The sequence below is a fragment of the Pteropus medius genome, unplaced genomic scaffold (assembly GCF_902729225.1).
Source record: "Pteropus medius unplaced genomic scaffold, Ma_sr-lr_union100, whole genome shotgun sequence".
NCBI lineage: Eukaryota > Metazoa > Chordata > Mammalia > Chiroptera > Pteropodidae > Pteropus > Pteropus medius.
Window position 1 is genome coordinate 2391191 of NW_024349799.1, and position 72089 is coordinate 2463279.

The 72089-nt window shown below is 39.9% G+C and overlaps 1 protein-coding gene and 1 pseudogene across 4 annotated transcripts; both read left to right on the forward strand.

Moving 5' to 3' along the window:
* Positions 1–11489: 11489 nt before the first annotated feature.
* On the forward strand, positions 11490–12211 carry LOC120620778 (60S ribosomal protein L10a-like; annotated as a pseudogene).
* A 2530-nt stretch (positions 12212–14741) lies between these two features.
* PCTP (phosphatidylcholine transfer protein) lies at positions 14742–38316 on the forward strand. 4 transcript variants are annotated; one of them, XM_039885702.1, is made up of 7 exons: positions 14907–15040; positions 25177–25288; positions 28908–29025; positions 31762–31841; positions 34784–34955; positions 35855–35922; positions 37075–38316. In XM_039885702.1, the coding sequence occupies exons 2-7, from the start codon at positions 25229–25231 to the stop codon at positions 37138–37140; spliced, it is 564 nt and encodes a 187-aa protein (XP_039741636.1). In that variant the 5' UTR covers positions 14907–15040; positions 25177–25228; the 3' UTR covers positions 37141–38316. The 4 variants fall into 4 exon arrangements, with proteins under 4 accessions (XP_039741634.1, XP_039741636.1, XP_039741635.1 ...); XM_039885701.1 differs by lacking the exon at positions 14907–15040 and adding an exon at positions 15113–15522; XM_039885700.1 differs by lacking the exon at positions 25177–25288 and having other exon boundaries at positions 14742–15040.
* Positions 38317–72089: the final 33773 nt, after the last annotated feature.

Sequence of the window (72089 nt, forward strand, 5' to 3'; positions counted from 1 at the left end):
TACAAAACACTGGCTCCTATTCTTGGATACTCAAGATGACATCTACTCATCTTTCCTGACTACCTCAAGCTTCACTACTTCCTCCATAAGTCCTCCTCCTTCTTCAGAAAAGGCAGGCCTGAGTCCCCTTCAGCTATGTCCCCATACTGCTGTATTCCATGGTTTTGCAACCTGGGCACTTTGAACATTTTGGGCGGGCTGATTTTTTTTTATTGAGATATAATTGGCAAACAATATTACATTAGTTTTAGGTATACAACATAATAATTCAATATTTTATATATTGCAAAATGAACACCACAAGTATAGTTACCTTTTCCAGATATAATTATGCATTTTTTTCTTGGGATGAAAACTTTCAAGTTCTACTCTCTTAACATCTTTTAAATATACAATACAGGATTAATAACTATAGTCACCATGCTGTGTATTATATCCACAGGACTTATTTATTTTATAACTGGAAGTGTGTATACCCTTTGTCTCCCTTCACCAATTTACCCATCCCCCATCTCCCTGCCTCTGGCAACTGTCAATCTGTTCCCTGGATCTGGGGTGTGGTCTTTTGTTTGTTTGTTTGTTTTCAGATTCTACATGTAACTGAGATCATATGGTATTTGTTTTTCTTTGACTTAGCATAATGCTCTCAAGTTCCATTCATGTTGTTGCAAATGGCAGAATTTCCTTCTTTTTTATAGCTGAATAATATTCCATTGTGTATGGATGATTCTTTGTTGTGGTGGGCTGGCCTGTTCATTGAAGGATGTTTAGCAGCATCTCTGGCTTTTACCCACTATATGCCAGTGGCAACCCCCCAGTTGTAAGAACCAAAAATGTCTTCAGTCATTGCAAATGTCCCCTGGAGGGCAAAATTTTATTTGGTTGAAGCCACTTCTCTATGCATATATTATGGCTCTCACCAAATAATCTGGAATGGAGCTGTTTGCTTGTTTACCTTCTCTAATATTCTGAGACCTTCTCAAGACTAGGGACATATAAAATTAATCCTTGTGTCCCCTAGATTTTAGCTTATCTCGGTTAGCTCTACTGCTTAAAATGTGACTGTAGACAAATCAATCAGCATTTCCATGCCTCAGTTTTCTTCCTTTGGCAAATGGAGATAACACCAGCCTTGCCTCTTCCGATTGTTACGTGGATTTGGAATGAGAGCTGGTATGTGAAATCTTAAAGTACAAATGAAGCCTGGTTAAGACAACATGTCCTAAGGGAGGCTGCCATCGTGTGTCATGTGTGCATTCTCTGGGCACAAAGTCTGGTGGCACTGAAAGTTCAGATCTACCCAAACAATATAATCCTCTATAACAATATCGGGAGGGTTTCTTTAGCAAAACATTATAATTACAAAAATGTCTTGTTGCAATGATTGAACTTACAACATGGAATGAGACTAACACAATATATAAAAGTGGAAATTCTCCAGTTTCAGGGAGGTGGTATCTCCAGGTGCCAGCCCCCAGGGAGAGCAGTAACTCAGTTACAGGGAGGTGATATCTCCAGACACCAGCCCCAGGAGAAGTGCAACATTTCAAGGTAAAAATAATAAAACTGTTTGATCTGAGAGTTCCCCGGATACATTTATCTTTGTACAAAACGTTAAAGGCTAACTTCTGCTTCTTGTAATCTGTTTATTCAAGGATGTAGTTAGAGGCTTTATAAGCTGCCTCCTCTGGAAGCTCGGGGCTGATCTCCTCTAACCCTGTGTGGTAGAGAGTCAGTTGCCAGCCGGCTAATAAAGGCTCATAATTAATCTCAATTGGCTCCGAGGGTCTCAGAATCATTCGCGGCACAACAAATACTGAAGTTATCTTAAGCATAACGCCAACCAACATCTAGAGAATCTTAAAGGACAAATACTCTACTCCTACCTCAGTTAAGCCTCCATGGGCCTGAGAGAGACTCAAACAGGCTTCAGAAAGCCTTTTCTGCTCCAGGCCTGTCTGATGTTCTGTGCTCTCAAGAGACTCCCGATCTCATTCTTTGTATCCTACTCCGTTCTGGTTCTTTTCTGCTGGGATGGGCGTTTCCTCGTTTCTTGACCTTTAGTATAAGTGGTAGGATATTAGTAGATTTCGCATCTGCGACTGCTCAGAATTCAGTGTTTGTAGGGAATCTGGTCCACTCTTTGTAAAGGAGATTTTTTTTTCCTCTAATACACCCTATGGAATCCCAGTCCAGTTACTTATTATCTTCAAGGGGAGTCTCTCCCCCCACCCTTCCCCTTTCCCCCGCTCTCTCCCTCCCTCCTTTTACCTGCTTTATGCCTTCCTTTTACAATCAGGGCATTTCATCACTGCTGCCTCTGTGTTCTCCCAGCACTGTGGTAGGCTGGTTTATTTATCTCCCTCCCTCCTTTTTCCAGATTGAGCTCTGCTAAGAAGGACCCCTGTTCCTTAAGAGTGAACTGTGATGCTCTGTGTGTGCCACGTTCCTCCCCTCCAGCTGCAGCTGGCCAGGGCTTCCCCGTTAACTATTTCTTGCCCTGAACATGTTGGCTGCAAAAGCATTTAAATTGCAAAATTCTGTACAAATGAGTCAAAACCTCCTAGACACCTCTACTTTTAGAGCTGCCAGAGGGCCTGAAAACTATCTAGTCTAGCTAGTTTTTATTTTAAGCTTGAGCACACTGAAGCCTGAACAGGTGAAGCGACCCACTCATTGCTATTCTCTTTGCAGTTTCTGACCATCTCAAAAAGCCAATCTGAATTATTCTGTTACTTTTTCAATGCACCAGCACTAATCTTTGTTTTCCACATTTTCTTATACTTAATGATCTTCTCTTTAAGCTTAAAGTAATAATTTTCTTTCAGTACAGGTTTTGGGGATGTCATATCTGAAAGTGGTGATAGATGTTTTAAAACAGTGAATTTTGTGTATCTATGTTATCAGTAACACATGGTTTAGAGTGATAAAAGGCTTTTTTCTTTTACTCCCAAGAGACAGTTTTTTTCATGCAAATTGAAAATAACTCTATTCTATTGCAATTTTTTTCCTTACAATTTCTTTTAAAAACCTCTTAGGCAGATTACCAGGATTTTTTTTTTTTTTTTTTTTTTTTTTTTTTTTGTAAAAAGACTGCTGTTTGAGAAAATTCACGCTGCTCATTAGCCACTAAAATTTTTCTATTTGAGAGTTTTGGGGAACTTGCACTGTGGATGCACCTGTTTATTAGTTTACCTAAAGAATGTCGAGAAGCTTTTGGCAGCCTGTTTGCTGCAGCCTGAGAGTCTAGGGTTGTTCACTGCTGATCAAAACCAGTGTTTCTTGGCGGAGATGGTAGGGGGGCGAGGAGGGGCTCAGATTAGTAAGAAAGTAAAATGGGTGGGCGGGAGACTGACATAGGATTTCAAACTTTTGTTTTGCTGAACAAGTACTTTAAAGAAAAAAAGAGACCGTCATCATCCACAACCATGATTGTCTCTTGAAAGACAGAGTTCTTTAGGATAAAAACAAAAGCAGGATATACTCTCATTATAGTTTTTATTTTTCGCATTTGAGTGCATGCCTCCAAATTGACATTTGGAAACCTCCAAATTTAAATTCATGAATCCAAGAACCAGAGATGTGAATTATAATGTCAAATCTTGTGCAAAAAAACGGAGGACCCAAATTCTTTGATTTGTATTGGTATTAACTATTAACCATATTGTGTGGCTCTTTAGTGGGGCCAAGGTGTTATTTATGTCTGTAGTTTCCAGATTGTTAAAGCGATAACATGGTGAAATCAGCGTGCCAGGACACAAAAGGCCTGGATGAGAGAATCTCTGACTTTGACGCTCTCCGTAAACCACCTCACCTGTTTGTTTCTTCATCTTCAAAAGGAGAATGTATTTCATAGGATATTGTATGAAATGAAATAGAAATCTGAAATACTAACTCAGATGAAATCATAAATCCAAAATCGTTTAACAAACTAAAAAGTGGTCTATAGCTATGAGATTTTCTCAGTATCTCTAAACTTTGTGGACTTTTTCTTAGTCAAAGCTTTATGTGTTAATCTGTCTACAATGTCTGAGGAAACTTATCAAAATCCATTTTACATAAGAGACTACAGTATATAAAATATATGTTGGTGCCTGGCATAAAATAGGCATTCAATTATTTTTCGTCCCCTTTACCCAGTAAAAGTACATGCTTTGACTCTCTAGATAATGCCGAACATTTTGCAATATGAGTGACAGTCAAACTGCAATTATGCATCGATGATGTTTTTGGATTTTTCTTGGATAAATGAGTGAAAAGAAAATCAAAAGAACCTTTATGTTATGAAACCTTCCAACCCAGCTATACAGCAGCTTGTTCACTTCTCCTTTGAGCTCTCCTCTGCGCCCTCTACTGACTGCAAGTCTGTATTAAATTAGCAGGTTTTATCATCTTGGACAAAAAGATCACAATGTTCCCCAGTCTGTGACTGAAAGTTATAACACACAAATGACCACTTTAAGGAATCGTGGTATCCTCCTTTTTTCTTTTTAACGACATCAGGAAAACTTAGTCATATTATAGATAGACATAAGTAGAAAATAAACCAAATGTTAACTCCACTTTTAATAGAACTTGTGCGGAATGGGGCAAAACTTTTCAAGTGGGGACTCAAACCCTATGCCCAGAGAGGGTCCTTGGTTTTGTGCAGGAAAGAATTCAAGGGCGATTCAAGACAAAGGAAAGTTTATTAGAGAAGGAATAACGCTCCATAGACAAAACGTGGTCTCTTCTCAAAGTCAGAGAACAAGACTTTGAACATTAAAGAGCTGGGCTTATATACATTTTTATTTCTATAAACGGTTACTGAGTATAGGGAGTAAAGAATGAAATGAATTGTTGGGTTTATCTTTAACTCATACAAGGTACAGCTTAAAGTCTTTGTTTTCCTTCCGTGGTGCAGGTAAGTATGGAAGGTATGGGTACATAGTCGTTAGTAATCTCTACAGGAATTTTCCTTTGTTCTGTAGGTTCTTTATGGCCTGGCTGCATGGCTGGTCAGGCAGGTTCCTGCGTCAGGCAGCATGTAGCAGACTCTGGATTCCACCTGTTTTAATATTTAGTGAGTCAGTGTAGGAAAAGTCTCTTGTTGCTGGTCTGCCTCCCAAGACTCCTTGGTGCCTATCGGTGGTACCCTTCGGCAGATATTCTTGTGAAACTTATCAGGCTCCAGCAGCTGACCTTTCTAACTAACTCAACAGCAGGGAGTTGCCCTCCTGTCGCAGAACTGTCAACATTTTGCTGTATCTTCAAATTTTTCTACCTAATGTTTTTTTTCCTTACAAAAATAGGATCATGCTGTATACAACTTTTACAAACTGGTTTTTAGCACTATCCATATATGGCAAACACGTTCCTATGTCAATAAATGGACCATCAGAAAAGGGTGTTCCATTGCAAGAATGTCCCATAATATCTTTATATATTCATAAGGGGCGCTTTTAGTCTGCTGGTATCTTTTCTCATTGCTATTTTTTAAAGATGTTTCCTCTTTTGTCCCATAGTCTCCAGGAGCTAGAGCCAACATTGATTATACTTCATAATTAATATCGGGGGTTAAAAATGATGCACCAGTACTCAAGACTGCAATATATTGTATTGCCAACTATTTCTCCTGCTCCTTTCCATGTCCTACACTTCTTATCCTTATTTACTAACTGGCATAAAAATATACTTATCATAAGTAAAAAGCAAGCATTTTAAGATTGAGAATCTTTTGGTCAATAAGAGTCAAGACGACATTTCATCTCCAAACGAGAGTTGACAGTTCTGAAGAAGGAAAAATTTGAGGTCTGGAAAGACTAGGTGAAAATTAGAACTGCATTTGCCCTGTTCAATTCCCAGGGAAGGAAAGATTGTCCTATATTATACTGGAAAACTTTAATTAGCGAAGCTGAGGGTAGACTGGAGAGTTCTCTCAAGACTCACAGAAAAATAATAATTGAAAATAATGAGAGAAAAAGGTAAGAAATAAGGAGTCCAAAAGGTGTAGTCTATGCAAATTAGAAACTGCAGATCGGGAAATGGGGCCAAGAGAACACAAGCAAAACTGAAAGCAGCAGCAGCAGAAACTCTTGAGCTAAAGAAGTATTGGATATTGAAGCTTTAAAAAAATTTACCGAAAATAAAGACACAAGTATAGGTAGGTCCAGGCAAAATTCTGACTACAAAAGAGAAATCAAACTTTCTGTAAGAATTCAGGCTTTTAAGAGGAAACATATATTCTAGAGAAGAACATAAGTCAAGCTATTCTCTCTAAAGTTAAATGCCAATCCTCAACATTTATAGAACTCTGAAAAAACAAATTAAAATTGAGAACACAAGGATAGTGAAGACATAAGTACTAAAAGTGAGCAATGAAATCACTCCTTTAAAACATTTTGCAAATGTAAAAATTAGAAAAATATGTCGTTGACTACAATAATACTAGTTCAGATTTTCATTCCAAAATAATAAAAGCAAACCCATGAGAGACAATGTGTAATTATTTTTTTATTTTACCCAGGGAAAGTCAGTGATAATTGTTTTGTTCTTGATACTAATACATATGATACGCATATTCAAAAACCTAACCATTAGTAGGATTTTCTTTTCTTTTTTTTCTTTCTACTTTTCCCTCTTTTATAAGACAGGCATATAGGATGTGTCTTCTGTTTTAGTTATCTATTGTTGCATAACAAGCCACCCCAAATCTTAGTGGCTTCAAACAACAACTATTATTTATTTTGCTTGTAAATTTGCAATTCAGGCAGGGCTCAGTAAGGTCAGCTCATCCCTGCTTCGTGCTGTGTTAGCTGGGGTGGGCTAGAGGATCTACTTTCAAGATAACTCACTGACATGGCTGGCAAGTTAAGCTAACTTCCAGCTGGGAGCTCAGCCACGCCTGTGGATCAGGGGCCTTATGTCCTTTCCAAGGGATCTTCTTCACGGGCTGCTTGGGCTTCCTCATGTTACAGTGTCTGGATCCTGAGAGAAACAGGAAGCTGTACCGTCTTCTATGACTTGGTCTTGGAAATTCCAGAACGTCACTTGTGATGTGGTCAGAAGCCCACCTTGATTCAAGATGAAGGGACATAGATTCTACCACTTGATGAGATGAGTATGAAAGTCATATCATAAGAGATTATGTGGGATAAGAGATATTATTGCAGCTGTTTTTTAAAAAGTACAATTTGTTGACATTTAAATTACTACCGGAGAAAAAAGTATTTAAAAATCTCCTCATATATGACCTTATTTACCTTAGTAGTTATGAGAAATGGCTAGGATTAGAAAGATCTGGATTTCAATCCTATTTGTAATATTTACTTTCTGTGTATCTATGAATGTGTCACAGAAGTTCTAGCTCAGTGATTTTCAAGTTTATTTTTAGCAGTACAACCCTTTTCCCCTCATTAACTTTTTCAGAGCCCTAAAGAAGAAAACCAATGAAAGCTTGACTCTTGTTTGCATAGAGCTCTACCTGCTAGTTTACCCTCCCTCCCAGAGGGAGCCATAGGCATCTCCTTGGACATGCTGAAAATCACTGTTTCAGCCCGTATAATAAAATGGGAAAGGAAAATAATTGGTATAGCTATTGCAAAAGCTATGGTGAACTTATCTTTTTTATCTCCCCCAACAATGTGATTGTCTATGTAGAAAACTGAGGAGAACAATTTAAAAACTAATGGAACTAACCAAAAGAATTTAGTATGGTGGCAGCCAGTTGACATACATATATACATATATATATATATATGTATATATGTATGTCCGTATATATATTCATATATGTATATACAATGAATTAATATAAGCATTCTGTTGAAAACCACTATATATGTGTATATATACATGTATTTAGATGTACATCTATATATGTGTATATATGTATGTATATATCTGTACATGTATATACATATCTATATATATGCATATATAGTGGTTTTCAACAGAATTCTTCTACTGATTCACTCAACAGACATTTATGTGTCAGGTGTGTGTTAGTAACTGGGGAGACAGGGGTGAGACAGACAGACAGGTTTTTGCTATTGAACTTTTGCTCTGATGGAGGAGACAGATGCTCAACTAATTAGAGATCAAGATCAGTCCTGGAAAGTAATTCACATTTATTTGTTTACTTTTTATTGTTTTCTTCCTGCCCATGCTGGGGCACAGGTCCAATCTCAAGTGGCAATAAATTTTATACAGGAAAAAAGAAACGAAAGGCCGAGATAGCAAATAAAAGAGGCTGAGGGAGGAGAGTCTGTGGAAGGAAGATTCAGGCTGATATGTGAAGGATGAGAATCAGTGAAGAGCTTGGGAAGAGCAGTTGAGGTAGAGAAAAGAGTGAGGGCCATGTTTCTGAGGTGAGGAAGCACAGCATGGCCCAGAAACTGCAGAGCAGTAGGCTGGAGTCTAGTGAGCAAGAGAAGGGTGGGAAAGATGGGAATGGAGAGGTGGGAAGGGCCAGTCAGATGCCATAGGACTCTGCAGGCTAGGGTGACATCGAATGTTGCTGAATGCAATATGAAGCCAGTGAACTGTTGCAAGGAGGGGAGTGATAGGATCAACTCAGCATTCAGCATTGTAATACAGCTCTCTCTGTCTCTCCAACAGGGAGACCAACTGGTTATAGGGTCACTGGGCAATTAGGGGAACAGTGATGGTGGCTTCGGCTGGAATGGCCAGGGCAGATAGATGTAAACATATCCAAGCTATGTGAGCAGTAAAAATAGCAAAAACTGTTGACAAATTATAAATAGGGTTTAAAGGAAAGAGAGGAGTATCATTGTAAGGTTTTCAGACTTCCAAAGAAATCTGATTTGTCCTCGTGGACACACAACCCTAGTGAGATAGTGAGTAAAGGGACCTGATGAGTCCTTTACCCAGGCGGAACTGGTCTAAATTAAGTCAGCTAAAGTCACGAGGTGCATAGTCTACATTCCCAGAGGAAGACAGCCAGGCTTCCGATCCAAACTTGAGAACTCCACTATAAGGGAGGATTCCAGGTGTACAGAAAAAAAGGCACAGATATTTATGCTGATTAATAGGGGAGTGCAGCTTTGCAGTCAGGGGATCACAGCCCAAGGGAAACCTTAGACCCTTGGTCTGAAATGCCCTAGTGCTGAACTCAGATCCCCTGCGGCGATGAGTCAGCCAGCAGGCAGCGGAAGGGACTTGTAATACAATACTTCCAGCTCTCTCTGGAATCCTCTTACTGGGAGGAAGGTGGATGATGACTTTATTTTCTGATCCTTTCCAAAATCCAAACAAACCTAGTTTTCTAAACTGTCAAGGTTATTTAATAAAGTTCACGTAAATTATATGTCGTAAGAGGAAAAACTATAAACTCATCTTTTCTAACACCTCATTTGCATGTCTTATTTTATTTATATTAGCAGGTGAAATACACCAGGGACCCTTGATCTTTATAAATATGTGACAACATGGTTTGACTAACTGAATAACCAAACTTATCCAAAGCATCACGATTTTGCGCCTCGATTCTCTCATCTATAAAAGTGGTGGATTAGATAATATATAAACATGAGTAAAATAATTTCTCTAATTGTGTTCATGTAGATGGCAAGCTAAGAATAAGAATTTGCATCTGATGTATCTTTGTACCCTATAATAGCTGTTATGGCCATAACATAAAATCTCGTACTTAAGGAAGATTCAAATATCGCCTTTAATTTATTTTTTTATCTATTAATGTAGTCACTTGTTTGATAAATATTGATTAATGGTTAATAAATATCAAATAAATGAGTACATCAATAAATGAGATAATAAACTAAATGTAATATCAATCCTTTTTCAGGATTAAATTTTATAATTTTATGCCTATAATTGTTGATAAAAAGTCTTTTAAGAGTGAAACCTTTTACAGGTATAATTGGGTTAGAAGCTATGTTTACAGCTTCATGACTATAGATCCTACACCAGTCATAAGTAACCAACCAGGACACGAGTAAGCAAGCTCTAGAATCTAACAGAACTGGCTCCAAACCTCGGCTCTGCCTTTAACCTACCCATGTGACCTTTGACAAGTTACTTCACTTCTCCAAACTTTGCTTTCTTCACGTAAAATCTGGAGATTATAATAGAACTGATTTCAGAGTGGTATTGTGAGGGTTAAATGAAAACACTTAGCATAGTTTCTGGTTCCTAATAAGTACTTAGCAGGTTTAAACTATTGTTAACCAACTTACAGGTTATTATTGTATACGCTTTGGAGGCCAGTAATGGTGAAATCACCCTCTTTTGCATCTCCATTGCCCTAGCAAGCTAAAATTCTCAAGCATTTTAATAGGAGCAGACATTCAACAGTACAGGTTAAATGGAATAGAACCGAACTGATTTGGACGGCCACCAAAACAGATTAAAATCAACTCGGCTGTAAAATTTAGAAATGTCTATTGAAATCATACATTCCATAAGTATTCACTTGCAGTCTACAGAGTGCTTTTATTTGTAGTATCTGTGTATTCCTCTCAGCAAATCCTCGAGATAGGTATTATCATTTTTATCATATTATCTTATTATCATATCACTGTTGAGTAAACAGCTTTTAAAATGAAAAGTGATTTGCTCGTTTTTTAAAGTGACTAGAACTCAGATTGCAAAGCTAGTTTTGGGGACCACAACTCTATCTTGGGAATCTGCAAACCAAATTAGTTCTGTACTGTGAAAAAACACCCCTAGGGAAAGTGAGAAATTCTGATCTTCACTCTGATGTTTTATCTATCATACCATGTATTTCGTTCACTTCTCAGTTGCTTGGTGCCTAGTAGCTTTTACTGGTAAATAAGAACAGATATGCTTTTAGTAACCCCAATTAAAATAAAAAACACTGATCATTCACAATTCATGTATATTCTCTGTACAAAGTCAGGCATTTGTGAACATTCATTTATTCATTTATTAATTTTCATAGAATTCCAGAATGGGGTTTTTCTTTTACTTCTGCTATTTTTACTGGCAATTATAGTATTATACCTTTATTAGAATTATTTTATTTAAATTACAAATATACAGAAAAGTGCAGAGAATAATATAACATACATGAACCCACTACCCAGTCTATATATTAATATTATGCCTTATTTGTTTCACAATTTTTTAAATAAATAAAATGTTATATCTACTGTTAAAGTTAATATGAATCCTTCCCATTCATGGTTTTAAGTTTTCAGGGCGTATGTATAGTCCATCAACACTATAAAGTATCTTTATGCATCCTTCTGTGACTTGCTTTCTTCATTTAACAGTGTTTTCAAGATTTATCCATGGTACACGAGTAGATTTTTTTTTTTTAATTTCAAAAGCTATGTAATGAATATATCATGATTCATTGGTTTATTCTGTGGTTGGTGGATATTTATGCTGTTTTCAGTGTTTTGCCACTAAAACAATGTACTTCCTTATGCGTAATTAGCTGTTCTCTCCGTTATATATATAGAAGTGGACCTGCTAGGTCTCACGGATTTTCGGCACGTGTCACTATGGGGATCAAGCAGCACTGTGACAAGTCCAAGGCTGTGGATGTTCTCCCACATGGACATTGAGGTGCTGAAGAAACTCAGCAAGAATAAGAAACTGGTCAAGAAGCTGACCAAGAAGCACGATGCGTTTTTGGCTTCATCGTCTCCGATCAAGCAGATCCCACGCATCCTGGGTCCAGGCCTGAATAAGGCAGGCAAGTTCCCGCCCTTGCTCACCCACAAGGAGAAGATGGTGGCCGAAGTTGATGAAGTAAAGTCCACAATCAAGTTCCAGATGAAGAAGGTGCTGTGTCAGGCAGTGGCAGTTGGCCATGTGAAGATGACAGATAATGAACTCGTGTACAACATCCACTTGGCCGTCAATTTTCGGGTGTCATTGCTCAAAGAGAACTGGCAGAATATCTGGGCTTTATACATCAAGAGCATCATGGGCAAGCCAGAGCACCTGTACTAAGGCACAGCTTAATAAATGATACTGTCACCATTAAAAAAAAACGGACCTACTAGGCACGATAATATGTGTATCCTCAAATTTAATAGGTCTTTTCAAGTTGGAAAGACCATCAGTCAGGAGTAAGTGCAAGAACTCTCTAGGTATTTTAAACAAAAAGGAATTTGATGCAGGAAATTAATTCCTGGAGAGGTTCCTGAAGTAAGTGTATATTTGCTTTGTTTTGTAGTTTTCAAATATATGGGGTGCAGGATTGGCTATTTTCTTATCTCTCTCTCTCTCTCTCTCTCTCTCTCTCTCCTCTTTCATTGTTAGCCTTGTCAGCCAAGAATAATATAGATTCTTTCGTGTTTGTTGAAAGCATCCTTTGTGATTTATAGGATCATCAATTCTAATGAATTTTGTGACACTTTGCCAATAATATGTGTGTTCTATTTATTGGGTATGGGGTTCTGTATATACCCTTTAGCTCAAGCATGTGAATTATATGCTCGAGTCTTCCATATAGTTACCAATTTTTTGTCTGCTTGATCAATCCATTTCCTAAAAAAGAGCCTTAAAATGTTCTACTGTGCTTGTGAATTTGCTCACTTCTCCTTGTACTGATGGCAATTTTTGCCTTACATATTTGGGATTCAGAATTCCTGAAAAGTTGTGTCCTTTATCATTAACTCATGAACTTCTTTCTGTTAATTTTTTTCTTGCCTTAAAGTCTATTTTGTCTGATATTTTTAGAGTCACATCAGTTTTCTTTTGTTTAGGGTTTACTTGTGTATATTTTTCATACGGTTCTCTATATATTTTCTGAGTAATTATATTTTAGTTATGTCTCCCATAAACCCATACAGCTATTTTCTTTAAATTTTTATTTTGAATAATTTCAAATACGCAGAAAACTTGAAGAAAGAAAACAAGAAAAATATACCTACCCTTCACCTAAGTTCATTAGTTGTTTATGTTTTGTCACTTTTGTTTCTCTTTGTATCTATATATCAATTACAATTTTTTTTTTGTTTTTACTAACTGATATAAATTGCAGAAATCTGGAGTGATTACCAGATTACTCTTCCTTTATTTTCAGGGTAAATTATGTATTTAAGACTATTTTTGGAATATTTTATATAGCATTTCTGTGTTTGAGGCCAGATGCTTCAGCTTCAGCTGTTATGTTGCTGTAAATTCCTCTAGGGTGTTTTTTCACAAAGGAAACTGGCTGGCCTATTATCATAGACAAGTCCTAAAGAAGAACAGGCTTTTTAGACCTAGTTCCAAGACTTTTCTAGACCTTTGCACAAAATAAAAACTATTTCCTAATATGATTCTTTCCTTTATTAACTGTAATAAAATAAACATGGGTGTAGATCTCAACATACTCAAATATATAGGTATTTACCTTTTGAGGTTAGTAGTTGAACATACTTTTAAACACATGCAATAAATACAATTTACGTTTCCTGCCTTATATCTTATATAATGCCATTTATCTCTCACGCTTGTCTTCATTAATCTGTTGCTATATAGTGATAAAGGTAGTTTCATTAAAGCACACCTTTATAATGGGATTCCTTGAAGATATCTGAAAGTACTTCATAGCAAATGATTTTTGATAAATTGCTTTTTTAAGCAATTGAATTTTAGTTTAAATATAATATAGTTTTTATAAAGATGAGATAATATAGTTTTTATAAAAGCCTTATAAAAACAGTAGGAAAGTATGTCTTTAATCTTTTATGCATTTAACCCAAGAAAACACCACATCCCTCTTCCCATCCTCGTAAAACAAAACATAAGCAGCATCGTGTTGAATAAAGCAGTAACCTATCTGTGCTGCGAAATCAGACCTCATTTCTCTTCTTGGAAAGTGGCGAAACATAGTTTGCCATCAACTTCAAGTCTTTCTTTTATGTACAGAAGCATTCCAATATAGTAACGTAAACGAGTAGTAATTTTTATTGAACGTTTACTTTGATAGGTACTGTGCAAACATGTTTTATGTTTATTTCACGTAGTCGCCTCCTTAATTCTAACTAGTTGCACAATTCTTACCCCACTTTACAGATTAGGAAACACAGGTTTCCAGAATTTATTGGCACTTGTGGTGTTATATTGTTTTGATGTTTAAACTACCTACTTTATTCAAAGCCAAGTCTGGTGGTAAGAAATATAGTAATCCCCAAGGGACCTGAGGAAACAAAAGCATCTTTGAGTTGCAAAACGGCTAAATTATGCAAGCTGCAGAAATCCTTGATGGAGACCACAATAACTTTTAGATCATCTTTCACTCTTCAGAGTGGCAAATTACCTCGGAGAGCCATTACAAGTTAGGTTTCTTAATTCCTTTGGTGCCATGGACCTCTTTGGCCTTCTGGTGAATCCCATGGACACCTCAGAATGTTTAAAATGCATAACGGAAAGAATAGAAATTATATTGAAATATAGTTCTAGCACCTGACCCCTGAGACTTTCAAGCACTTCTGCGTTGTCTATCTCACCTCCCAAGTCTACCAAACTTCTCAAAGTCTTTCCCTATCTTTTTCAGATAATGTAAAGGAGAGACCACCAAGCAGGTTTGGAGGGTATGAGGCGGGGAGGAGTACGGGATGGGCTACTGAGATGGTTTTGAAATGACACTAGTGTTTCCTCCTTCCTTCCGCCTGTCAGGAAGTCTCCCTACTTCCCTAGCCCCTCCACCTTTCCACAAACTAAGTCTAATTTTCTCTTTTTACTTCTTTCCATGCCCACTCATCTCTTGTTCAGCTCCGCCCACCCCTCTAGGCCCGCGTCTCCCTGGCTCCGCCTCTCCTTCGACTTCTCCCCTTAAGTCTCGCCTTCCCCTCTATCTCTTCTCTGTTCTTTGCCAATCACGCTGGGCCAGCGTCTCGCCCCGCTCCCGAACCCACACCGAGCCAAGCCTGTCCGCTGCCTCCCCTGCAGGCGGAGGACCTAGGGCTGCGGAAGTATGGACCGTACGGCCGGTGGCTTCTCGGAGGAGCAGTTCCTGGAGGCCTGCGCCGAGCTCCAGGAGCCCGCCCTGGCCGGGGCCGACTGGCAACTGCTGTTGCAGACCTCGGGCATCAGCATCTACAGTCTGCTAAACCAGGTAGCTGCCGGCCTGCTGGAGGACCGCAGGGCTGCAGCGGTCCGGGCCTAACCTCCCTGCGGGGAGTGAGAGGCTGCAGCCGCGGACGCCAGTACCGGGGCGGGTCTTCTGGAGCTGGGAGGAGCGAGCGCAGGGGCGGTGCTCCCAGCAGACTTTGTCCGGTGCGGGGAGTTGGGAGGTCATCCGAATTCTGCCTTGTATCTGAGGCCCGACGGGGGATGTGGTTTGTTAGAAAATTTTTTAAAAAGTTAAAACGTGGGTCAGGTGATTCTTAGTCCCACGCACTTGCTTTCAAGGACATGGATTCCCCCCTCTCGGGTGGGTGCCATTGTGTGTGTATGTGGGAAGTAATCTAGGGTTTGAATATAGAATGTAGGTGGAGGAGAGACCGGACTTTTCAGAGACTGGATGTGCAGGGTGGCTGGTGTATGTGGAGAGGAGTGTTGCTGAGACGGGACCCACTGTCATCTCTAGTCATTTTAGTGAGTTGCTTTTGTTTTGTTTTGTTGTTTTTTTTGGGGGGGGGGCTGCTGCCCCATCCTTGTAAGTTGCACTTAATAATTTTAGTCTAAAGCTTCAGGGAGAAAGATAAATTGAAAAGCTAGGAGGAAGGTAGTTGGTTATTAAGCAAGTCTCCAGGCATTCCTGGAGGCCTTTGGAATCAGGTAGCCATCCAGGTAGAAGGATTACATTGCACTTGAGGTCTGTCATCTGTTGCTCTTTGTGATAGTAGCTCCTAGCAAGTAGGTTAAAAGTCAACTTTAGGCAAGGTCAGTGAAATAGAATGTTTCTTAGCAGAGGACCAAGCAGGAGCTCTGAATGTGTGTACAGGGTATGATAAAATGAACAAGAAGTTCACAGTCTAGAGCAGATAGTTCATTTCCTAGTGTCATTTCAGCAGTTACTTGGGTGCAAAAATGGACAGGTTTTCAGACAAAATCCATTAATCTTTTCTCTGACTTTTCCATTTTCCTTACCAGTCACATCCAGGCATTTGCCACGTTTTGTCAATTCGATTGCTCAGATATATCTGATATCTGGCCCATTTCCCTTGCCTTTACTTTTCTATATGCTTGCCATTTTGGATGGCACCACTCACCGAGAATTGCAGTGATCTTTTAACTAGTTTCCCAGTCTTCCATCCTATACTTTACAGCCCAATCAAATCCCTGAGAGGCTGTGATCTTATCAGTCCCATTTCAGTGGCACTGTTGATTGCAGAATTAGTAATAACTATTGTAATAGCTAATACATTGCAAGCTTTCTTATGTTTCAGGCACCATTTAAGTCTTTGCAAGTACCTGACTTACTCAATCCTCACATCGACCCTAATGCAAGGTATTATGATTATCGTGTTTTTACCTGTATGGAGATGAATATATGGAAAGGTCTTGTTCAGGATTTGAACTGGAATTAGAACTCGGCTATCTAGCTCCAGGCCTATGCCATACATATGCTCCTGCATTGCCTCTCTGAAAAGAGACAACTGAAGCCAGAGGGGCTGCACTGAACTAGTTTGGTTTTATCTCACATTTCTAGTTTTCTCTCCCATGATTCATCCACACAGCTTCTGTCCTCCAGGCCACTTCACCCCAACCCCATCCCATGGACCTGAGCTTTTTTGCTTTTGTGCTTTTTATCTCATGATGTCCATTGCCTGTGAGCTGAGACAAAATGACTGGGCTTTGTATGGTGTATTATTTCCTATGTATATTATTATGTAGCAAGGCCCCTCCCTTTTGTGGGGAGAATGTGAGTGGTTTTTGAAACAGTTCCTATCCCTATCAACCATACTATTTATCTTATTTCAACCTGTTCTGGGATGTGGACAGTCATGGTACACTGATGTGAATTATGTGTTCTCCATAAGAGAAGAGAGCTTTCATAAGTTGGGAGGCTCCATAAGTTTCCCGTAGATGTGCCCTTGAGCTTCAGCAGCTAGGATGGGGGGTAATTGCCCCTTGGCCACTTTGATCTCCATCTGTATAAAAATGTCAAGAGGCCCTATTGGGTCAGGGTGCAAGCCCTTTCCTAGGGTGCAAACCTCTAGCATTATCCAGCCTTATTTGCTGCCTGACCCACTTTGCTAAAGCCTCATTTTATTTTCCAGATTGACTCCCTTCCTTTACCTTCCTCCTGGAAAAGAATTCCTTCTAATCGCTAGTCAGTCAGTTCTTTCTTCTGAACACTACTGTTTATCGAAAGTGAATTCCGCTTGTCCCACACTATGCCCAGTCCCTCACCCATCTCCTCTAAAGCCCCTTTCTGTCTTGTGGGCCAGTATTATTTAATCCACGATGAATGTTGTTATATTTTCTGCCATTCCACCGCCGCCCCCCGCCCCGCCCAACTCCATTTCGCCTACATAGATGCGTATGTCCTTGGTTCCTTGGCAGAAGAACATGACCCCTCTGCCAATCTTCATATTGAGTAACCTACCTGACTGTTACCTCAGGAGATTCCAGGTGAGGTTTCTCCTTGCTGCCTTTGCCTTCTGACTTTAAAAATTCCTCCAAATGGGATAAATAGGTTGGACTTGTTTGTATCCTTTAATTTTGGGGATGCCATTGATCCACCTAACTCTAGGTAATGCGGCTTTGAAACCTTTGCTTCAGCCCCATCAATATCTGCTTCATTCATCCCATTTCTTAATAACCATCTAAAGATTTCCACTCTGCTGAAGTGGATTCCCAATTCGCCCCTCTATCTTTCCCCATTTTCTTGTTAATTACTCTAGTTTCTTGGCATGTGTAAGACCTATAAGGAGAAAGTGAGACAGGTATTCTGATAAGTCTTCCTGGATTGCCCGATTTTGCAGCAGTAAGGTTACATGTAGTGCCCATGCAAAAGGGGCCCTCTTCAGCGAAGTATTTACCCTGACTTGGATCAGGGGCATATTCAGTGGTTCAATACCCTGATCATGATCAAGCCAGTCCGACATGACTTGAATACAAAACATATTAGCTACTTCATCAGGGGGTACCACGTGGAATTTACAGGATAGGAAGAATCAGACATCCTCCCTTCTCAGGGTACACAGACTTTACAGTGGCTTTTATTCAGTCCACCAGGCTGGTTATTCCCTCTGGAATAACCTCCTGTGTGTCTGGACCATGTATAGCTAGCTATGATTGGTCTATAGTGAACTGTGCTCATGATCTAAATGATACTGTAACGAAGTTACCATTACATGTTTTGAAAAGACTGAAGTGTCAAAAGTGCTTGAAAAAGTTTTCAATATAACAACTAAATTACATTTTATAAGTAAAATAAGAGTAGCTTTTTTTAGTAAACAAATAATTCTGGATTATCTTGGACAGATGGCAACTTTTGACGTACAATATTTTATTTATTTTCTTTTTAATTTTCTAGTCTGTTAAATCACAGAATTTTAGACTTAGAAAATTTCTTTGAAATCATTTTGTCTGACACCATCTTTTTTTTTCACTTCTTTTTTCTACCTTCTTTGGCCACTCTGTTTCCTTCCTCTCCTTTTTTCCTCCCCAGGTTGTAATGATATTAACCTGCCTTCACATGGTCTTCTTATTTACAAATGCTGTCATATGTATGTTTCATCAAGTCTCTAAAAAAATCTGAAAAATAGGCAGGGACAGGCTGATTTTCCTATTTTACAGATAGAAATAAGACTTAGAGTTGTTAAGAGAGCCACACAAAACCTCGTAACTGGTAACTACTTTAATAAACTCAGAACCAAATGTACAGTTTGCTTCAAGGCAAGTACTATATTCTCTTTCTGGAGGCTAAGCAAAACTAGGCCAAAGCTGCCAGCATGAGTTTTTGAGGTAGATAGTCTTGAGTTAAAATCTCTACTCTGCACCAGTATCATCCATTTATCCATTCCGGAGATAGTCATTAAATGCCTGCTACATGCTGTTGCCCTCACAGGCACTGGGGATAAGCAGGGAATGGGACAATGGAGCTGCTGCTTCAATAAATGAGATTCTTTTTTAAAAAAAATTAACTGCATTCACTGATGAGAATAAACCCTTAGTATATAATGAAATGTTGGGTGAAAAATGCCATGAAGAAAGTGAAGTGGGGTAAAGGGACAGAGAGATGGTATGGCACAGGAGCTAGGGGTGATGCGATGTGTTTTAGATAAGGGAGTTTGGGAAGCCCCTCCATGAGTAGAGATAAAAATGAAGTGAGAGATTACATCTTGTAAATATCTGGGAGTGGAACGTACCAGAGATTGTTACTGAAAGCTCGAGCCCAAGCTCATCACCAAGCCCCATCCTAGAGTCTCATATTTAATTGATCTGGGGTCCTGAATTGGGTGGTTCTGTTGAAAAGCTCACATTTCTTATAGAGGTTGATTATTCTGTTCTCTCTACTTTCGTATTTGTTTGAAATGGTTCATAATAGTTTTCTTATTGGTGTTTTTTGTTTGTTTTGTTTTGTTTTGTTTTGTTTTTATGTTAAAGCTTCCCAGGAGATTCAAATGACCATGCTGGGTTTTCAACCACTCAGTAGAGCGAACACTGAGTGCAAAGTCCCAGCTAGGCTGAGCTTTCCAGAAAGAGCCAGAAGGCCACAGGACTAAGGAGAAGCTGAGGTGGGAGGGAGTCCAGGGAGGATTGGAGGCCAAACCCCACTTACCATCTGGGTGATATTGGTCAGTTACTCTTTCATTTTGAAATCTCAGCTTCTTCATTTGCAAAACAAGAATAATACTCACCTTTCAGGATTCTGGTCCTCTCAACAATCATTGAGTGAAATGATATATGGCAGAGTGGTTCTCCAACTTGATCATACATCAAAATCACCTGCAGGACCTGTTAAATTCAGAGTGGATACCCTACCCTCAGAGTTTCTGATTCGGTCTGGTGTGGGACAAGAGAGTTTGCGTTATCGTCACATCACCATCATCATCATCATTTGCATTTTATTTTTAACCAGTTTCCAAGCGATGTGGAAGCTCCCAGTCCAGGGGCCATTCTTTGAGAACCACTGATATTTGGGGAGCATCTAGCATGGTACTCAGGGGGTTTTTGACATTGAAAAGCAGGAGAATGCCCTAGAGATGAGAAGCAATGGAAAGATAACAGTGAGAGAAAAAGAGTATCTCAAGACAAAAGCATTGTTTAGGACTCTTTCTGCCTGATTTTTAGGTTAGTGGCCACTTGGGAGCGAATGTGGTCCCTTGAGCAGTGCTGGTTGAGAAGTTCTCCTGGCAGAGGAGGGAGGCGGGTCACTTACAAAAGCCTTCCCAGTGATCTGCAGTCGGGTCTTGCTAGAGCTCTGGGCTCCGTTACCATGCCAACAGACACCACAGCATACTAATGGACAGTATGAAACCTGTGTGCAGAGGCTCACATCTTTAATTTAGACCCAAATAAATGTTGGACCCAATGTTTAGACCTAAGTAAATGAAAAGATCTGGCTGATGTCTTGCACTTGTTATGTTTTTAAATCTAAATGTCTGACACTGTGAGAAGGAACTGCCTACATTGTGCCTTTCTCCTTTGATAGGTCTTCTAATCAAAAAGTTTGATGAGGAACAGACAATACTTTCCCAGGGACCGCTTTTTCTATGCTGTTGACCTACTAAAATACTAAAAGCCTGGCATTACTGGAAAAATCTAGCCAGGTTGGGCTGAGAGAAAGTTTGGCCTTTCAGAAGGGAAACATAGATTAATTCCCATGAGAACAGATTTACCACAGTGAGTGAGAAGCTTCCACTGCCATTCCCCAAGTAGGATCATAATCCGATTTGTATAGTGAGCTTCTTTACTACAGGATCACGGGACCATTCTTCTCCCTTCTTTCACCCTCTGTCTCTCTCCTAAGGAGGAGCAGTTAGCAGTGTGATAGGTAGAACCCTTATTGAAACCAGGACACTTCCTGAGCCATGTTTTACTAGTGAGTAGGGCAACCGTGCCTTAAAGCTCAGCATCTGTGTGTAGCATTCTACTTCCTGCCACAGACCAAGGCCAGTGCTCGCTTGTACCCCCCACCTCCCATTTTTCCATCTTCCTTGAGCATACAACTGGATAGCCATGTTAGGGCCTCAGTTCTCTTCCTTACTTCTCTCTCAGGGGAGCATGTGGTATAAGGCAGTTTGAGAATGCTGGTCCTAAGATTTAGACTTGGGGGAATGAGGAGACTGGTGAGCAGGATCCCCCACTTCTGTGTACAGGTATAAGCCAAGCTTTGTGTCTTTCACCGGGTCCCTCTAATTATATGGTCATGCTAACTATAGCTATATGCACTCTAACGGCTTATTATTTATCTAAGAATATGTTTGGAGAAGTCAGAGACAGTTTGGAGGCAATATCACAGATCATGAACTCCGCTATAAAATCACTTGTTTCATGTCCATGTTCTACCATCGTTAGTTGTGTGACCCTGGGTGAAATTCATAGCCTCTCTTTTTATTTATCGAGGTATCATTTATATGCACTTTTTTGAGGTATCATTTATACATCATACAATTCACTCATTTTAAGTACGATTCAATGATTTTTAGTAAATTTATGGAGTTATGTAACCTTCACCACAATCTAATTTTAGAACATTTATGCCACCTCCCAAAAGAAACCTTTGCCCATTTGCAGTCACTCCCTGTTCCCACTCCCAGTCACAGACAACCACCAATCTACCTGCTATCTCTATAGATTTACCTTTTCCTGCTATTTCTCAGAACTTCTTTGAGGCTCAGTTTTTTTGTCTAAAAAATGGGTTTACTGATGGTCTATATCTCATATTATCATTGTGTAGATTGTGAAGCACTTAGCCCAGTGTCTGATATTCAGTATTAGCTATCATTATTATTTTACCTAGCCACCTACAGACCTAAGGGATTGAACCTACCATGTTTTCACAGAGAAATCTAAAAGATTAGATCACATTTTGTCAACTGTCTTTCTTCATACGGTCTTGGTACACACTTCCCAGTGGCAGCTGCAGCTTTGACTCCTGCCATTAGAATGGATTCTCTTTGGTGAAAAATGCTTACTTTTTACACAGTCTAAGTCTGTAACTTGCCAGAGTGGCTGGAGTTGGATGGCTTCCACAGTCACTGATGGGGGAGGCTTCCTGTTCCCCTGAGGAATGGAAATGAGCTCTTCTGTGAGAGGCAAAGAAAATTCACTGTGCATTTATAGGATTAGAGAAATGTGGCTCATCAGGCTATCTTGTAGTTAGTGATGTAAATGCAGAAAATCACCGTGAATTGAAGAGAATGAGAGGATGCACAGGGGGAATGGGGTCCACCAGGGATTGCCTCTCTCTGGGAATTGCAGTATCAAATGTAAACATCACATTTTGATATTTTTGATATATAAACATATATGAGCTCTTCCAGATTTTATTAGGATAAATAAATGTATCATTATTGGTAGTAATGTTTCTCAAAATATTTTAACCCTATGAATTAAATTGAAAAGAAATTGAATAGTTTCCTTTCATATATTTGAATAGCCACTTGTCTACACAGCTTGATATGTAAACAGGTTTCCAGAATAACAGAACATCTCAAAGATTAGCACATTCAGTAATTAGCAAGTTGCCAAACCATGCCTCCACCCACCTCCATTTCTTCATTTATAAAATGGAGATAATAATATGCTTACATCACAGGATTAGTGAGAATATTAATCACCAAGCACAGTGCCCAACTTAGAGCAGGTACTCCATAGATGTTAGTTTCCCTCAAAATGTGTATTATGTTATAGTTCTGAATCCTGAGTTCTTCAATCTGGAAAAAGGAGCTCAGCATACCAACTTTATTAATGAAAATGATATCTAATACATACTAAGTACTTATTATGTTCTAGGCATCACACTAAGAACTTTAGATGTATTATCTAATTTAATCCTCATAATCATTCCCTTAGGTAGAAACTCTTATTTGACCCGCTGTGCTGCTGAGGAAAGCTAGGCTAGCGAGCCGACGGAAGAGTTTAGATCCTGCCTGGGCTGTGACTCTGAGCCAGTGCTGTATCCACCAGGCTGTATTTTCTGGTTACAAGGTTTTTGAGATGACTTTTTGGAACAATACAAAGAGAAAACACGGCCCTAGTCCTTTGAAAGTGACAGTATTCATCCTTTCTCCATTCTTCCCTTTGCCCCTGTCCTTATCTGAACCCTCCAGAAGCAGCATCTAAAAAATACCTCTTCTGGTAGTTGGAGGCCTGTTGGACAAACACCAGGATTAGGAATTCAGGGGGACATCTCAGAGAGAGGTCCTTCTTGGGTGGTCTGGGGCAGGCACACTGTCTTGGGGGCCTGAAGGAACAGGTTCCCATCCAGGCTTTGCCCCGCACAGTGTATCTGTTGACTCTTGACAAGTCTCTGACATCTTTTACATCAAGGGTCTAAGGCCCCTTCTGGCTCTAAGGTTTTATGTAATGGCTCCTCTTTAACTTGATCATTAACTTGTGGTTTGGAACATGGTTTGGAGAAAACATGCACACTGAGAAGAGCTAAATAAGGAGACATTGTGGGAAGTAGAAGTGGCTGGTGTTGCCTTTTTGGCTGCCCCAAGTATACTAGCTATAAGGACTCAGGTAAGTAATTTAGCCTCTCTGAGCTTTCTTTACATAAAATGGGGGTAAACACTAGTGTTCCTATCTACATCGCAGGGCTGTGTGAAAGATTACATGAGATAATGTCTATAAAACTGGAAACAATTAGAGAAACAATTACTGGTATTATTGGAATCATTTATAGCAGGTCAAAGTGATGGAAAACTTCAGATACAGAGTACATGGCTTTTGCAGTGACTGCTGACAGGTCCAAAGGAAGCACATTCCATCGAAAAGCCAGTTTATGCCGATTTCTTCTCAGGGCCGGAATGTAGTGAGTCCCAGCAAGTTTATAATTTTTTTCTGGGTTACTTAGTGGAAGGAGATGGCACTTTTTCTAACAGAGTGTGTGGAGTTTTAGATATCTCTGTGCAAAACTAAATATACCTCTATTTAATGTTCATTAACAGTTTCCATTATCTCTTCTCTTCCTTGGCAATGCATTTTAGCAATGCTTATGTACGTCTGTACTGTTTTGATGAATTTACACATAATTGTATTTCCCTGTAAATAGTCATAAATCTTATGAGCACTATTCTGTCAATCTACTTTTATACTTCACAGTAATGTCAAAGAAAAAACAAATCAAGACTTAGTAAGGAGAGACTTTTATTCAAAAGGATTATTACAAAGTGGGAGAAGGGATTGTTGTAATAGGGAGAACCTTTGACCGTTAAGAACTGTGAGTGTCTCAAGAGTTAGGCAGAGTTTTTCTTTTGTAGAAACCAGATGTGGGGAAGTGAGATGAAAGGTGTCATGACTGGATAGGAAATCAAAGACTATTTCACCATGAGGCTAGTTTGTTATCAGGAGGGGTTGTATGCTGGCTCAGGCTGAGGGTGGTCTAATGCTTAGGGGCCTAGAAGAAGGAAAGAAGCTTAATCAGTCTGGTTAACAGCATTTTGTTCTGACTGATCAGTGGAGTAAAGTAAAGCAGTTCAGCTAATCATTTATGAGGCAATGAAAGGGAGCCTAGAGCAGTGGTCTCCAACCTTTTTGGCACCAGGGACGGGTGCTCCTATGAGAATCTAATGCCCGATAGTCTGAGGTGGAGCTGAAGCAGCGCTGGGGAGCGGCTGCAAATACAGATGAAGCTTCACTTGTTAGCCCACTGCTCACCTCCTGCTGTAAAGTCAAGTTCCTAACAGGCCACAGACTGATATTGGGGTTTGGGGATCCCTGGTCTAGAGGGTCTGTGTCTGGCCTTGTCATAGGTAAATGGCGCGGGGGGATCTGTGAGTCTTACCTAACTCATGTTAGGGAATGTTGGTTCTTTACAATAAGTTCTTTTCTGGAACACAAAGGTAGGAGGATTTCTGAACCTCCACTGTTTTCCCAGATCACAGGACTCAAGCTAAATTTATTGTCAGGAAGGATCACTTGAATCAGTTAGGCTTACTCTTAGCTGCAAGTAACAGAAAACTAGACTAAGAATGACTTTAAGAGAGGTTTATTTTTTTTATTTAACAAGTAGTTCAGAGGTCAATAGTTGCTGGCATTAGTTTAGCCAATCAATGATGCCAATAAATCTCTTTGAGTCTTTTCACTCTGTCTTCTTGTGTTTGTTACCTCTTCATCACAAAATAGCTGCTGCAGCTCCAAATATTCATATTCAGAAAAGGAAGAAGGTATTTGTCATATGGCTGCCTCTAGCTGTGTACATTGCCGTTGGGGCTCTTCTTCTTCTTTTTTTAACATGGTAGGTGTCTTTTAAATTTTTATTTATTTTGTTTTTTTGTTTGTTTTTTTAAATAATCAAAAAATTTTTCAATTACAGTTGACATACAATGCTATATCAGTTTCAGGTGTACAACATAGTGATTAGACACTTATATAACTTATGAATTGATCACCCCGATAAGTCGAGAACCCATTTGACACCATACGTCATTATTATAATATTATTAACTATATTCACCATAGGGATTCTTTTAGCACAAAAGAAAGGAGTATCATCTGCATCTTCTGGTAATTATATTCTATATAAGATATTGACTGATTCCATACTATTGAATAATTCTTCTACAATTTGATGTATAGGAAATCAAATGTCCTATAAGTGGAGCACTAGACAAGTATACAGTGTGTTTTACAGTGCAATAAGTAAATGGAGCCATTCTAAGTTGTGGTTTTCTGGAGGAGCTTTAGGAAAAGCCAAGGAAACCTCTTAAGTTATTTGAAATAAATTATTGAAATATTAGTAAGCTTAGAAACATATCTGCAACAAATGTTGCAGAGAGTTTATATCTCTGACTTTAAAGAAATCAATCAATAATAAAAACTTTGTCCAAATTAAGCTAAGACATGCCTTTTCTTATCAAATTATGCAAACGATGGCACCCAATCCTGGTGAGATGCTTCTTTGCTACTGGTTAAAAGTATAAATTGGTACAAACTTTCTTAAAAGGTTTATAAAAAGTATAAAGACCCTTAAAATGTTAATACTCTTTACCATACGATTTATCTCAAAAGAAGCTTTGCTAACAAAAAAATTGGAATTATGGACCAAGTTGGTTCATGTAAAATAATAGATTATTTCAGCAATATTTTTATTTTTATTTGTAAAAATGTTTGGAAATGGAAATAGCTTCAGAAAATAATTAAATTAGGTGTGATCTCTCTCCATAGCTTCAATGTAATATTGTTAAAAATAAGAATACAAGCTGTTTATACCATATTATTCTCATTTTGTAACATATAGAAGGTATTAGTTTACTTAAAAGAAATATGTCAGATATCACCAGTAGATATTTACAAATTATGGGGTTACATGCCATTTTTATTTTCTTTATTCTTTTTGGCATTTTCCAATTTTCCTATAATGAATATGAATTATTTCTATAATTATTAAAAAGTTCGCTTTATTTTTTAAAAGACAAAATAAAACTATGAGTATGTTTGCCAAGATCCTTTTTTAAAAGAAATAATGATTGAAAATGAACTTAGATCCAAGAATTTGGGTGGGGCTGTTTGCACTTGAACATTTTATCGATAGACAAGGAAAAGTGTTATGGAGCATTTTGTTTCTCTGGAGTTCTGGCGTTTCTCAGTTCTGCCACAAGGGAGTGTTTAAAGGAAGTTGTCACAATAGTTCATTCTTCTGTATTCACGTAAATCACACGTTCTATTTTTCTCTTCCTAGAGAGCTTCTGTTTTCTTTTCTGTGATATGTATACGACTGAGGTCACTAGAGCTGGTACTACATTCAGGAGGGGAAGGGAACCAGTTTAAGGAAACAGTTTATCTTAATTTACCCAGAAAACCAAAGATAGCTCATTAAAGGTTGGGGAGATAATTACCTCAAGACATAATTACCTCTTTTGCTCTGTATGTATAGAAAATGGGGCCCCAATATTGCTGAACAAAGAGCTAATTGCCTTCTAAAGTTAATTAAAACATGTGTGGCTGTAAACGTGTGTATGTATAAATTGTCACTATCTTCTCATATGTGAATGTGAGGGCTAGGAGCAGGAGGGAGAAGATGTCTCTCCCAAGGTCCACCGTTTCATTGGGGCGTCTGCGGCACAGCATATAAGGGGTTCAGATCTACTAGGTTGTCATTCGATGATTTGAAAGTCTTGGTATAAAGCTTTTAGAGCTGGAAAATCCTTATGAATTCAGTTTCAGTATTACCTTCCATTTCCTGCTAGGTACCTTCACATATATCTGAGATCCCTAAGTATTTATCCCTGGATTATGATGCCACCTGAGCTAGAAGACCCCTGAAGTCCTCTGATCTCTAGAAATAGTCACCAAGTTTACCCCTTGACTTCGCCTAAGCTTTCTGGCATGGTTTAAGAGAATGGCTTCGTTCATGCACGATTACCCTATAGCTTTGCATTAGCAGCACACGGAAGTTCAGAATCTATGTAAAGTCTTTTGTTCTGTTTGTTTGCTTTTGCATTGAAATTTAAGAGCCATTGTTTTAATATAAACAGGAGAGCCTTTAGGCAAGATGAGGGTCAGGAACTTTAAGTGTTCATTGTACAGAGAGTGAAAATGTGTAGTGCAGCCGCAATAGCCTAGAACCCTCACAGGCAAGGATATGGCTTAACGTGAAAACTCTTGTTGTACTTTGGAATCTAGAAATGGTCTTTTTCTGAGTAAAAGGGGGCTAATTTGACCTGAAAATGATGTTTCTCCTCTCTTTCAGTCCTTTATACAACAAGTCCTTTGTATAAAAAAAGAAGCAGTTGCTGAAAAATTCTGTCTTAGAATTGATAAAACAATGTTGGGTTTCATTATGCCCCGTGATTATTTAAAACAGTAAGCACCTGTCTCCTGAATGTTAGTTGCCTGTATGACATCCCCTACTTGGATGTTTAATACGCATCTCTAACTCAAAAGTAGAACCCTTGATTACCCCACAGCTCACCAGTCACCTTTTCCTCCAAGTTTTTTCCTAACTCATTTCCCTGGTTGTTCAAGCAAAGGTTTTGAGAGTTAGCCTCAATTCTTTGCTTTCTCTTTCCCCACAGCCAGTCTGTCAGCAATTCCTGCCGACATTACTTTCAAAAGATATCCCTAAGTCACTGACTTCTTTCCATCATTCTTGTTACCTCCCTGTTCAAATCACTATCGTCTCTTATCTGGACTATTGTGCTGGTCTTCTACACCATCTCCTTGCTGTCTTACGATCTGTTTTCTACCAAGTGGCAAAAATCAACCTTTGAAAGTCATGCCATGTTTAAAGTCCTCCCCTGTTTGAAGTCATCGATTTTTCTATAGCAGCAAGAACAAAATAGTTAACCTTTACCCTGGGTTACAAACCCCTTTGGGGCCCAGCCCCCACTACCTCTCTAACCTCACTCAACTTCTACCATCCCCCCCCATCTACAGTTCTCCAGACCCCCTGATGTTTTGCTCTTTGGGCATGCTGATCCAGTCAGTCGGAGGGCCTTCCCCTCTAGGACTGGGTTTTCCCCACCTTCCCATGAATGGTTCCTTTTAGTATTTAAAACAAGATGTTCTGATAAATGTTATCCCTCATAGAGGCCTTTCCTGACCATCCGATTATGTAAAGCCTCCTCCCCCCAAATCAAGCACCAATTATCACATAACTCCTTTCATGTCCTACTTAAATTAGCTGGATACTGGTTACAGCTTCCACCACCACGGATGCGTCTAGGCGAACTCAAGACCCATGAGAGCAGGGCCTCATCTGCTTTTTCACCATATTGTATCACCAAGACCACAGAGAGGTGCTCAATAAATGGTATTGCATGAATGCCATCCTCAGCTGTTTTTCATATGCTACGTAACCCAGCTCTATCAGTTTGGGAATCAATAGATTATTTCTGCCTGTTCTGTTTGTACAGGAGACTGGACTTTGTGAGTATAAAGTTTTTGGTGTCCTGGAGAGTTGCCCGCCAGCTCTGCTCGCAGATGTCTACATGGACATAGACTACAGAAAACAGTGGGACCAAAATGTTAAAGGTGAGAAACACCTGCTATTTTCAAAAAGTTGATTAGAAAGTAGAATCTATTGTTATTTATCCTACCCAGTATAAAGCAGTAGGTTTAAATTCTGTATTATGTTTCATTTTTAATTTTGGCATAGAAGTCTTAAGTGCTGGGCTGAACTATGCCTATGCAATTCCTAGGATGATGCTCCTTGCATATGCGCCAGTTTGCTCTTAGGGCTACTTCTCTCTGTAAGTTGGTTGCCATCCTATATACCTAGGTGTCATGGAAGGCTTCCTAGAGGAGGTGGCGTCTAGAAGTTGAATCAAAGTTTTATAAACAAAAAGAATACATATATGTGAGGAAGAGAGAGGGTAAAGGGATGACTGGTGCCAGGGCATTCCAGGCCCAGGGAACGGCATGAAGTCAAGTCAGGAGAGCGTGAAACAGCATGAAACAGTATTCAAAACCGTGAGCTATTTGATAGCAGAATCTGGAGCTAGGGTGAGAAGAGGGTTCACATCCCCAAGGGCCTAGACTGGCTACCATCCTGCAGTTCTTAGATTTCACCCTATAAGTGATGGATAGTTATGAAAGGCATTAAATAGGGGACCTTCCTGCCACTAGAGGTGGGGTTGGCCTCTGCCATCTCAGTCACAGTGGTATAGAACTGTAGTTGCCAAGGGGCACAGAAACTCTGAAAGACCCTTGCTGTACTCAGAACTCTTGGGTGCAAGTAACCAAAAGCTAACAAATACTAGTGTAAGAAAAGGAAAAAGAGTTTACTGGTTCAAGGCATTAGAAACTCCATGGGTTTCTGGCTTCTAGGACAGTTGCATCTAATATTTAAATAATTACTTCATCTCTTGACTCTTTTCTTCTGTGTTGACCTAATTCTCAGGCAGATTCCTATGTCATGGTAAAGATAGCCATCAGAAGATCCAGGCTTAAATTATAAATCAGTGGTCTCCAACCTTTTTTGGCACCAGAGAACGGTGCGCCTATGAGAATCTAATGCTTAATGGTATGACGCGGAGCTGAGGGGATGATGCTAGAACTGGGGAGTGGCTGCAAATAAAATTAAGCTTCTCTCACTTGCCCGCCACTAGCACCTCCTGCTGTGTGGCCCGGTTCCTAAAAGGTCACCGACTGGTACCGGTCGACAGCCTGGAAGTTGGGGACCCTGATATAAGTAACCCCGGAGAAACCAGAACAAGAATTCCACTTTCTTACTGATGGCAGCCAGAGCTCCAGGATTGGTTCTTGTTGGCTCAGCATGGACCATGTGCTTATTTCCGGTGGACATTTGTCATGGTTTTGCATCACTTAATTTTTTCAAATTCCCTTCCTATCTGGAATTATGATGCTCACCCATCCAAGGGTGAAACCAGACTGTCCCAGTCTCCCTAGTAGCCATGGTTCAGTCATGTGATATAGAAGTTGGCCATAAGATGCACATGTGGCTTCAGTTTGGGAAGAGTAACACGAGGAAGCAGGCAGCATGCAGAATCATCTGATGGTCACAGCTAAGCATCTGACTTTGGGATAAATGGTTGCAGAGATCTGATGTTTTGTACCTAGCATCAACAGGTCATGCTATGGTGTCTAGTTCAGTGGCAGCAGCAGATTGGCTTCTCTGGAACAATCCTCAGGTTCTAAACCTAACTCTGGTCCTCCTGGATATTCTGTGAGCTACCTGTGAGCCTTTACTAACCACTTTTCAGCCTAAACCTGCTGGAGTGGCAAGCTAAGATGCCGGCCAGAAGCACTACCCCTGAACTAACCCCCATGGCCATGTCTTGCTCATTTCCCCAGTCCCGAAACTACTGCTGCGTCAGTTCTGCTTAAACCACATAGTCAAGAAGGAGGGGAAGGGTCAGGCCCTGAAGGAGAGTTGAGATGCTGGTCCAAGGAGAGTCAGTGCTGAGCATGCAAAAACAAGTGTCTCAGCCTCTTTTGGCACCAATGGGCTGGTAAGCTCTTTAATCCACGGTCTACTTCTAATATATTTTCTTTTAAAAGCTGAATTAATTTAATGCATTTTCCTCATCGGCATCTCAAGGGACTCTCTCGGTTACTTCAGCAGCCTTGGTTTGGCTTCTTCTCTAAATGGTTAAGGAGAAGCTCACTGTACAGCTTAGGGTTGGAGAGTGTGCATGTTATCAAATTCTTTTGCTATCTCCCTCCATGATTTGGCCGTGACCTGCACACAATAGCATGATGGAATGTTAAGGAGATTTGGTTACTGTAGCTGTGGAATAGTGTAAAGAAACACGGGAGAGAAGCCACTGTTATGCCATTTTCTAGCTGTTTAGGAAAGATACCTTCATTTTGCAGCTAACTACATTAGACTGGGTGACTCAGTCCGGGGCCAGCTGTACTGTCCTAAATTCTAGAGGGAGGAAACGGCTCAAAAGCAAAACTATTGGTACTCTAGTGACATCTGGTGGTTACCCTGATTTTAAAACCTGAAATTTTATTTTTGGATGCCTGATTGTGTTTCGTTGCATTCTATTGGAGAAACTTGTGTTATGAGATAGACAAATTTTGTTGGGTTCTTTCATTTTTACTTTGTTTTTATATCTATTGGACTATGCACCTAAGCAACAAGCTTTCAGTGGTAATGAATCTGCCTGACTTTTTCTAGAATTCTGTGCCTTATGCATTCATTAGTGGTTTATCATACGCTACAAGGTCATAATATGTAAGCTTCTTGTTTATTGAAGCCAAAGAGGCTTCCAGATACATTGCTTCTTTTGTTCTCCTTAGAACTCTATGAAAAAGAATGTGACGGCAAGATTGTGGTCTACTGGGAAGTGAAATACCCTTTTCCCATGTCCAACAGGGATGTATCCTTTCTCAAGGTGTATCATCAATCAGCTTTCTAAGTGCTGCTGTGCCCCATGTCCATCGCCCGATGGTGGTACGTCCAGCAGGTGTGGATGTTGTCTTCGGTTCTTGCAGAAGCTTCTATTAAAGGTATTGCTCCTTATGTGGCTTTAAGGAGACCTCAGAGTGTGATTTCTGGGCCTGACCACGTGGAGCATCTATAATTGTGGTCATTGGAGGGAAGCTCGTACTTTCCTAGGAGCTTTCTTAGGGCTTAAAATTATTGAGCCACAGGATTAGAGACCCGAAAAGAACTTTTGATGAAGAATGTTTGATACACTCCCTCAATCAATAAAGATGTAAAGTGACAGAGACATACATATAGGTGATTAGTGGCAGAGAGGGAACTGGAACTCAGGCCCCCACAATTCCAGCTCTCTTATTCCCCTTCCTGTTTTATTGAATCCACAGTGATTCCTCCCTGACTACTGGCTCTGGACACTGGGTACATGCTTCTTCCCCTCAATCTCTTTGTTTATGATGTGAAGCAGTTGAATGGAAATGTGGGGCATTTTAGCTGGCACTCCAAGGTTCTGAGAAGCCTGTTGAAGACTAGCGTGGGAGGGTGGGATGGAAATTTGCTGGGTGGGCAGGCTGGGGGTAGGATGTCTGATAGGCAGTGTATTGACTCCTTCCCTGTCTTCTTTAATCATAGCAGCTGGGTGTTTCACACACTGAATTTCTATCTAGGATCGTTTTAGCAGAGAGTCTTGCAGATTAAAAAATACATTTTGGAAATCACTGAAATTAGGTGATTGCTGGGATCTTTTTTAGCTCTAACATTCTATAAGTTTGTATGTTCTAAACAATTATTCTCTAGAAAGAGAGGGAGAATGTGGGTGCGTTTTATGTGTATTGTTTGTATGCGTTTTTGTGTCTAAGTATATGTGTTTACCCTGGCCCCGACTAGATAATAAACTCTATAGGGCTTTATCTCTTGGTACAATTCCCACACACTGCTAGATAGTTTGCATGCAGCTCAGCAACTGGTGGGTTACTTACTCCCTTAGATTTTATGTGGTTTTCTCTAATCCTGCCAACAACTGTGTGAGGTAGGCATCGTGACCCCCACTTCACAGTTAAGAAAACTGAGGCAAAGAGAAGTTCACAACTTTGCTTGGGTTCACACAGCTGGTGGGTGGAAGAGGCGGGTCGGAACCCAGGTCCACTTGTCTCTAGAGATAGAAGTCTTGACCAAGCCATGATCCTACCTCTCTTACCTCACAGGGACACTGCTAGGTAGGTATTTTTAGGAGTGGACACTTGGGACTCCTTAAACTTTTATTTCATTGGCTTTCCAATGTCACACAATCCTATAATGAGTTTCTTAGTCTTTATATATGCATCTATGTCTCTCTAACAAGGGTTGTTAAATTTTTGAGACTAGATAATAGTACAGTGATTGAAAAAGAAACATTAGTTTTAGAGGAAAGATCCCAGGTCGAGTGCATGCCCATTCTCTGGTTTGCCATGTGACCTTGGAAAAGCCCTTTCACATCACTGGGCCTCAGCTATGGCACACTGGACCTTCCAACCCTTCATAGACCTCTGCCAAACTTTAATCAATATGTCAAGTTAATGTTTTATCAGTGGAGTGTCGGGTGATATCTATCACATGAACTGAGTAAATGATGGGAGAAAGTAGGACAGTATTTGCTGTGATGTGGGGGAGAGGAAAACCAAAACCAGAGCCAAAACAACATTATTTTTCCTCTAAAACATTTAAGAACTTTACTCATCAGTACATAGAGAGTGGGGGTAATAGACCACCCTGCAGGTGCCTTAGTGAAGGGTGGGACAGCTCTGGGTGTAGACTCTGAGGTGTCATGGGGCTGTGGTTGTTTGGTTGTTGCTGTTATAGTAAGTGTAATTGTGTTCTACTGAGAGTGATTTTTTTTTTTCCACTGCCTTAGGCTTTTAATTCCTTCCAGTGTTAAACCTAAAATTCTGTCATTTGAAAGTATAATGCACAAAAAGTTGAGCTCTGTCAAGCTATGAAAGCCTAACTAGGTTTTGAAGCCACATCTGGGTTCAAATTCAGGTTTCGTCACTTCAGCCGAGCTATGGGATCTTAGGCAAGTTTCTTTACCTCTCTGATATAATTTTCTCAACTGTAAGATGGGGATGCTTATATTGAACTCACAGGGACTTTGTCAGGATCAAAAATGATGCTATATGTAAAGCACATAATGTTCATTACATTGTGAGGGCTCTCAACAAGTGGACTCTTATTGTTTCTTAAGGTTATCTTCCTAGAATAGTGCCATAGACATAGTGGTTATTCTGTGTTTGCTGTGATGAAATGATTTTGTTATTCTTGGTGAACCAGCGTTAACCCAGAGAGGACCTCTGCCTGCTAAATATTCAGGTATTCGTGTGTCTTCCATTGTTGGACTGTCCTCTGTGTAGAGAGGTCAGTAATTAGAGCTTTGGAGGAGGGCAAGACAAAGTGAGTGACCTCATTGTTTATCGTGTACTTATTCTGCTTGTCCTTCTGTAATGCCCCCGCCAAGCATATCTTCTGGACTATGTTACTCCCCTTTCCTTCACAGGGAAACTGAGTCTCAGGGAAGTTGAGTAACTAACCCAGGACCACATAGCTGGTGGGTGACCAATCCTCTGATATCTCCCAGTGCCGTCTTGGAGAGATGAGGAGTGGCTTTCCCACATAATTAAAAGCATCATGCTATCATTCACAGAATACCAGGTGGTATGAGGCACAATCCAGCAGTGCAGGTAGGGAGACAGGGCAGGTAACTGAAGTACCATATATGTGGGTAGAAATGCCAAGTAGGAAGGACAGAATGCCCTCCCTTTGCTTCAGGCTTGTAGAGCTCGTAGGGCTTTCCTTCTCCCCATCTGAAATGCTGGCATTGATGTCATGCCTTGACTGGTCGTGCAGTATGTCTACATCCGGCAGCGGCGAGATCTGGATGTGGAAGGACGGAAGATCCATGTGGTCCTGGCTCAGAGCACCTCTGTGCCACAGTTCGCCGAGAGGCCAGGAGTGATCCGGGTGAAGGGGTACAAGCAGTGCCTGGCAATCGAGAGCGATGGCAAGAAGGGGAGCAAAGGTAAAGCCAGGGCTCATGTTGGTGCACTGGCCAGGGCCACTCGTGTGAAGGCCGTGCTGATTGTGAGGCATGTAAATGCGTGATGCTTGTTACCTGAGATCAGAGAATGGGTAGGGGTGCAGAACAACCTAGGGATGGACGCCTGGGGAGAGGCTCAATTCGTCCCAGAAACTTGACTAGAGTGCAAGGTGGATGTTTAAATCTAATTCACTCTATTCTTTACTGACTCTTCCGTTGTCCAGATAAAATCAGAACATCAATCAGGGTTAGAAATGACTTCAGGCTAGTCATGTGGGTACATTGCTACTGGGCCTGTGAGTGGGCGAAGAGCTGACAGGACTATCTCAGGGACATAGCTCCTGCCCCGCAAAAACTCAGAGACTCAGGGCCTGCCTACCTTGAGTTCAAACTACAAGAGCTGGGGGCGGAGAGCTGGGCATGCAGCCACCTGCCCTGCTGGAATGTGTGGTCTTGCGTCTGACGCAAAATCTGAACTATAGTTCTGATGCTTGTTAGACCTGTCACCTTGACATGTCAACTAACTTCTGAGTTCCCATTTTATCATTTATACTCTGGGGTTGAATTTCACCAGCTCCTTCAGATTGCTAGGATAATGAGTGAGAGAATGAATTAAATAAGAGACTATATCCCGAATGTCTAGCACTTGCCAGGCTTTTGATAAATAGCAGCAAAATGTACCTGTGGCTATGTTTTCAAAAACTTTTGTATATGAATATTCCCAAAGACAAGGCAGACGAGAGAAGCCCACATGAATTACGTGTTACCGCCCTCCTTACTTTCTGGGTCTGAATCGAAAGGGGGAAGGTTTGCAGGATTTGTTGCTGTATCTTTCTAACGTGTTTTCTCCTTCTGAATTGTCCTTTCTTTTCCCCCTCTAGTTTTCATGTATTACTTCGATAACCCGGGTGGCCAAATTCCGTCCTGGCTCATTAACTGGGCCACCAAGGTGAGATCCCAGGAGGCAGGAGGGGGAAGTGTGTTTGACAAATGTTGACTTAGCCCATGGGGCTGTCAGGCCGAAAAGACACGCTGTCTCAAGCCTAATGAGGTTCTTTTATGAAGTGGCTTGGTTGAGTGACCACGGTTCGGACAGGGTTGCCAACACCCAGGATGAGGCTGGGACAAAAGACAAAGAATCCTTAGCTGGAATGCCAGCCCCTCCCTGCTGGCGCCCCGAGACCCCGCCAGGATCACTCTCTGGAACCTCCAGACAATAGCGTGCTCCTTGTAGGAACAGTGGTGCCTTTGGACCCTGTATCTGCTTATGGAGGAGTAAGACAGTCTGACCTGGCTCGGGAGACGACCGGCTGGCTGTCTCCAAGCCTAGGGAAAGCCTCCAGTTTTGTTGTTGTTGTTTTGTCTTGTTGTTCTGTCAGGGCAGGGAATTACAATGGTAGCCCAGATTACTCGAGACTGCCTAGGAGCCTGGCTGCATGGGGACCATTCAGCCTGCTTTGTGCAAGTCCTGCTTACTGGCTAGAGGGCTCAACAGATTCTCTGGGAGAGTGAGAAAGGACACAGGATTTGTGTCAAACCCATGCAAGTTTGAGTCCTGACCCTGCTCTGACTGTGTAATCTATGGACGCCATCAAGTTTTTCCCAATGGAGTTGGATATTACCTATCTCATAGAGTGGGGGTAAATAAGACAATGTTTGGGAAAAGTCTTGCATGACGCCCAACACTAACTAAACGATAATATATCCTTCCTCTTGCCCCCAAATCCTTCCTCTTGCCCCCAAATCCTAATTCTCTACAGCAAGTCCTTTCTCTCATTTCTTTGGAAGAATTGAACAACCCAGCCCAATCCCATCTCCTGTTTTCCAAGAAATGGTGTCTCAGAAATGTCTTAACTTTTTACTAGCAAATATCAAAATATTAAGACTGGCTTGTGACAGTGACCTCTGTCGTCTAGTCTCACCTCCTCCCTAGATCTTACCTTTTGTCACTACTTGTGGCAGCATTCTGTCGAAATCCAGCCCAAGGTCCTACAGTCTTCTCTTATTCCAAAAGTCATCTTTATTTACCATAGCCACATCCCAAAGAATCAGGAGTGATTGCTATGAGGCCCTAGAAATGACAGTCTGCTTTGCTTTGCAGAATGGAGTTCCTAACTTCTTGGAAGACATGGCCAAAGCCTGTAAGACCTACCTCAAGAAAAACTAAGAAAGGCAACTGGGAACCTTGTGCCCATGGAATAATGTCTCCAGAAGTGCCACACCCCATGGACGCTCAGCCTTCCTTTCGCTTTTCCCGTCTTCAGAGGCCGGCATACTCTCTAGCATATCGGCTCGGAGCGTGCGTATGCCTGACGCCCGGCTTCCTTCCCCACTCTCCCCACCCCAGGACCGGCTGCCTTCTTCTACTATGGAAAATGGGTCACATTAGGGAAACTTCTGCTTGTTTATTTTTAAAAAGGGAAGTCCTCAGTAAGGAACACAATCATTCCATTGTGCCATCTTAGGGGGATGGGCGGGTAGAAGAGTGACAACAAAATGTAAGAATGACTGATCCTAGCAAACTGGATCCTGCTCAGTATGTGATTTCTTGCAACTCAGGTGGGGTTGCTGGAAGTTGCATTCCCAGGAGAGCTGACTCTCAGTGCACCAAGACTGGAAGACTATGTGGTTGTCCATTTGCCTTAAGCTTTGGTGACTTGATTTGGCTGGGATTTGAAGTGATAATTCAAAAAGTCTCTTCCTATTCCTGCTCATGGAGGATCACATGCTGTTTCGATTTCAAACCGTTCTGTAAAACATTATAGGCCTGACCAAGTACATAATGTGAATAACATGTGTTTCTCTTTCCTGTATGCCACTGGGGAAAGGCCGTCCATACCTCACTAGCTCTGCATTTTATTGGCAATTGAGGCATCAAGATGGTGCTGGTAGTTAGCACTAGCCAAGATGCTTTGCACACAGCATTGTGATAAAGTGTCTTTATATGCAATAAGGTGAGTTTCCCTTATAGAATATTTGGAGATGTTGACAAGAGTCCACACCAGGGAAATATTAATTAGTGGCTGGGTTGACTCTACACGTTTTTCTCAGGAATTCTACCTAAGTTGTCTGCCTCCTCCACTACCAAAAGACTACTAGTTTCCTGTATTTTCTCCTGAATTTTGGTAGGGCAAGATATTCTGTGGCACAGCCTTGATGATCTCAGGGAAAATTTTTAGTTACTGTGTACACGTGATAGTACCAAACCTTGATTAATGGGCATAGAAATTCAGGATGTAAACCCAGAGCAGGGGATTTATTAAAATGGGATACCTCAGATTGTATGTTTTCCCTCTGGGAAGGAATGTGTATTAAATACTGAATAAATACAGAATGGCTTACATTTGTCCTGTCTGCAGTTTCCTTCCTACTTTGTTCCTTTTGTGAGAATGAATCTGTTTGATCTTTTTTATTTACAGGTCACATCCAGCCTAACTCATAGACTTGAACATAAAAAAGAATTTCAGGCTCACTTGCGTGCAAGGCCAGGTGTAGAGTGGCCTCAGGTAGGGGTTGGTACAGGTGCTCAAACTGACATTAGAATTCAGCTCTCTTTTTCTTCAAGTTATCTTTGATGTAGGGATCTTTTTGGTGGCAGGATTGCTGCTAACAGCAAAAGGTAGGCCTGCATCTTCCCAGGCTCCTGCTGAGCCTACCCCTGCCCCCGCAAAAAAAACAAAAACAAAAACAAAAACACAGCATTTCTTTCCATTAATCCCACACCATCTCATGAGTCTCTCTAAACCATGTGCATATCCCCATCCCAGTCATTGTCATATGGATAGAATTATGCAACTAAGTGCATACTTCATAAACTTACCATTAAAATATTATCAGTAATATAGCTGAAGTTTAATTTTAGATAAACTAACTTAAATGCCACATGTTCTAAAGATCAAGTTGAAACACAAGCACTAAGATTATAGTCTTTGAGCAGAGAATCAACACGAAATGTTGTCATGCAAACCATAATTTTAAATGGCATTTGATAATTTGCTAAGAACTCTGAGAATACTAAGAATGTTGAGTTTCTAGGTAAGGCGATTAGAAAAAAGTCACAAAATTTGTTATAATTAATGGAGTTAAGGCTCTTGCATTTATGCCTGCTAATTTAGAGAAGAAGACAGTCCTGTACAGCATTGAAATATGAGGTTATATGGGAAACAACCAGAGGCACGAACAATATAGAACTGGTGCTTTAGAGGCTGCACCTGATTCTTCAGAGTATACCTCTTCACAGGGGCTGGATGTGTCATTTGGAATTTGAAAGTTAAAAATATATTGTCATTCCTTTATTTTTCCCACGTCTGTGTCTCTGAATAGATAATAAGATCTTTGTGGGTAGAAACAGTTATTTCACTTTGATTATTGACCTCTAGGGTAATGTATAGTAGGCACTCAAGTGGTGACTGAATGAGTGAATAAATGATTTAAAGAAGATTGACCAAATGACACATATTCGGAAAACTAAACCCAACTAGATATAGATATTTAATCCGACTATATTAAATAATGTCATATTATTTAATAATTCAAGTCAAATTATTTCCCCAAGTCATCATTTTGGAGGTTCTGGATTCCCCATGTTCCCATTGGTCCTTCCTTTAAAGAACTAGGCTCCTGTCTTTGTTAAAGGGTGTCTTTGCTGGGGTGGCTACAGGTTATATTTTAAAGTTTCAGAAATGGTACAGTCTGGATTGAGTACAGCTGAGATTAGTCAAGGTTTCAGGATTTTAATAAAAAAAGTAACACTACTGTCAGTGCTAAATTTTTTCCACAGGCGAATTATTTATACTGTATAACAATTCAAAGTTAATGACCACCTTGGAACTTAGGAGTTCCAGCAGAGGGTCACTTCCCTTGAAAATGTTCCTATTTCACAGTGAGAATCCTGGCCTGGCTTCCTGGCTGAGATTCCTCACCCAGAATCCCCTCTATAATGCCTGCCCTTCAAACCTCCTGATTTCCCAGCTGGATTTGGGAGAGACAAAGCAGGAAGAGCCCTTTCAGTTCTCATGTTTCTGGTGGCACCACCCAGTTGGCTCAGGGAATTGTCTTTAAAAACTTTGAGACACGTAATCACTTCACAGATATTTCTCCAGAGTCTAGTGTCCATCTGGTAAGGGGATAGGTATGGTGGTTCCTGGGATGAGTGACACAGGCTTGGTGTCTGCCCCCAAGAAGCTTATGGTCTAGTGAAGAAGACAGAGTGACAAGCTGTTGGAAGGGTGATGAGTTTTGAGAAAGGGCAATCTTCTCTAAATCATTTATTCATTTAGTAAAAGGTGCTAGAGGCTGTAAAACTGGGAGCACTAACCAAGTTTGGAGTAGGCTGGGTGAAAGCTGAGGAAGAAAACTGTTCCACATGGAAGGAATCATTTGCACAAAACCCCTCAGGTGGGAGAACAGTCAGGTCTGAGGAACTACCGAAGGAAGTATGGCTGGAGCAATGAAGTGAAGGAGAGGCATCTCATACATGACTGAAGGAGGAGGCAGTCAAGCCACGGGAGATCCCGAGAGTTATGGCAAGGATTTTAGACTTTTCACAAAACACCAATAAGCTTCAAAGGATTTTAAGCTGAGGAGTGACCTGATAAGATTTATTCATTCTTAACAGCTGCTCATTTTTTCCCATGGTACTTCATCCTCTCTAACAGTCCCTCCAACATCATCATGAGGGTACTTACTATTCAAGATGCTTACACAGTCGGGCAACATGTAGAGTAGCCTACACCCAAATCTAGTTTCCAAAGTGGAGCATCAGCCTCTGAAGTTTAACCAGAAAAAAAGGCGCAGGGAACATCCATGCACATGCCCCCTGCCTCTTCTGACCTATGCTCGTGTACAACATACTCTCTAGTGTGACTGTATCACTCAGCCCATCAGAGCAGAGCCATTTCAGGAGCTAGAAATGGGAAAGAAAAAGGAAAGACCTAAAAAAAAAAAAATGTAAGCAGAGCTGCTTTCTCCTAAGTTTCTTTTTCCATACTCCTCCTCAACTACAAGGAAGATTTTTTTTTGCTTGAGAAGATAGAAACACATTGTCTGTTTAGGTTTTCAGAGTTTAGAACCAGCAAAACAGGAAGGCTTCAGAAAAATTATTTATATTGCTAACCTATTTACATGTATTTTTGTGTCTCTGGATACACATAATATGTGCTCCATTTCATATGATATAATAACAGAACAACGACTATGCAGCATGTTATGTGAGTGACTGTTCTCTACACGATGACAAGTTCAGTGCTAGGAAGTGGAGTTCATAAAGGTAGAACGATTCTTCCATTACAGAATTAGCAATCTAGAGAGGACATGAAATATATGCATAGTTTAGGATGAGAGAATGTGATCACCACCATATGAAAGGAAAATATGTAATATTTTAGGAGTTTGTGGCTGACTGCTGTTAAAAACAAGACAACAGGCCCCAAGAGGAATTACCTATGCTAAATCCTACATTACCAAAGACTTACAGTTTAGGCTTTCCGAGAAATCTTAAAGCAGTTGATCAGAAATATCCTAATTGGCACTAGTTCGGTAATCTGCCTGATAGGCTCTTACCGTCTCCTAAAGGAAAATAACCAACCCATTTTTTATTTTGCCTCACTTAACTTTTTCGTTCCCACTGCCTTCTGCCTATAAAAGTTGTTCATTTAGAATAGCTCCTCGGGATTTCCTTTCTACCTGTTAGAGTGGATGCTGCCTGATTCAATTCAATTTTTGCTCAGATAAACTCTTGAAATTTTGAATATGCCTGAGTTTGTCTTTTAACAGCTCTGGTGTCAGAAGAGGAACCTGAAGGAGACCCCAAAAGGCTCCTAGGAGCCGGGAGCACCCGGGCGTAAGTACCTGATGAGCCCCTTGAACGCTCTGCTTTCTCGCTGCCCCTGGAGGAGGTGGGTGAGCCCCTGGAGGATCCTAGCTCTGCAGTTCCTGCATTAGGAGCCTTCACTTTATTTCTTTTTATAGACTGGGTCCGAAAACTGGTGGAACTTCGACTGGGCCCGACTTAGAAACGGGACCTGGTCCGTGCTCAAACGGGGTCCGAGTTAGAAACTAGACCGTGTTTAAGGTCAGCTAGGGTCCGACTTAGAAACGGAACTGAATCCGGGGTCCTACTTAAAAATCGGACTGAATCTGGGGTCGGACTATGTCCGACTCAGACACTGGATTAATTCTGGGGTTCGATTGGGGCTATTTAGGGATAGGACTGGGCCTGGCATTGATCTAAGTCCAAATTAGAAAGCAGACTGGGTCTGGGATCGAACTGGGCTCAGCTTAAGCTGAACTGGTTCCAGTGTGAGGCCTCAGGTGAGTAAAATTTTGTTTTAAGGCTGAACAAATAGGCTAACCTTAATAACGATGATCTCGAATTACAGTGGCTACAGCGGAGAGCTTTTAACTTATAAATAAGTTTATCCATTTTTGAGGTGCCCTAGAGAAAAAGGGGGGTCTCAGCCAAACACTCATCATGAAATGTAGAAAGAAAATTACTTTTTCTCTTCTGCAGTTTCTGGTGACTAGGATGAGACCTGCTGGGACACCCCATTCACATCAGAGCCTACAGATGGACCCTGAGAAAACTGGCAGAAGCCGGCAAAAGGTGAGAATTCTTACCAGAGTCAGCTTTCCTATCACTATCTCTGTGTGTGGTGGCGCCTCATCATTAAAGGAAAGTAAAAATTCACTTTGCCTTCCCAATTCAGATTGGCAGGCAAAAAACATTCATGAGAATATGATCTTTGAATTGTGACTTGTGAATCTGAGTTCAAGTACCCACTGGTTGTCCATATTTTCTCTCACAGGGAGAGCTATTGCTCTCTTGTTTGTCTCGTTTTGTGTCCTGAGAACTTGGCTTGGCAAAAGCCAGATTGGGAGCTCCCAAAGTATGGCTGGACAGAAATGTGAGTTGTACCTCATTTGCAGCCAGGGTTCTACAAACTGTTGCCAGTTCCCAGGGGAATTGTCTGAGTCTTTATTTTGGTTATTTCTGGAAGTGGCTCTGGATCCTGAGAGAGTATTATCTTTTGCACCCTCTTTGAGAGTGCCACTTGTCCCCATGGGATTGTTCAGTATTCAGTATTGCCAGGACTATTTATTGTTTGTCCTAGCTGAAACCCGACAAGATAGTCAAAAGGATTTTTTTTTTTTTTAAGTAGCTCTATGGTCAGAGGTTGGTCAAATTGGAAGCTGATAATGCGTAATAGAAACTTTTTTCCTTCCGAAGCTAAAATGAAGCTATATACCCAGAGGGAAAGAAAAACGTTCTGAAGCCTTTGTGGAAGGATTTAATGAAACATTCCTAAGACACACAGCTCTAAATCTAGAACATGGGACTCTTTAAATTTTCATCTTACCTGAAGATCTTCTCCCTGAATATAAAGAAGCAAATTGAGGGTAACATAGCTGGATGGGGGGACAGTCTCCATAGTATTCCAGTTGCGACCCAGTGCTTTGAGAAATTAAAAACAACTATACTTTTTTTTTTTTTTTTTTTTTTTGGAGTCAAGAACAGAAATGCAGGTCTTGAAACAATTCAAAGCCTACTTTTTCTGTTTACCAATTCCCAAATCTCTCCTATTTATCTCAGAAGGCTTGCAGGTATTATAAAAAGATCTGGATTTGGAGAACAAAAGTCATCCTTGGTGGAACATGCATTCTTTTTCTGTGCCTTTTGAAATGTAGGTATTCTTCCTGGTCTTCACTAGGAACCAAGGTAATTCTTATCAGAAGCTATCTGAGCAGGTAAACCTATCTTATTCCATATTCCAGAAACACAACTTGGATCCTACTGTTCTTTTATAAACTAGTGAGTTTTGTATTATCATAACTGTCTCATGGCTAAAATTTTTAAATGAAACTATAAGATCTCTGTGTTTATGCTTATGTACATCTACATATGTATGTTATAGATGTATGATTTTTTTGTACCTCTGATGTCATTGCCCAAATTTATTTGTAAAGAGTTCTCTTTAATTGACTTAAAGACAGACAGCCATCATATAAATCAAGTATACCTTCAGAAATACAGAAACTAAACCAAATGTTTTCCAAGATCACATGATATGAGATAATCTTTAGTAAATAAAAGCTAGTTTAGTTTTGTTGGCTTAATTAAAACAGCATTTTAAGCATCAAATTTAGTGTTATTAGCATTAAATATAATGTTTTTATTCTACCTAGGTTTACTAAAAGTCATGCTCATGTTATCTGTATTGGAGAATTTATCAGCAAGAAAGATAACTTGATGATGGTTAGCTGTTTCATGAAATTTTTACGAGTAATCTAAACATAATTGTTAAAAGAATTAGTCAACTAAACAGATGTAAGTAAAATAAAACTTTTAAATGAAGTTTCTAAAATCTTTTTAGGAGTTTTTAGCCTGAATAATCATGTGAGTGAATTCCTCATGATAAATCTTGATTGGGCAGAAATTTGACAAAACCTGAGGAAGATTTTCTTCACAGACAAATGGAACAGCCTGAGGCAAAGCACGGAGGCAGGAGAGTGGGAGACAGATAAATATGGGCAATTGGGGTTATAATAGCAAATAACAGCTAATATTTATTGACCACTTATTAAATGCCAGGCACACGATAAGCACTTGATACACATTAGATTTCATTCTCACAGTTGTTCATGAATAGATTCCAGAAGAGCATGAAACTTTGTCTTGTTCCCAACTATCTTCTCAAGATAGAGAACACACAAAAAAACATACTCAAAACTATCTGCTGAAGGAATGAGTGCCTCAATGTTGTAGCAACAGTCCTATAGCCCCATGATCTCAATCTGCCCACAGTGCCAGAAAGGGCACAGAACATTTACACGTAATCTTGTGTTCCACCCAATTCTTATCAAAGAGCGAACTTTGAGAACAAATGAATTTTTAGAAATTTTTAAAGCTAGAATTGTTGTCTTTCAGTTATTTATTATTATTATTATTTTGGTTTATTTTATTACTTAAAATTTTTCTGCTTTTCCATTCTGATTCGACACTTCTGGAGGACTTATAGCGACCATCTTAAAGTCCACACACTGGAAGGGTATTATTGATTTAACTTGGGGAGGGGAGAGAGGCAGGAGGCAAAGTAGGACTAGAAGAGAAAACCTTTTCATTTGAAAGTTACGAAAACCTGTATTACCTTAGGGACAGATATGGAGGTTGGTGGGGGCGGGGGTGGGGGCAGCACACCAAATCCATTTTCTCCTATCTATTTTACCTGATTCCTCTCTAGTGGTTCATAAACTGAGAAAAAGCTAGTGGAAGCCAAGCTGGACAAAAATGGTACTTAGAACTCAGTGAAAGACATACAGCAACTTTTGTTTTGTGTCAAACAGCTTATGAGGGGCTGGATCTGTTTTTAAGTGGCCATGGATTTTGCTTACCAATGAATGTTGTGTTTCATTTTCCAAGGGAAAGTGAATAATATTCTTCATTAGGAGCCTATATTTCAGGCCTGGTATTGAATAATTACTGGACTGCTGAAAGCTTCCAAGTAGGAGTTCACCCTCCACGACACCACTTGGCTCATGTTCCCATTTCAGCTACTTTAAGCTCTTGTAAACAGCATTCGTTTTCCATTACAAGCTAGGAAATGTGACTGTGCAGCAATGGTGCTGAGTCCCTGGAGAGGACCTGCCAGGGAGGCCGTTTCCTCACATCTCATTTTAGTTTCTAACTTGCTGGCGAGTTTTAAGCTCAATGTCTTCCCATCCTATTCTGTTCCACTAACTTATAAAACAGCCAGCGACCCGCTTGAGGACTGGCGGATCAACCAGATGTTTCCTGAGCAAAGACAGTGTGCACTTCCCCTTGCACATCATCTTGTGAGGGAGGGGTGTCTGGCAGGCACTCACCCCTCTGACATCATTGGGCGAGGTAGCCTGGGGGAGAATTTCAAAGCAGAGCAGCTTGGCCAGGGAAGAGCTCAGCTGACAGCCCTGTGCTGGGATTAACTGACCCAGATAACTCCAGAGAAGGAATCAGCAATTTAAGTGTGTTTTTTTCTCTGGGAGGAAGTAGACCTCCACTCCTCGAATATCCATGGGCTACGGGAAACCTTCCCCAATGGCTCCACATACACAGCCAGGATCACATTCACCCTATTGCTGCTCATCCCAACTCCTTGTTTTCCCTGCCTTTTGCCTGAGGTTGAAGTGGGACAAGCTCAATTGATTACAATGAATAATAATAAAATAATACTAATTAATAATAAAATGATAAATCAACTAATCCTTCTTCCCCAAACAATGTAAGGGAGCTCAAATCCTAAAAAAAAATCTGTGATTTCGAACCATCTCCTTATAGATCATGAATTTAGAGAACAACTAATATGGGTTTGCCAAGTTCCCCTTAGAAAGGTCATTAAAAATAAATCAGAACAAATAAACAACAACAAAAAACCCCGCACCGTTACTATCATCATAATTTCATAAAAGGAAGGTTAATTTAACCTCCTCTACTCAAACCCCTCCATCACACTCAATCAAATCCAAATTACTGATACCTAAAAAGTTCCATGGGACCAAGGATCTGACCCCAGTCTCTTTTCAAGCTCTCACTCCTCTTTTTCTTAGTCTTCTCCAGTTTTTTCTCTGTCCCTCAAACATGCCTTGGTCTTTGCATTTGCTGTTCCCAAGCTCTGGAATGCTCTTCCCCAGATCAGTCTACAGCACACTGCCTATGGTAGGCAGCTTTCTGACATGGCTCCCAGTGATCCCACCTCCTGGTACTCAGGCCCTTGCGTAATCCCCTCCCCTGTGTGTGAGCTGAACCTAGAGACTCACTTCTAAAGAACAGAACAGAATAGACTTGCTCTAAAGAATAGCAAGTGATAGGATGCCACATCGAGATAGGTTATAAAAGATTGTGACTTTGCTCTTGCTAACTTTCTCTCTCTGGCTCTTCTCACTTGCTCTGATAAAACAAGTTGCCATTCATGAGTGGCTCAATGGAGAGGTTGATATGACAAAGAACAGAGGGTGGCCTCTTGGCCAACAGCCAAGTCGGGAACTGAGACTCTCAGTCCAACAGGCTGGGAGGAACTGAATCCTTCCAGCTACCCAGAGTGAGATTGGAAGCAGATCCTCCCCTGCTGGGCTTTACAATGACTACAGTCCCAGGGGAGCCCTTGACTGCAGCCTTGTGAGAGACACTGAGCCAGAGGACCTGGCCGAGCCATGCCCAGGCTCCAGACACATTGAAATCGTGAGACCATAAATGTTATTTTAAGTTCTGGGGTAATTTGTTACACAGTGATAGATAACTCGTACACTGCCTCACTTTATTTAGGTCTCTGTTCAAATGTTTCCCTCTCTAAAGTAGTCTCTCACCTTTAAAACAAAAGAAAGCAAACAAACAAGATTGATTACACATTATTTTCTGTCCCCTTACTCGTCTGTATTTTTCATCATGGAAATTATCACTATGTACATTTATATATTTATCTTTTAGCTGGCTTTCCTTCTAGAATGAAAATTTAATGAATACCATGTATGAACACAAACACTTACTCATGTCTGCATAAGATGGACATGTATTTACCCTGATAATGCTTAAGTTTATTTGATAAATAAATATTTATTGTAGGGCTACTATATGCCAAGCCTAGTGGTTCTAGGGTCATTTATTCCTATTCTCTGGTATCTGGGCCAATTAATTTTAGTCTGCTGGCTAAGCTTCCCCCCCACCCCCCACCCCTGCCCCACTAAGCTGCTCTATTTTGATGTCTTTAACTGATAATTTGATTAAAATGCCATATAGGATGGAGTCAAACTAGAGCTTCTATGTGCTCTGCTGATAGCAAGTGTTGAATGAACGTAACTATATGAAAAGTTCTTACTTCAGACTGTGCTGAAGTCTATCTCCTGCTATTTTCATCTATTGGCTTTAGCTTTACTCTCAGAAATAATAAAGAACATATCTATTCTTTTTCACAAGCCTCGTTCTAACTGCTCTATTAACTCTATTTCCTTGAGTATAAGTTCTGTTTATTGAATTTATTGTCTCTTTTTTATGCTAAAGACTTTTGTTGAATGTTTGGTATTTCTTTGCATTTTGTGCTCTTCCCTGTAGTTGAGATTGCAAGCTCAACTTTCTGCTTGCATAAGAGGAGGTGTGAGAGCTATTGCTGTGCCTCACTGTCCACCCAGTTTCCCGAGGGGGTGGTAGGGCCCATGATTCCCCCAGCTATGCCTCTGGGGATGGTCTCTTGCATCACCAGAACCTAGGATCTACCCTATCTGTCTTCTGTAGCTTCCACGTTCACCATTCTCATCTCAAGGCATATTCCTCTATTTTTGGTGCATGTGTGTATGTATGTGTGGTAGTGGTGAATCGGCCAGACTACTCTCCTTCTTTCACTAGAGATGCCAGAGGTAGATGCCTCTGAACATGGATTATCCTTTTTGTTCATATCTTTTACAACTGCATTCTTCTATGTGAGTCCTGGCCTCCAGCTTTTTCTGCAGTTTTAGCTCATTTGTTTTGTTTGTTTTTGGACCATGAAGTATAACAGTTCTTATGTTCCAATCCTTGTTTTAATCCTTATGCCTGTATTTATGTGTGTATAGTTTACATAATATTAAAAATATATAATATGACTATATTTCATATAGATAGGTGTGTATGTATATGTAGTCAGCTTAGCTACCATCTCTACTTACTTTTCTGTCAGCTCTTAAATATTTGAAGATCACTATCATATTCTCCCTTATTCTCTCCTTTGTCTAACCATCACAAGTTCCTTTTTTTTTTTTCGGTTTTCTTGATAAAGAATTGACATACGTCACTGTACAAGTTTAAGGTGTATGGCACGATGGTTTGGTTTACATATATTGTGAAATGGTCACCACAGCAGTTTCAGCTAACATCCATGACCTCACACAGGCACAATAAAAAGAAAAAAAAATACATTTCTCCTTGTGATGAGAATTCTCAGTCTCTACTCTCCCAACAGCCTTCCTGTATATCAGACAGCAGTGTTAACTGTAGTCACCATGCTACATATTATACCCCTACTTCCGTTAATGATTCTAATCTACCATAATTTTCTAACCTCATCACTAAAAACTATTCCTGTAGACACACTAGAGTTTATTCAATAACACTGTTATGGCTCCCAGTGTTGAAAGGAATAATCAGACCACAGTGAGACTTGACTTCTTGTAATCTCTCTATATATATTTTTTCTGTGAATACTGTCTACGTCTGGTTTATCTTTTTAAACCACATATTTACACTATTGGCCCATAACAACCAATTTCCTTTCCACCCCACTTCAAATTTTAAATATACAAACCCTGCCAAGCAGCAGCTTCCCTATCCTCCACTTGCGTAATTGATCACTAACCAAAATGAAAGGCTTCGTACTAATCTCCAATGAGTTTTACTATGTTAGTTTTAACCTCTCCACACCCTTTTGTAGTGTGTGTCAGGATATGCAGAAAGGCTGGCTTCAGTTTGTTCTTGTCTTTACCAAACTGACAGTCCTCTGATATATTTGTCTCTGGTGAATTGTGGGTCTTTCCATCTGTAGGACATTTTCTCCTCTATTATTAGCTTATCAGCGATCATACTTATTAGCTTCTTTAGCTGAAGCCCATTTTTACTCACTGGGATTATGTCATTCATTCATTCAGTAAAGATTTATCAAGGGCCAACTCTGTGCTGAAGGCCAAGGAGGGTGTTGGCTATACAGAGATAAACAAACATGGTTCTTGACCTCATGGAACTTGTGGTATAGTATTTATATTTTTATAATTATTTGTAGGCTTATAGTATGCTTAAAATTGCTAGTGATTCTATATAGTCAGAATTTTACTTTTAAAAACAGCAATCTTGACAAAACAAAAAAGTACAGTGTTAATTGTAGAATATAAGTGATGGGTAGATGGGTGTTCACTATATAGTTCTTTCAATTATTCTATGTATTTGAAATTTTTCATAATAAATTGTTGGGGGAAATCTTGCCTATCCTTCACAAGCTATATTTCTTTTATATTCCTCAGCCATGGAATTGTGCATATCCCTCTTTTAAACTCTGGATTGCTTTACGTGCTTTTTATGAGCTTCAGGATACCAGAGCCTCTTTCTCTCAGGGTACCTGGGAGAAACTGTCACATGATTAAAGGAATACTCTCATTGGGGATGGACTAGGACTCAGACTCTGAGCCGAGCACCTACTGGCTCTGTGCTTACAAGTCACTTAATGTTGCTGAGCCCCAATATTTCTCATCCTTAAAATAGGGGTGGGTGATGATATTCATACCCCAAATTGTTATGAAAACTAAATAAAATTACGTACATAATCACTTAGCATATTTAAAAGGCATCCGCCCCACTTCTATCACTTTATTCACTCTTCTACCTTGCACATAACCATTATTTTCTTCCTTATAAATCTGAATTAAGTGGTTAATGTCCATTCATGCTTTCTTCTTTTTTTACCCTTCAAAAAATAAATTCCTTAAAACTTAAATCCATAACATATTACTAGATGCTTTCGTTCAGCAAACATGGTGTTAGAAGATGCGAATTCATGTATCACTTTCAAGTTTCTTTTTTGTTCGATCTGGTATTGATGTTAAGGAAGTGCCATTCATATCCTGACCAGGTGGTCTGAAATTTCTTCTGCTTTGTAAATGCTTTATTGCTAATTCCTGTCTTCATTTAGTGTGTTTATGCCATTGTCTGTGTGTCCTGATTGCTCTGTTTGCAGTGTTATCTTCCCTTTTGAACGTGCAAAAGCCCTGTGCTTCCTTCGAGAACAAGTTTTCTGCTATGCCCTCCAGTGAAAGCTTCTTTAATCCTTTCCTTTAGCTTTTCTCATGATATTTCCACTATATCATGTCACATCTCAAAATATCTTAAATAGTTTGCTACTAGATAGTAAGCACCATGTAGTCAGAAAAAAGCACTCTTCCATCTTTCTACTCTCAATGTATAGGACTGGGGACACCTGGTAGGCACTTCTTAGAGATAACTCATGGATGCCTGCATGGATGAATGACTAGAGCTCATCATCTTTGGGCATTTGTTTCTTTCTCCATGAAATAAGACAGATTGCCGGTGATTTCAGAAGCCCTTTTGAGCACTGAAATTCTATGATTTTGGCCCTTCGTATTATGTTGCTCACATGCAGTACATCTTTTATTTCATGTTTGTCTTAACGCCAGAGCTTTCTTTATGGTTAGAAACTTCTTGATTTTAAGCAACAGAGGTTTGGATGCTTATACATTCCCTCTCTCTGACTCTTTACCCTTAATTGCACCAAGCATACGGCTGAGTTGATATATTTAACCAATGTCTGACATACCCCTGCTCCAAACAAACAAAAAATGGATCTCCTCATTTCCTTTATCTCTCTATTCCTTCCATCTCTCACATTACCTAATTTAGAACATTCCTCTCTCTTGTGTCCTAGCTCTGAAGGAGGTGGAATAGATTCATGTATGCTGGAGCCTACTGGGTCTCTGGATAAGTATTAAGAAGATGCTAGCTCTCTAAGTCTCAGACCCTTTTATACTCTAGTGGCTGCTGAGTTACGGTTGCCTGGAAGACATTTAAATTCTAACCTTCTGTGATATTGTGCGCCCCCACTGATTATTTAGGAGGGTCAGCAACACTCAGGGAAGTTAAGAAGTCATGTCAGGGAGGTGCAAGACCTCATCTCATATGTACCCCTGTCTCCTCACCCTTCAAGTTCCAGCCACGCTGGATTTAGTATTCTCAGGGCTCTACACTCTCACTTATCCCTTTTTCCTTTACTTGATACACTCTTCAAATCCTCTCTATCTTCTTTATCTGGTAAAGTTTACTCATCCTACAGGTCTGAGCTGAAAATATCACTTCCTGCAAGAAGAGTTTTCTGATTTTCCTATTTTAACACTTACTATACTGTTAGGTGATTAGTTGTGTGATTTTTTTCCACTTAATAGTAAGTTTCATGTGGGAGAAGATGCCATCTTTCCTGTTCACTGTTGTATCCCTAGAGCTTAGCACAGTGTCTGACACATAATAGCTGCTCAACCTGTATCTGTTGAATTCATGGACATAGTAGATCCTGCTCTCTATAAGGATGAAATGTCATAGGATGTACCAGATAAGCACACAAATGATCAATTCATTACTGGCTCACAGTTTGCAACAACTAAGGATCCTGTGGATATAGCATTATTTCTTTCATTTTGCAGAAAGGAAAATTTAAGCTTAGCAGTTATATAATTTCCCAGTGGTAGAACTGGATTTGAATTCTAGCCTTCGGATGTCAAATTAAGTGCTCTCTCCATAATGCTGCAACAATATGCAGCAAGTGTTAGAAAATTGGTACAAAATTCTACTGTATGCTAAAGTGGGAGAATTCATTCCAAGATAAGATGGTATTTGGGCTTGGATCTAAAAGACAAATAGGCTTTTTATGTAAAAAAAAAAATTCAATTACGAAAACCAAACCAAACAATAACTCTTATGCAATATAATAAAGTCAACTAATATACACATATTAATGTAAGAAGTAAAAGTTCACTCCTCTCTTGCTCTAATTATATTCCCAAGATATAACCATCATAAACCATATCTGTGTATATATACATAATATAGTGGTTTTGTTTTATTTCTTTCAAAAGGAGTCATACAAAAATACCAATCTATAGCCTCCATCCCCACCCCCCTTTTTTTAAACCTCCATACAACGTGGACAGCTTTCTATCTGGCGTCTTTATATTTACCTACCACATTTTTAACTGCTTGCATTTCGTTCCTTTGTAGGAATGTTCCACAATTTCTTTAACCGGTCTCCTATTGTGGGTATTTAGGTGATTTTTCCATTTTCACCTTTATAAGTAATTCTGCAATAATTCTCCTGTTTATATATCTCCGAGCCCTCATTAAAAAATTTCTGTCCATCAATTCCTAAAAATAGGATATCTTGGGTCATGGGTTATATGTAACTTAAATTGTGAAAGAAACGGACAGAAATGCACAGAAAGTGAAAAAGTTGGAATTGGAGGTTAGAAAACAAGGTGAGGAAAGTCACATCAATAAAGGTACCAAAAAGCATAAGTCACATTCCTTTATTTTTCCCAAGAAGTTTCAGCATTTTGAACCTTTGTGTGAGCTCTAATGACAAATTCCAGCTCCTGCCAGGAGACCACAAAGCAATTTGTCAGTATGTCTCTTTATCCTCCCTCCTGGCCCTTCAGCGATGAAGTCCCCAGAGGTTAAACACTCTCATTATTAATCCAACCACAAGAATCCCTGAAAACCAATGTTTGCTGCCCTTTGGTTCTTTATTTTAATGACTCCTCACCACACACAGACCCCTTATTGTGCTATTCACAACTTTCCAGATGAAACCAAAGCCTTGGTTCAACTGTAGTCAAAGAACACTAATTCTCCACAACTCCACACACAAACATACACTGACCCTCCTCTTTTCACCAGTGATTAAAACTTAAAATTGAATGAACGTGACATGAGATATTTCTAAAGAGCTATCCCCTTGCCATCAGCTTTATTAAAGTCACAAATGTGCAGTCACATTTAATGGTGTTTATTTTGAAACATGTGATGTTTACTCTTGAAAGCCTATTATGCATCTCTCACCTTACAGTGAACAAAAGGGCATTGTAACTTCATGTAGTCTGACTGCTTGCTTAAATTTAGGTCTGCACTCAAATGAGAAAAATACTTGAGTATCAGTCATCTTGGAATCCAAGGGACTTATTCATAGAGCATGTGGGGCTCTATTCATAAATGATTTATGTCTTTGCATAAAGGGGAGTGGGGTTGTGTGTGTTGCTCAGAGAACCATCAACTGCCTCTCCTGAGTAATTTATACAAGATCAATATTTATCAAAGTGAGCCAAGAATTGTGCCATAACTCTCTGAGAGCCAAATACTTCATTTACAGTTCCTTCACCCATGGAAGGGAGCATGACAGATTGAAATGTTTGCGTAAAAGCTACTTAAAGTGGTTCTCACTTGGTTCCTGTTGCTGTAGATAGAGTGATGCTTTGGCAGAAATTGCAGATTTCTGTCATGGATGTTACTCAATGACTAACACATAATGATATAAAAGAATATATTTGTTGAATTAATGGCTAAAGGGAAATAGGCAAACATACTAAAGAGAAAGGAGGGTCGCACACTGTATTTATTCTTTTAACATATGTTAATTGAACACCTGCTAGACATTATGCACTGAATTAGGACATAGTTATTACCTGGAATGATCTCCCAAACATACGAGTAAACAATTAAAAGCATATTAATGAAGAGTACTATATGCTGTATTAAAGTTTAAAAAAAAATGATGTGCAGATTCAGCGCAAGGAGCAATTAATTTTGCCAGACAAGTTTAGGAAAGGATAAGAGTTAGTAGGGATTGAATAGGACGATAGTGAATGGGGAAGGGAATTTTAGGAAGAAATAACGGCATGAGCAAAGGAAGAATGAAAGACCTTCAAATTGCGGAAATAGGATAGATGTATAGCTGCGAGCGTTTAGAGTATTTATGTAAATAATGGTAAATAAATGTGAAAATTTCCATGATAATTAGATTGTAAAAAACCTTATATACTCAACCAGTGATCTATTGCTTTATTTTGTAATCAAACTCTCCTAGATTTTTAACCACAGAAGTGACAATCAGATTTCTCTTCGTGATACGTCTCTGGTGGCACAATCAGTATTACTATCTATATACCATCTGGTAAAGAAAGAGAGAGAGGAGATGAGAAATGGGTTTTAATTTGCTTACCAACTCTGGTAGTGTCTCTATGGAGTGCTGTGTTAAGGAGGGTTTTAAAACTGCATCTGGACTCATGAGGAAATTCTCCAATAAGAAAGAAATGATGCCTGTTGTGAGTATAAGAAGGGAAAGAAGAGAAAGTGGCAGCAGGCAAAAGTTAAGTATTTGCCTTCCCTGAATTAGCAGGATGTTGGGAAAATCTAGGTGAAAAATCATAAGTCCTAAATTAGGGCAATCTTAATTTAGTGTAAGTGGGAGATAAGGGAGTATATTTAAATATTATATACTAAATAGATTTAAAATGCTATATATAAAATATTATATATTATATATACTCCTGCATGTATAGAACTTGATGAATTATGTGGGGTTTACGATAGAAGAGTAGAGGATGACTTTCTAAAGTTTGTGGCTAGAGATAGGAACCTGAGAAGGAAACCAACATTAACGAAGATGAAGTAGAAGCAGAAAAGTAAGGTGATAGTGGTGAGGAAAAAAAGGAAAATGATGATTTCAGTATTGGGCATGCTAAGCTCTAGTTGCACAGAAGATATCTAGAGAGAGGTGTTCTATAAAGCGTTTGAAGTAAGGGGATGAAGCCCACATGAGTGTTCTGAGATGGAGATATAAACTTGAGATTCATCAGAATATGGGTAGCATTTCAAGCACTGCATGGGTAGTATTGCTCAAGGAGGAAGGCTGAGGGGCACCAGCATTCAAAATGTACAGAAAGAAAGAGAGATCCATGTGGACGATTTTGACATCCACGAAGAGCATTTACAATTTGAGAAAAGTGTGAAATTGTTCCTCTGCCTTTCAATATCACACATACATGGAGAAAAACAAACAAAAAAAAATTGCACACATACAATCTCACAAGAGCCTTTTGTGGGCATTTCTTTCCAACTCTAAGTTCAGTAACATTACATTGGTAGCTTAAAAATCATCTGTGATAGGAATATGTACATAACAGAAATTGGCAAATGCTACAAATCAGGACCTTTTTTTTGAGGGAGAGCTAGTTGATAAACATTTACCAGTATATCACTGCCTGAGAACTACCACCCGAAAGCCCAAGAACTCTACAGAACTAGTAAAGAACTCCAGCCCCCTCATCACATGACTGTTTGCCAGGGTAGGTTGTCTGTGGGAGACACAGCCTGTTGGTAAACCTGACCCCACAACTGGATCTCAACCACTATGTATTCAGCTATTATGTAATTAGAAATAACATTCTACTTATGCCCGGAGTGGACTCCAGTCAATTATTCTGTTCCACAGAATAGGTAGGAAACAGCATCCTGCCCTGTGAAGATGACTTCCCTCAGTGCTTGAGAGTTATCTCATGTCTCAGATGGACTTTTGTACACCTAATGAGAGCAGTGGGGTCTAAGGAAGGAAGTCTACCTAAACCTGGGGATTGGACAGGAACATGTTAATAAACTCTGAGTTTTGGATGAGAGTGTGGATTGCAGCGTTTGTGTTTGTATAAGTAATATAAACGTCTCCTTCAATACGTATATTTTAAAGAATAGGAAATTGCTGTCAGCTTTATCATAAAAAAATAGGTTTGTGGAGGTGACAGGGATTCCTCAGTTGAGTCTGAGAAGTATTGACTTTTCCTGTTCCTACACCCCATGCAGGTCATGGATGAATGGATGCTACTGATGCAGGATGCATTTGCTACACTTTTCCCTGTATTGAAAATGAAATTTATACACATGTATAGGAAAACAAAGTATATCAGAACATGTAAAAAATAGCTGTGAGGCGAACAGTGATTTTGATGGTAGCAGTCTCTTCTTGATTTTCTGAAGTCTCCTTTGATGCAGGAGTTAGGCCATAATAGAGTTTGCAAAAATGAGCTGTGAACAATAGTCTAATCCTTTGAACAGCAAAATCATGCTGACGGGTTATGGTGATTTTTCATCATCAGCATCAGCACCATGACTGCTACTTGAAAAGACTGAGTTTATAGCAGCTGTGTTCATTAAGGGCTGATTTCTCAGAAATGTGTATGGAACTAATTCAACTTGTAGATTGCTCCTTGTAGAAACTAGCCATCAGCTTTCTGGGGAGTCTTAGTCTCTGTTCCTTTCTCTCGTGGGGCTTGGCAAGACCGACATATGTAGCAGAACCATATGTACAATTATGGTTGAAGATGGACTCTCCTCTTCCACTTCCCATCTCCTCTGGGCACAAAGAGAATCCTTGAATCTTTATTGTTTATTCCCTATTCATAGGTTTAAGAGAATCCTCTCACTTATAAGGCAGTAAATCTCTGACCGATATCCCATCCTTTTTGATGAAATGCACTGTGGGAGGTTCAACTAACTTTCTTGTTAAAGCTTCCACATGGAGCCAGTGACTAACTGAGTAATAAGTATATAGCTGGCCTTTATAAATGTAAACATCATGAACTGAAGAGATTGGTGAAATGTTTGTTTTTTCACTTTAAATCATCTTTCAGCATTCTCAGGAGTTAAGACTCTGGTTAAGATAAGAGTCAAGACAATTGTGGAGTACACAGAAATTACCTTACATTTAATTTATTACATTCGAAAATTGTATTTTTCAAATCCCTCAAATTTAAAATAAATTTCAACACTTTAAAATCACTTCTAATTTTCTTTTTTTGGTACAAAGCATTTTCACATTCATTATCTTCTTGTATCCTCTTAAAATGCTAAGAGTAATAATATACATATTAGTGTTAATGGTAATTACACCGTTGGTGAAAATAATGGCTTTAATGATGACGATGATGATGGTAACTGCAATTTATTAAGTACTTCCTATGTTCTTGTGATAGCTTCTTTACATATATTACATTGTTTATTATTTCCAGCAATCTTGTGAGGAAGAGAACTAAAACCTAGATTTGTGAAGTGATTTGTCCAATGTCACAAAAACCATAAATATTAAAATGTATTTTGGAATCTCTATAGTTGGTTTTCTGGTCCAGGCTCTTTCATGTATGTATTGCCAAATCTGATCCAAAAAAATACCCTTCTTACTCCTAAAGTGATACATCTCCCCTCTGTCAGAACTTGGATTAACCTCATCTCCTCTGAGAAGCATCCCTGCCACTTAGCCACGTGGTTTTAGGCAAATTATGTAACTCTTGAGTTTATTTATCCATAAGAAGGAGATAACAGTGCTTGTCTCAGGAGTTGTCGTAAAGATCAAATGGGTTAACTGAAAAGGCCTAGAAAAGTCTGGCAAGCAACAGGCTCTCACTAGGTTATGGTTCATTTTTCTGCACTGGCTACTAGACACCTTACCGTAATTATGAGGAGTGCAAGTGACAAAAAAAGAGTCATGTTAACCCAAGGCTCACAAAATTTAGGTGTTAGCTCATTCTTCCAAATCATTCACATTAGCCAGCAAGTTGCAATCGTTTCTCTCTGTCCAAAGCTCTGAATAACATTGCACTGGATCTGAATCCTGCCACCTTGAGTGGGGAATAAAATGTCCTACAGGAAGGGGCCTGAAGAGAAGGGAAGAACGAAGGACCCTGGGAGGTCAGTCCTGGAATGAATCAGAGCTTACACTTCCTCAAAGAAAACAAAGGAATATACTTCTTTTCCCTGGCAACTTTAATGTACAGTTTCTAAAAGGTCAGCTAAGACTAATAGACTTGAGCCAATTCAGTATTGGGCAACTGCTTCAACACATTTTCCTCCAGTATCTGGTGAAGAGTGGTGTCCAAGAAACATCTAGGCAATGCAAAGGCCGCAAAAACCCAGTCATAAATGCTACATCACTAGTCTCCTCCAACCTGGGGTTTAAAAAGACCATAAAATAATACTTTACCTTTTTTTCTTCTCTGTCTCCAAATAAGAACATAGTATTCTAACATAAAAAATAACATCTTCTTATAGTGGTTGTCCTTTTTTTTTTCTCCTCCCATAAACAAGTCTTTTTTTTTTTTCTTAAAACAAACAAAAACTCCTTAAATTGAGACTGAATTCAGTCTTATATTTCTTGTATTTGAAAAGTTTCTCTGGATATGATTTTACATTTGTTATCTCTTGGCATGATGATTCTCTTTAGGGTATGCAGGATTAGTTTCATAATCTATTTTATAGATAGGGAAGGAAGTTTAGAAAATTTTATAACATACCCAGATGTCTCAGCTAGTAAGTTGCAGAGCCAGAACAAGAACCTACAACTTCTGACTTCAGGTTATTTTTCAAAATCACTTCCAGAATGTTTTTGTTTTTGCATTTGTTATTGTGCTTACGTTTTGTGTGTGCGTTTTCTTCTTACACACCAAGTACAGAGCTTAACTTTGTAGATATATAGAAAAAAAACAAAAACATATAGGAAAAAAAAACAAAACAATGAAGCTGTTACTACCTGAAAATTTACCTTCTGGTTAGCATATAGATGACATTACTCAATACAGAAAGCAAAGTCATTGTAATTAAGTCCTGGGAAGACTGAGCAAACCAATGATAGAAGTAGCATGAGAATCATTAAAGACTGTGGGAATAGGGAGAATCTACCTATCTATAAAATCCAGAGCCCCAGTTTTCCCATCCACTGGCACAACTAGGGGTAGGGGGACTGTCCCACTGAATGGTCTATGCTTCTAAGATGCTCCTTCATTGAGTGTGACCGCAATGAGCTTTTATTACCCTCTACTGCCTTGATCACAGTTGTAAACTTGATCTACTCTTTGTCCCTAAAACATGACAGGGCCTATGACAGCTTACCCATGTCCTATTCATGAAACGTGTAGGGGCTCCCTGTGGATGTAGTATTTGGAAAAGGGGTTCCAGAAACATGGATTAACCTGTCGAGATGCTTTTTCTGAGAGGAAACCATGAACAGAAGAGAAATTGAGATAAAAAACAAAAAGATCAAACCATGTGTGACTTAATGGGGCAAGACTAGGATAAAACAATAGCGAGGCCATGAGAATTAGTGGCCGAGAGGTCAGGAGAATGAAAACAAGGATTGATGCATGAAGCAGGTGACATCAGGCAGTTTAAACAAATTCTGAAAACCTTGGATAATTCTTTTGTTTGTGTAGAGTTACAACCAAGCTGCCAGAGGCAAGCCAGGCATTGCCAGGGAAGACTGGATGGTTTTAACTAAGCTATTTACCCACCCAATAATGCTTTTTCTCTCCTATCCATTACTTTGATTCTTCAATTTCCTGTAAGACTTAGTTCTAATATTTTCTCCAGCATAGAATTATTTCTAGCCACCAAGACAAAAGGGATCTTACTCAGTTGTCATGTATTCCAAACAGCTGTGTATCATTACTTCATTTGTTATATATAACAGCTTTTCTTCAAAACGAATATAAGCTAATTAGAGCAGAGGTGAGAACATGATGCCTTTTGAAAGTCTCAAAGGCCTTAGTACAGTAATCATTATCACTGTAGCAAACACACATTTCATATTTACTCTGTATCATGCTCTTTTCTAAATACTTTTCACACATTTTGTTTCATCCTGACAACGACCTATCTAGTATTTCCTATTATTATCCTCTTTCACACACAAGGAAACTGAATCTCAGAGGGTTTAGGTGATATTCCACTAAGACGCTGACCCCTGAGATGAAGCCCAAAACAATTTTTCATGGGTACTTTTGCTGTCAAAGAAGTAGATGCTATGTGGAATCTGAATACAGCACCTGGCTGGAAAGGGTTGCTCGTCCGATGATTCACATGTTTAAATAAAAATAATAAAACCTTTGGCTGGACAGCTTTACTTTCCCAGTCCAGCTGCTTGTGGTCAGTGTGGTTCCAAAATACACTTGGGTGATATTCCAGCTCGAATAGCATAAGTTGCACATTCAGTTGTCAAAGTTCTGCACGGTGGTCTTGTGATTACACTCCTTGTCCAGTGCCTGCCAAAAGCTCTCTAATGCTTTGGCTCCATGTCCTGCTGCTCTTTGCTGGAACCAGCATAGGAGAGGGTAGGATGCCTTCTCCTTTAGTTGCAAACCTAAGCTAAAGGAAAAGCTGGGTAAGTGACCCAAGCCTAAGTCCTGATTTAACTGTTATTTAGTAAGCACTTAGTATGCATCAAGCATTTTCCTATATCTCATTACATTGGATCTGCCCAGGAGCCCTCGGGGTTAAGTGTCACTCTCTGCTTTTTACCAATGCAGAAGTAAATTCAGATGTGCAAAGTAACTTGTCAAAGGTCTTTCAGCTAGTAGAATGTAAGAGATCTGATTCCAGGTTCCCTGCCTTTGTTACTACATCAAGGTGCTTCTAGTTCACTTTGAGGTGGATAAGTGAAGAATGGAGGGGCAATATAATAAAGATGATGGTAACATTAACAAAAATCACTGCTAACATTTAGTGAGTTCTCATTATGTGCTAGGCACCGCGGGGATACTTTATAAGCATCATTTCATTTCATCCTCACAACAATCATATGAAGTAAACACTAGTATTTCTCCCCTGTTACAAATAAGAAAAATGGTGCTCAGAGATGTTAAATCATTAGTCCAAGCTAACAAATGATGGCACCAAGATTTGAGCCCAGGCATTTTGTCACTGTAGCTTGTTAAAACAATGATAAACAAACATACAATGCGGGAGTACTGGAATGAAGGCTTCTCCTGCCTTGGATCTTTAGAGAGAAAACCAAGAGAAAGTTTGAGACAAGCACTTTGAAAAAAATAGATTAGACTGCCCACATTGCCAGTGGAACCCATTCAACCAAAGTCATAGTTCTCAACTGTTATCTCCATGTTCTGAGGCTGACATAGGAACATTGCAGACAGACTCTTGAGATGCATTCTTACCTGGCCTGGAGGTCAGGATGTGAGGCCAGTTACCTGTGTCAGTAGGTCCTTCTCATCCCATCTTATTGGGAGTGAAGTGGGGAGAAGATGTACGTGCCTTGCCAAGGCTTTAGGAACCTACAGCCCTGTCATTGAGATATGAGAAGGACGTGTCTACTTACCGTTCTCAGACATGCCTTCTAGATGAGAGTGAGGCACGTGCCCTCTTGCAGTGGTGGCAGTTATCAATCCTCCCTGTGACGAGAGTGGGCAGTCAGAGTGAATGCTAAGAGTGGAAGCCACTCTCAGAATGCCTGAGAACAGAGGACTGCCTGGCAAGGGAGAAGGGGAGTAAGAAAAGGAATGTGAGGTTGAGGATTAGTTTTATACCCAGCTAGTTACATATCAAACTAAAAAGCAGCAGGGATGTTGTGTGTGTGTATTATTTGTTACACGGTTTTTCTTTCTCTTCTCATTAAAAAAATTATTTGAACAATACTCTAACAATGTTAGAAGAAGTTTAACAAAGAAAATATTCACATTTGCTTAGATTTTTATGATCCCTGCTGGTCTTTGCTTGTATTTCGTCCATTTTTATATGACTGTCATCATAGAGGAGAGTGTTTTTCTATGTTGCCCAATCCATATTTCTTAAAAACATTTTTTTCTTAAAGATATTTCTTGTCAGAAGAGAACTCAGTGTATAGATGATCCAGACCTATTACTTTTTCTTTGATAGCCTGATCTTTTTATCTTCATTCTAGAGTGTGAGCTTATTTATATCCATTCTAGAAGGTGAAGAAGACCTGAAAACGCAGGGAAATGTAAATTCATCTACTGTGTCGTGATCAGTAGCTCCCATTAAAAATAAAACAGCTATTAGATAGAAGGGAGAAGGAAAAAAAGAGGATCAAACCTGTTCATTACAGTGAGTTTTTATTCTAGTTATTTTCAAGTTAGAAAAACCAAAGGTGAAGAAATGCACTAACAAGCTGACAAACAGCCCTGCACTCTGGAGGCTTGGCCATAGCCCAGCGGCTGCTCCCAGGGGAGGGCACCTCTGGCTGTGCCAGCAGCCATGCCAGGCTGGGCGAGGTGGGGGGAAAGAAATGCTTTGCATACCTTTGGATCTGTTTAGTCATTGACTCAGGAAATAGGTCTGTGTCACTCAGCTGGTAGCATCATTACCTTTGCCTGTGAGGCCAGGGGTTCAAGTCCCACACCAGAAATCTGGCTGCTTCCCAAAGCCAATGCCTGCGTTGTCATGAAAGGTGGATGGTGGCGTGCACTGGAAAAGGGAGCTCTTTCTCTCTGCTTCTTCCAGGGAAATGGAGATCAAAGGAGCGGGAATGGCACCACATTACTCACTTAGTTTGACCGACAAGATTTAAAGATCTCCAGTGTGGAATTGGCAAAATTATCACTCAATCACAGCCACTTCTAAGAGGAGAAGAGAGATTGAGCTCATTGTCCCCTGCTCTACCATCTCTTTAACTCAGCCCTCAGCTCAGCCTTTGTTCCAATTACAAGCAATGTAGAGACTAGGAACAGCATTAAACAGGGGCAGGTTTTTATTGTCAGAGTGAGGAAGCAGAGGTCCGCAGTTACCGAGGAGACCAAACCTGGAACTCAGGACCGCAGCCCTGTAGAATAATCCCTTGACGAACTTTTTCTTTAAAATGCTTATACTTAGTGCTGCTTGAAAGTTTAATGTGGCTTACAAAAGTAATTCGTCATTTAAAATATACCGAGTATTTTAAAAGTTTAGAGTATTTTCACACTTGAAATTATTTGGAATTATTTATATTAAATATACCCGATAGTTTTGTTTTCGACTATCAGAAATTGGGAGAACAAACAAACAATGGTGGCAGAGGGTGTGCTATGAAGGTGAAGGTGGTGATGGACCTTTTTAAATAAAATAAGCCCACCTCAATAAAGATAAATCATTTAAGCATGAAAACTAGGTTTGTGTTGTTTGTGCATGGGGCAATATTTAGGCTTGCAAATTGCGACAGGGCTAGTCCCTGTTGATTTACTTTGAGTATGGCCCTGATCCCAGAGCCCTTTGCCCCAGGAGCTAGAAGGCTGACTGGGGGTAGGGATGGGGATGGTGCTCTTCCGGTGAAACTGTCTTTTGAATGGAGAGGATACACTAATAGGAGCTACTTCTCAGCCTGAAGGAATATCATCCTTCCCTCCTTTCCCCTTTAAATGAAACACTTTGCTTTCAGCCAGAGGCTCAAGTCTGATGTTTCTGCTCCCAGGATACCTTTTGCCATCTTCCCATAGGTTTCGTTTCCATTCAGTTATTAGAAGCTCTCTTCCCACTCCTGAAAGCCCCTCTTACCCACCCTTCAGGATCTAAACATGTGCAAGGAGAGATTGTGACCATTTCAGGAGAAACAAAATCCTACAAAGGGAGGAAGTGAAGCTGTTTTGGATCTCCCTTGGCGTTCTGTGGTACCTGTCTTTAGTTCTTCGTGTTTTCCACCTGAAATTATTAACATCTTTTCTCTCTTTGTGAGGGCAGGGTTTTGTTTTTTTTTTCTTTAACAGCTTTATTGAGGTATCATTCACATACCATACAACTTGCCCATTTAACAAGATGGTTCAGGGGCTTTCAGTATCTTCACAGAGTTGTGTAACCGTCACCACAATCAATTTTAGAACGTTTTTATTACCCCCAGAAGGAACCCCCCATCCTTTAAACCAGCACTCTGCAATCCCCCCCATTCTCCTAGCTCTAGGAAACCACTCATCTATTTTTTTGTCTCTATAAATTTACCTGATCTGGACATCACATAGAAATGGAATTAAAGATCTTTTAAAGCATCCTACTATTCTTCTAACAGGCCTGGCAAAAGGCCTCGTACATAGTAAGTCTTTAAGCAAGGTTAAATGAATTACTTGTATTAGGTATTTTAGATTGCCTAGCCTTAGGATCAATATAACATATGAAGTGGGAAACTGGATAGTCCTAGATGAAAAGTCTCAGTGCCATTACTGAGAGTGTGCTAATGTCTGGATATTATCAGAATGGAAGGACAACCTATGATTCATAGTTTCCCCGAGGTCAGCTCCCACAGACATGGCCCCTGTACTCCCAGTCTGTTCAGTGATACAACATGGACGACATAAGCTCAACGATTCAGAAATCGATTCCTTAGAAGACTGGAGTTCTCTCACGAGTTGGCACACCACACTGCATGTTAACAGGCAATAACACTAAAATGCACTAAAGACCATGTAATTTATTCCCAACATGCTGTTATTCTTTCCAAAACATTAGCTTTGGAGCATAACGTTTGCTAAATGTTGTCTTTATTTCCAAAGCTTGGGGTAAAGATCATATGCAACCAATGGCTGAGAGATAATTGGCCACTTTACAGTTTCAACCTCAAATGAACTCCCCCGTCTGAGTAAATTTCCTAGTAAAAGATCCCATTTTAATAGAATGTGAAAGCGGCAAGAAGGATGGAGCTTGCAGGTCACAGTATGGTCTGTTAGATAAATGACCAGGAGTAATATTTCTTAAAACCACATTTTGTAGACAGAGTTAACAGAAAGCCCAGGGAAAAAAACCCAACAAAACTCAGTGGTTCAGCATTCATGCTTAAATGAAAATAACATGTGTGCCTTCAGCCTAAGATGTGCCAGGGCTTGGAACAAAATTGGCAAGAATTAATACCAAGAGCCTTTTGGGGGGCTTTTAGGCATTATCATTCTGGGTCTGACCTTGGAGGAGAAAGCAAAGGATAGTTGTGTTAAAGCTGTGCTCTCAGAGTTGCTGCAGATAGCTCAGAAATGTCTTCTTGCAGCTGGCTTTTCTTTCTTTTCTTTTTTTTTTTAACTGAGTTGACTTTGAGTCAGAAGTGAAATTATCATTTTGTTTATTAGCAAAAAGATGTTAGCTAAAGAAATGGGTGGCTTGTGCGTTTTAAACTAAAGGTGGTCTCTGGCACTGACAATGGGTCCCAGTGTCAAAGAGTACCTAAGGACGTCAGGGTGCTCTTGCCTTGTGTTTAAGTGAGGCCCTTGGTTTCTTCTTTTGGATTATCGTCTTTCCTGAGGTCTGCCTCATGGTGACCTGGGTACTGTGAGTTATGTTTTGCAGAGTAGAAAGGTAGTTTTGCTGTTTTAAATCCAAGTTTCACAGGCTTGAGCCCCTTGGTTTAGGATTCAGATTCTCCATCATGGAAGGGAACAAGAAATTGTCCCAGCTGTTAATCTGTTTGGGTAGAGAGGTGGTTTAAATCTCCTACCAGAGAGGGCATCTGTCAACAGGAGCTCATCCTAAAGGTTCAGTTAGTTATTCAAGAAATGTTGGGTCAGGAACTGCCAGAGTCCTGGGAGATAGGGGAGAACCATGGCTCCTACTTTGAAGGCATTCATGATTTATTGGTGATTGCTTGTGGGGGAAAGAGGACAGAACGTAAACGTAGTGGGTAAGATGACATATGTACGTATGGAATATGATGGAGCACAGCCTGGACGGGTTAGAAAGACTTGGTAGGGAAAGTGATTTCTGTAATTGGGTCTTGAAGTAGAAATAAGAGTTGGCTAGGCATCTAGAAATTGGCACTTAAGTAGAAGAAACATTTTTTTTTTCTTTTTGAGGCAGAGATACTAGCATATAAAAAAATACAGCAACAGAGATAGTATGGTGTGGTTTGGCATATCTTGGATGGGTGAGCGTGTGTATTTTGGAAGATGAGGCTGGACAGTTTGGCAAAGGCAAGAGCAATGGAAGTCTCGTATTTGAAATGAGATGCACCACTTTCCTAGCTCTTCCTGGACATTGCAACATGGAAACTGATGCCCTCAGTTCTATTTTACCAATGACAACTATATGCATATTCTTCTCTTTTGCTCCAAAGACAGACCTGTAATCAAATTCTGGCTTGTCCACTCACAACGTATGTAACCTCAGACAAATTAGCCTCTGTTTTCTGTAAAATGGGACCAAACTAAACAACATCATGAGGTTATTATGAGTGTTATCAAAATTAAACAAGCACAATGCCTGGCATTAAAAAGTTCTCATGAAATATTTGTGGAATCAAACTGGGTACAGGAGTGAAAAGGAAACTCTACTGGCTGGGAAACAGCTTTTAGTTTTCCAAACACCAGTTGCTGCCAAAGCAGTCTAGGACACCTGGAAAGAGGTAGAAAAGGGATCTGAACCTAAAGAAGAGTGACAGGAAGTCAGGGATCCAGAACCAGGAGACAGTAGGCCAGCGAAGCAGATCAAAGTGGGAGGGATGCAGCTTGTGCCAGAACAACAAGGGCACCACTAGGTCAGGAGTGCAGACAGGAGGGAGGAGGTAGCAGATGCTTGCTCATAGGGCACTTCAGGGAATGGATGCACAGCAGCCGTAGCTTCCTCTTTCCTGATGTCGTCCTTGTGTCCTACCAGGCTCTGGAAAGAAATCAAAAAAGGGAAAAAAGAGAGGAAAAAAGGGAAAAAAGAGAACAGCTGCATTTTCGTGTAATAACAATAACACCCTTTCATGATAAAAACACTTAACAAATTAGAAATAGAAGAGAATTTCCTCAACCTGATAAAGAACATCCATGAACAATGTACAGCTAACTTCATTCTCAATGGTGAAGTATGGAAGCTTTCCTCCTAAGATCAAGAGCAAGACAAGGTTTTCCGCTCTTGCCACTTCTATTCAAAAATAGTACTGGAGATTCTAGCTAGGGCAGTTAGGCAAGAAAAAGAAGTAAAAGGCATCCAGATTGGAAAGGAATAAGTGAAACTATCTTTATTTGCAGACGACATGATTCTGTACATAGAAAAACAATCTTGAAAAAGAATAGAGTTGGCATATGCACAGCCTCTGATTTCAAAATTCACTACAAATCTATGATAATCAAGACAATGTGGTACTGGCATGAGGATAAACATATAGATCAATGAATTAGAATCGAGAGTCAGAAATAAACCTTCTCATCAACAACTAATTGCTTTTCCACAGGGAGTGCCAAAAAATTCAATGGGGAAAGTATCATCTTTTCAGCAGACAATGCTGGGACAACTGGATATTCACATGCAAAAGAATGAAGTTGTATGCCTACCTCACACCACGTACAAAACTTAACTCAAAATGAATCAAAGACTTAAATGTAAGAGCTAAAACTATAAAATGCTCAGAAGAAAACATAGGGGGAAATCTTCATGATATTAATTGGACAATGATTTCTTAGATACTAGCAAGAGCACAGGCAACAAAACAACAGCAACAGTACCAGATAGATTGGACTTCATCAAAATTAATAACTTTTCTGCTTCAAAGGACACTATCAAGAAAGTGAAAAGACAGCCTACAGAATGGGAGAAAATATTTTCAAATTTTATATCAATAAGGGGCTTGCATCTAAAATATATAAAGAACACCTACAACTTAGTAATAATAAGACAAAAACCCCATTAAAAATAGAATAAAATCTGAATACTCATTCATCCAAAGAAGATATACGGGTGGCCAGTAAGTACATAAGAGATGCTCAGCATCATTAGCCATCAGGGAAGTGCAAATTAAAACCGTAATGAGATACTCCTTTATAGCCACTAGAATGGCTACAATGACAGAGATAGACAATAACAAGCGTTGGTGACGAAATAGAAAAGTTGGAGTCCCATTCTCTGCTGAAAGCAGTATAATTGGTATAGCCACTTTGGAAAACATCTAGCAGTTCCTCAAAAGGTGAAACATAGAGTTAACATATGACCCAGGAATTCCTCTCCTAGGCATATACCCAAGGGATGCGAAAACGTAGGTCCACACACAGACTTGTACGTGAATGTTCATAGCAGCATTATTTATAATAGTCAAATAATGGGGACAACCCAAATTTCTGATAATTGCTGAATAAATAAATGTAGCATATTCATATAATAAAATATTATTCAATAATAAAGAGAAATGAAGTGCTAATGATACATGCTACAACATAGATGAACATGAAAACATTATGTCAAGTTAAAGAACTCACAAAAAATGGTATATTGTATCAATCCTTTTATATGAAATGTCTAGAATAGACCAATCCACAGAGACAAAAGAGTAGCTTGGTGGTGGCCTGAGTTTGGGGGTTGGGGGGATGATAAAATGTTCTAAAATCGTGGTGATGGTTGTGCAGCTCTGAACATACCAAAAACCACTGAAGCATACACTTTAAATATGTGAATTGTATGGTGTATATAATCATATGATTATCTTGCAATAAAGCTGTTATTAAAAAAAATAACAGTACAAATAGTTGTCATTAATTGAGTGCTTTCCAAGTGCCAGGCCCTGTGCTAAGCTCTACAATCTTACCTAAGTCTCACAATAAATACACCAGGAAGGTTTATTATCTTTATTTACAATGGAAACGTAAGCACCATATTAGTAAGAAGTCAGGATTTTGTCTCATTTTGAGTTTCAGGGTCTTATTTAAAGGTCTGAGGTGGATCTTGGGAGCCTTCTTGTGTTCCAAGCCCAGCGGTCACAATATGACCAACGACCAAACGGCAGGAGCTAGTGAAGCCTCTGCTTCCAACTTTCTCACCGTGGAACGGTGGTGAGGTGTTGGCTGCCAGTCGCTGCTGAATATGAGGTGGAGAGGACTCTATCCTCAGCTAGCTGAGTTCTTTGGCCTTCTAAGGACACATTTGTTCTAGAGACTCCCTTAATTTCCCCCTCGGATGTGTCACAGCTGTAATTCTGGGAGTGAGACTCTTGACCTTCACTCCCAGCACCTGATCTTGCAGATTATGTTTTGTGTTTGAAACTGAGTCCTGTTACTCTTGGCTCTGTCTGCTTCCTAGTTCCAAGAAATAAAACGTGAGAAGGAAGGTGTTAGGCCCACGAAGACAAAGACGTCAAATAGCCCTCACCAAGGAAAATTTGGATGAGTTTTGGGAAAATGCGTCTGAAGCAGATGGATTACATTTTCTGTTTGGGCTCAGCAATTAAGGGGAAAAGGAGAACCAAAGCCAAATGTGCTTGGGATATTGTCAAATTCCGAATGTTGGAAAGCATTTCAGGATGTTTGACTGAGTTTGGCGGAATCGGTACCTTGACTGTGCCCCTTCGATCTTGGACAAAGGTGACTGAACGGCCTACAATGATCCCAGTCTAAAAGCCACAGGCATGATTACTCTTGTGTGGGAAGTGGCACAACAGCTCTCTTTGTCAATAGGAACATTTCAGTGGGGGTATGAACATGGTTATCACAGGGTTTTTGAGAAAGAGGATGAAAATCAACCGAAGTAACAGAATACAAGTTCTAATGGGAATCAAAATATCCTTCCATTCTGCTCCTTGTGATCGAGAGCATCTGTACATTGTGAAGTATTCCCAAGAATTTTTGTGGCCTCACTCTCACACTTTGGTTTTTCCATTGGACTTTTTAGAATCAGAGAAGAATCGAATGGGGTTCTAAGAATCTGAGCTCCCTTCTCTTGTTTTTGGTAAACCCAAACGCTCCATGACTGAGTGAGGGGGAGGAAGAGGAAGGCAATGATGAAGGCAAGGCAACAGCTGAGCCCTTGTTAAGACACTGAAATGGTCATAAGGCTGTAGATAAATATAATGCTTTAATTGGTTTCTCTCATAACCTCTGAGTTAATTCATTTATTCACAATATTTACTGACTGTTCACTATGTTGTAGGCCTTAGAAAGACAAGAGTAAATAATACAAAATTCTCTGCCCTCCTGGAGTTTACATTCTAATGGATAATTTGCCTTTGTTATTTTGGAGTTACAATGTTAAATTACTGAAGTTTTTAAAAGTCAACTGCTGAGTTGGTCAAAGAGGGGTATAATTTAATTTTTTCTCTTATAAGTAGCTATGATACTGTTAGAATTTTTACCCTAGTACTACAAATATTCTATTTTGCTTATAAATTTTACCATTAACCTCCATTCTTGATGGCATATGTTGTCTTTACCAGTAAGATGATATCTTATGTCCAAAGTTAAATTTTCTAAGCAGAAGCAAATTCATTCATTTATCCTTTGCAATGTTTCCCACCCCAAAAAAAAAACTAAATAGAGATTGGAAAGTGCTTACATCAATATGGAGCTAAAGTTTCCTCTGTGGATATCATATTCCTTCTTGTCTTCTCATCATATATTTTTATTCATGAAGGAAGCAAACTTTGAAAGTAAAGATATTAATTAGAAGTTAATGAAAGAAGTAACCAGCAACTTTGGATTTTTGCTTCAAGGCAAAAGGATGGTCCCAGTCTCCCCTTCCATTTCTTTGTGTCAGAGTCGTGTCTTAATATTTCGTGGTAGGAAATGTTATTTTTAGTGGATTCCAGTCCAGGCTATTATCAAGAGAGCTTCTGTGGACATGTTAAGAGTTACAACTTTTTCGATGCTGCATTAGCCCCAGCCTTGCTTTCACTGTATCTGAGTCCCCAGCTGGTCACAGCTGGTTCTGCTAATGCTCTCCAGCTGCAGGCTCAGTTTCTGATGGAGATAGCTAATGCAGCATGACTCCCATTTCAGATTGGTATTATGTTATGCTCAGACTCAGGACTCGGTGACCCCAGATGACTGAGGGACTCCCACACTGCTTGCTACTAACTAATCAGATCTCAAATCTACTGGCAGTAGCGATTACCATGAGGGATTGGGCAAGTTTGGGTTGCAGCTCCCTTCTGCTGTCTTCTTCCCCTATATTCACCCAGTCAACAGAATGGAGACACGGTCTAGACGTCCAACCACTATACTTGTTTAGCCCACTAGTCCAGATTCTGGAGATTCTAGCTCCAGCGACCCAGTTACTGACCTGGGTCTTCTTGCTTAGAATAAGAACTTGGAAAATGTCTCTACCTGGCCTATGAGTGTGGTCAGTGTCCATGAGGCTGATTTTAGGCTCCACTTACTGGATGCAACTGGGCATGACTTGACCTCTAGCACCTCTGGAACTATCTCTTGTTCTACCTCAGCTTGCATGTCTCAGGTTAACTACTGTTTCATTCACAGCTCATCTGATAGTACTATAGGCATCAATGCAAAGTTTCTAAGGTTCAAGTCTCAAGCAGTGATGCTCTGTAATTGGAGGTACTTCATGGTAGAGAGGTAAGCTTTTTGTGTCAATGATGATTGGCTGTTAGACCTTCTTGAAATCTTCTGGTTCCAGATCACAGAGATAGGCCAAACCGGGTTTCATATTTACCTCAGTTCCTTGAAGGATGTCAAGGCATTGGAGCCAGGAGAGACCTAAAAGTTCTCTGGGACTAACTTAAGGCCTCATTCAACCCCTCTTGAAATATTCTGGGTTCCACAGCCCCAGACTCTTCGGTGTACCCAGAGTATGACATAGAATTCATATTATCGCCAGTCCCTTTCAATATTTCTACATTTTTCTTTCATCCCAACTCTAACGGTTTCTTGAAAAAAATTCAACATTGGGTGTACAGATGAATTTGGAGGTGGAAGGGAGGAACTGGGAGGGAAAATGAAAGTGAAGTTAAGAAAAAGCTCATTTAGAGGACCAGATGGCTCTTACCTCAGGAAAATGGTTACTTCTCTAAGTACACACACATTTTTTTTTCATTTTATTTTCTTTTAATGTCCTTTTTTTCTTGTTTAAGAAAA

Bases quoted from the DNA above. Each gene is read 5' to 3' on its own strand.
- PCTP (XM_039885700.1), top strand. From the start codon at position 14,900: ATGGACCGTACGGCCGGTGGCTTCTCGGAGGAGCAGTTCCTGGAGGCC. The intron at 29,026-31,761 runs GTGAGAAACACC...TGTTCTCCTTAG, and splicing joins GTGGGACCAAAATGTTAAAG to AACTCTATGAAAAAGAATGT. The intron at 34,956-35,854 runs GTAAAGCCAGGG...TTCCCCCTCTAG, and splicing joins TGGCAAGAAGGGGAGCAAAG to TTTTCATGTATTACTTCGAT.